A 72,089-nucleotide genomic window follows, 5' to 3' on the forward strand; every position below is an offset into this window, starting at 1 on the left:
CATAGTATGTCCTCAAACTTCTCATATAATCAGCTGCTCTGTTTGAAGTGTTTTATTTTGCTCTGTTTTCTCCTTGAGGTTTCTATGAGATAATGTTTTCTAAATCTGCCCATAGAAAAAAAATCTTTGATATTTTGATTTGGTATAGAATATTAGATAAAAGTCACTCTTCTTTAGAAATGCAAAGGCATTCTTCAGCTGTCTAAATTTGCTGATAAGAACTCCAAACTTGCTCTTACTTAAGTAACATATTCTCTGCAATTTTTAGAGGCATCTGAGATTTTTAAGACATTTAACATCATTGGCATTATACAGTTTCACAATATTTGCCAGTGTGTAGTTTTTTTAAAAGGGTTTGCCCTAAAAAATGAATAGATGGATGAATGAATGCTTTGCCCTGTGTACTTGATTTACTCTCTCTCTCTCTCTCTCTCTCTCTCTCTTTCTCTCTCTCTCTCTCACCCCCCCTTTTTTTTATGAGAGAGAAAGAGAAGACAGAGAATGTGAGAGAGCAAGCAGGGGAGGGGCAGAGAGAGAGAGAGAAAGAGAGATAATCCCAAGCAGGCTCTGTGCTGTCAGTGCAGAGCCTGGTGTGGGGCTCAAACTCACAAATGGTGAGATCATGACCTGAGCCAAAATCAAGTGTTGAACACTTAACCGACTGAGCCACCCAGGTGCCCAAGTTTACTGTTAATATTTTATACAAAGATAATAATTATGGAGCACCTGGGTGGCTCAGTTGGTTATGCATCTAACTTCATTCAGCTTAGGTCATTGTCTCACAGTCCATGAGTTCAAGCGTCACGTTGGGCTCTGTGTGGACAGCTCAGAGCCTGGAGCCTGCTTCGGATTCTGTGTCTCGCTCTCTCTCTGCCCCTTCCCTGCTCTTGCTCTGTCTTTCAAAAATAAACATTAAAAATTTTTTAAAAATTAATTATGGACATATATTTAGAGACATTTTACCAGATAGAAGGTGCTGGACTTTGATATTGGGTAAAGTAATAAACACGATAATGAATGACCATAACTTCTGGGTTCCCTTACATAAATTTCTTATGTTCTCCTTTTCTTTTTCTTCATTTCTTAAAGTTTCCACATTACTCTTTCTTCCTTGGTATTGTTTTTACTCAGCCACATTTACATTGTTTTCCTGCTATTTTGCAAATTCTGCAAATGGGATTTTGAATTCCTTTTTGAAAGAAGCAAAAGTATATCATTTTCATATTTAAATGCATTTCCATGTACAAGATGACTACTATACATTGTGTTTAATGTGACAGGACTATTTAATGTGGTAAAATAGAAGGATCATTGAATGTGGAATGAAAATCCTGAATATCAGTGTTTAATCTGCCATAATTAGGTCCTGTGAATTTAAGTGAGTTGTTAAAACTCTCTGATATTCCTATTAGTGATTTATAAAATGGAGCTTAGAACAACAAATCTTCATTGGCTATTATTATATGAAAGAGTTTTAGAAACCTTAAAAGTGTATCAAATGTACATTAATTAAAAACTGAAATAATTTTATGTGAACATCGCTTTTACTCAAAAGGTGAGCTTTTTACCTTGTGCTATAGCTCATAAAAAACAGTCATTAAATGCTTAAAAATGCATTTGACAAACCTGTGTTTTGGTTGGAATCTATTATTTAAATTCAAAATTGCTTCCTATAAGAGTGCTTGAGTAATTTAAATGATTTTTCTTTCATGCACTGTGACAGGTCTGTAAATTGTGGTATTGATCTGCAGGAGTTATGTATTCTATAAGCTATTAGATCAGACAATGAATAAATATAAATCTTGAGAGTATTTTAAAGAGAAACACACACACACACACACACACACACACACACACACCTCTATCATGTTTTCTATTTTAGCTAGCATTGTTTAGTTGATTAATTAGGTCCTCAGTATATGGACTGATTTTATTTATATGTTCTACTTTTGAAATAGTATCTGTGGTGGATTTTTTTCTCTTATGCAGATCAAATCATGTGTATAAAACAGTGGTGCAGAGAGGATGAGCAACAATATTTCAGCTCAATGGTTTTCAATTAATCAGCCCAGGAGGAGGTGATATGAATTGGAAATTCATAGGTTGAAAGAATATCTGATGAATTTTGACAGAAGGCCTATTATCTACTAAATATTTTTAGCACCTAACTCAGATACCATGAAAGCAATTACTTATCATCTAAATCAAATATCATGGGCTTTATTAACAACAAGCAGAGTAAATTTTTATAATACTTTATCATTTCACAATATTTTTGCTATATAATTTATTGTACACGTGAGAACATAGCTTTAAGATATTAGATAATATTGATATTAAAACCTAAAGTCCAGTAACATCATGGATCCAACAATAATTTTATTTGACTCAGGTTTTTTAGATGTAATGTTATCTCTTACTACCCATCATTTGCATTTTTTTTTTTTTTTTTTTTTTTTTACATTTTTTATTTTATTTTTGGGACAGAGAGAGACAGAGCATGAACGGGGGAGGGGCAGAGAGAGAGGGAGACACAGAATCGGAAACAGGCTCCAGGCTCCGAGCCATCAGCCCAGAGCCTGACGCGGGGCTCGAACTCACGGACCGCGAGATCGTGACCTGGCTGAAGTCGGACGCTTAACCGACTGCGCCACCCAGGCGCCCCACCATCATTTGCATTTTTAACTATACTTTTATCAGCTAGCCAAGGGAACTCAAATATTTCCTAGAACCTAATGCACCAAACCAAAACACAGAATAACTCTTTATAGGTCACACATGGTATAAAATGTCTCTCAAGCAACTTATAACAAAATTTTCTAAAGTATAGGGGTCCTAAAGTCAAATACAGGGCTTAATTTTTTTTTTTTAATTTTCCAAATTAGTAAGTTTCCAAATACCTGAAAGTGGCAAGAAATTTATAAAAATGCATTTCTGTTCCCTAGGAGCTATCCAAAATAGGCATATAAGTGACCTGTTTATAATTATTTTATTTTTTCATTGTAAAAAAAGAAACATATATGCATATAATTTCAAGTACTTTTTTTCTTCCAAGATTTTAATTAAATTCAAGTTAGTTAACATATAGCATATAGTGTAGCATTGGTTTTAGGAGTAGAATTTAGTGATTCATCAGTTATATATATATCACCAGTGCTCATCACAAGTGCCCTCCTTAATATCCATCACTCATTTAGCCCATCCTACCTCTTCCCTACAGCAACCCTGTTTGTTCTCTATAGTTAAGAGTCTCTTACGGTTTGCCTCCCTCTCTGGTTTTATCTTATTTTATTTTTCCTTCCCTTTTCATATGTTCATCTGTTTTGTTTCTTAAAATTCCACATATGAGTGTCTTTGACTGACTGATTTTCCTTAGCATACTACATTCTAGTCCCATCCATGTCATTGCAAATGGTAGGTAGTTTTATTGCTCCTAAAAGAATTGATATACGGTGTCAGCCCAAGATGCAGTGGGATGGGGTTAAGTGTTCCTAGTTGGAGATAGCCTCAGCCTCACTGTCCCATGGAGAGGAAAGTAGAAGTTTGGCTCAGTTTCTGTGTGTTCCAGAAAATACTGCATTACCTTCTTCCTTCTCAGGGTTTCAGATATGCAGAAAAGACAGTAGTAGTATTTTAACTTTTTATAAGTTAACTGTGCATAGCTACGATTCTTATCAATCGTCACCAGTCGTGCCCAATTATGTCACTTGTAATTCCACTAACTGATCAAAGTAACCAAATCAAAGCCAACATTTATGTCATAATAACTAAAAGCTCTGAATTTAGTTTTTAATTAATTTTATCAATAGTCTGGTCACTATCTATCTTAAGTCTCACTCTGTTGCATATGGAACAAGAGAGAAATGGTTCTAGATTATCTGGGCATTTCAATTTGCTAAGGTAAGAATTTCAATATGCAGTATAATAAAAATGATACAAAATTATAACTGGAAATGTCCATAAACTCATAATTTATACTGATTCTTTAAGAAAAGATAACATATAGAGCTTTTGGAGTCAAGGGTCCAAAGTTTGATTCCAGTTTGCTGACAATTTTAAGCTTTATTTTCCTAAAAGCGGAGATATAATAATACCATTAAAAAGATTTTTACAATAATCTGTGTAACACACTTTGTATAATATAGAATTTATCCAATAAACATTTGTTTCCATTTCATAATTTTCTTTCTAAAGCCCTAAAAAGGCCTCTACCGTATCTGATAGAAAATTTTATGCATGAAAATGATCACATAATACTGTGATATAGTCCTAAGTTCTCAATAATCAGGTAAAAGGAAAATTACAGGAAATAATTGCATATTGTAGGCAAGATTTTCATATAAAGACTAAATATTCATCAGAGTTTTGAAACAAGGAACACATTTCCCAGAATAAATTAACACTGATTAAATACTTAGTGATTTATACCCTTGGCATTGTAAGGACTTATGTTATACAAATACACACCTTCAATCTACTTGTCTTTGGCATTTAAACATTTGGGAAATTCTAAAAGAAATGTTAAGAGAGAGAATGGAAAATAACCTATTGGAGAATCAAAGAGACATACATATTTAATTTTCATTGATTTTCTAGTAGAAGCACTGGGTATTGGAAACATCCAGCCTAAACTGAACATCTTCTAAACTGGTAAAAAATATACATAATCATGTATAATTATGTAGTTATACTATGTTACTTAAAACACTAATTTAATTAATTAATATATGCTTACAAAAATATATTTTAATAGTATATATTATATTTTACCAGTTTTACCAGTCACTCAGAACTCTGAGTTCACATAGCAGCTGCTGGCACACTTGTCCATCCTCCTCTCTGAAGGAAAGTGAGGGATATTGGTTTTTTTCCTCTGGAAGGTAAACAAATCTTCCCTTGGGGAAGAAGAAGGTCTCTATCCTAGAATATAAGCAATTAGTACTGAGGGAGATAAGAAAGGTACCTCTGAACATTATTACTACTTGAATAGGAGCCAATGTCTCTTGGGAAATTCACTATCTCTAACTTCCAAGGTGTGTGGCCATTTAATCATCCTTTAAGATATATAGATATAGATATAGATATCACAGAAAAGCACTTATTACAATTTTATACATAACTTCCATGACCACAGAGTTACATTAATTTGGAATATCATGAAGTCATGATTACAGTCCTTAAAACTGGTCCCAGTTTTAGAGTGTCCTATAAAATTATGTAATTAGTACTTAATCAGTATCAAATATGTAATATGCAATGCTGTATGTAACTTCACTAAACATAATCCACTGGAAATTCATAGCATAAGGCAATTTTAACCTAGTTTGGAGTATTGAGAAATGAACCTTCCAAAGATCTCCCTTACCATAGAACTGTGAGCATGGAAACATACAGTTGTTGACAGTTGGCTGTGTCCAAAGATCTCACAAGACTGACTGGAGGCAATGTCACTTTCCTCTGTTTGCTACCTGAAACAATTTATTTTTCTGCTATACTCTGGAGTCTAAGGCTCGTTGTACTATTCTTAGTTATTTTTTATGAGCGCTCCGAAAGGACAAAGTTTAAATGTAAACTTACCTAATATAGCTGGCAGCAGGAATGTTCCACTTTATGGCAATTAGGTGTGTTCAAAGAAGATTCTCTGACTCTCCAAGGAGATATTATACATTCAGTTTATTTCTTGGATTCATCTTGACTTCACTTTAAAGACCCTGGAAATACTTGGTGATTCCTCATTATTTGCAAAGGGATGAACTAGGGTCCAGTTTAGATAACTACACTAATTTGTTCTTTAAAAAAATTCACTAGAAATATAAGACTCAACTCTAGTATGAATTAGTTTCTGATTACATGCCAAGAGAATATTTTTAAGGAGTACAAGAAGAAAATCACAGATGGCTTTGTTAGCTTGGTATATAAAAAGTAATGTAAACCTCTTAGAAGTACAGAAATGGTCTTTTAAAGAAAGTGGAAAGAGCAAAACAAAATTAAAGTTTTATTGCAGTCCCAAGTTCCTAGCTCTCTTATCTATGCCACTTTTCTAGATTTACATTGCTGTTCTCCAGATCAAAATTCCTATTATTAAGTTATATTTCAATTTTTTTCTTTTATTGTAGAATGTTAAATTACATCATGGAGTTAAAACACATTGGACTATCACATACAAGGTAACAGTACTAATTTTAGTATAAGGCATGGGAGTTAGCCTTGTACTTTATTAGATAAGACTGACATTCCATTTACCATTTATTTTATAAAAGAGAGAAAACACGATAACGTTTGTCTGAAACTTTACAGATTACTAGATACTACCCTATTTGCAACCCAACACACACAAACCTCTAAGTCTGGGAAAAGACCTAGGACTCACAGAGAAGCTTACATCAATTCCTCAGGCCCCAAACCCCAATCCCCAAAACAGGGCGTGATGAGAGCCAGGTGACCCCTGCATGTGTGGAGGGTTTGCATCAGGAGAGAGGGCCTCTGGAACTATGGAACTCTGGGTTCACATAGCAGTTGCTGGCACATTCGTCCATCCTCCTCTCTGAAGAGAAGGGAGGGCTCTTGTTTCTGTTTTTGTTTTTGTTTTGTTCTGGAAGGTAAACAAATCTTCCCTTGGGGAAGAAGAAGGTCTCTATCCTGGAATATAAGCAATTGGTACTGAGGGAGATAAGAAAGATACTAAACTTTATTCACAATCTCTAACTTCCAAGGTGTGTGACCATTTAATCATCCTTGAAGTGACAGTGCTCTTTGTTCAGAAAGCCCTGAACATGAAGAATAAAATTACACATGGAATATCATCTCCTGATGAAAGTGTTTGTCAAGAGGACCTATTAGTGCAGTGAATTCATTATTCTATTGATGTTGCATTTCAATATTTACAGTTTAATAAATTTATATCAGTATTTCAGAAATATGGAATCTATCATTGAAACAAAGTAAATTCAATACACTGGAAGTATTTGGGTCCCATATGACTGGAAATGAATAAATGTTCTAATTTATAACTTTTTTCATGCACAAAATATATATATCTATATAGATAGATAGATATAGATATAGATATAGATATAGATATAGATATAGATATATATTAGGCAAAGGGTATAAGGATGGATTTCAGAAGAAGAAATGCTAATGCCCTTTATAATGAGACATACACAAACTTACCAACAGACTGAAAATGCATATTAAAACAATAATATAACACATTTCATCCATATAATACATTTGACAAAAATGTAAACTATTGACAATATCCAAATGCTAATCAAAATATAAGGAAAAAGGCACTTTTATACAATCCTGTGGGGAATGTGATATATTTCAATCTTCCTGGAATATATCAAATTTATCTATTAAACTTTGAATAAAAAGGTTCACAAAAACTTACGTTTCTTGTTCTACCATGTAGAATTGTTCAGATTAATAGACAAAGACTACATGTTCCTGTCCCCTTGCGGGTAGAGCTGTTTATATGAGGATATGTGCTATTTCTATCCTAGATTGTAAATATCTCCCATAAGTAATCAATCATCCATGCCCTTTCACCTTCTAGTTGGTTTGCAATAGAAGATATCTTCAGGGAAATTTGGAAGACATATGTCCAAGACAGCAGAAGTTTAGTCATCCTGGGTCCCCAAATGACTGGAGGAAGCTGCCCTCTGTTTTGTTCTATTCACCCTGTATCACTAGATGAGTGAGAAGTTAATCATAATTGGTTTAAGCCAGTAATATGTTGTAGCTCACTTATTATAGCAACTAGCTTTACCCTAACTATACAGTTCTGAGCATCAGTTAAAGAAACAAAGCAAAACATAGGAGCATATATCAAAAAGGATATGATCAGTGGTGCAGGTAGTGGCATAACTCTGGACAGAAGATTGTATACTCCAAAAAATATATATTATCAGTGTCCTGTAATATATTAAACATAATTAGAAAATGGACATGCTATATTTTCAATTTAAAAGAGGGGTGCCTGGGTGGATCAGTCGGTTAAACAACTGATTTTGGCTCTTGATTTTGGCTCAGGTCAAGATCTCATGGTTCGTGAGTTCAAGCCCCACGTCGGGCTCTGTGCTGACAGTAGAGAGCCTGCTTGGGATTCTTTCTCTCCCTGTCTCTCTGCCCCTGCTCTCCCCCCCCCCCCCACTAATAAATAAATAGGGCACTCAGTTGATTAAGCATCCAGCTTCATCTCAGGTCACAGTCTCATGGCTCATGAGTTCAAGCTGTTCAGGCTCTGTGCTGATAGCTCAGAACATGGAGCCTACTTCAGATTCTCTCTCTCTCTGACCTCCCCAAAACAAATAACCATTAAATTTTTTTAAAAATAAATAGATAAACATTTTAAAAAAGATTACACGTGTATAGATGTTTCTATATGTTTGAACAAGGTTAGTTACCAATAATGACTGCTTCAGGGTATAGGAAGGAAAATAATTGACATGATACACTAAACATTTTATTAAAAATCTATAACAAAGCAACTTTCCAATGGTTCACCAATATATGTGTTCTTTCTTTTATTAATTTTTTATGAGACTTTAATTTTCTTCAGCAGATTGTCTTATATGTGTTTAGTCTTGTAAGAGACAGGTTGAACAAAATAATGTGAACACGTTTTGTTTCTATTCATGTGTATATTGGTTTTACACATTTGCTTTTCACAATTTTGTTAGGATTTCTTTTGGCAGAATTACAAATTTTCTGATCACATATTGTTCAAATCTTAACAAAATCTTAATAGGACATCACTGTAAGATCAGAGCCCAAAGTATAAACAGTAAGACCTTGGATTGTAAATAACGTTTTCTTCAAGTGTTTAGTAAGACGAGCAAACATTTCTAATAAATTTTAACTTGATAAACTTGCGATGTCTTAGAGGGACACGTACGAGGAGTACATGATGCTGAATGTTACATGATCACAACCAAACCAGTGATTCTTTTCTCTTCTCTTCTCTTCTCTTCTCTTCTCTTCTCTTCTCTTCTCTTCTCTTCTCTTCTCTTCTCTTCTCTTCTCTCCTCTCCTCTCCTCTCCTCTCCTCTCCTCTCCTCTCCTCTCCTCTTCTCTCTTCCTTTCCCTTCCCTTCCCTTCCCTTCCCTTCCCTTCCCTTCCCTTCCCTTCCCTTCCCTTCCCTTCCCTTCCCTTCCCTTCCCTTCCTTTCTCTCTCTCTCTCTCTCTCTCTCTCTCTCTCTCTCTCTGTGTGGGATTGTGGGTAATTGTCTCCGATGCTTGGAGGCTCAGTCTCAAGCTACTGTGTTTGGCAGAAATCAGTGACTTTTCAGAACATTGGAAGGTGCCCAAAACGGGCACTAGTGTATTTTTTGTCATTTCAGAGCACCTATGGACAGTCCTTTGCTTTTCCATACAAGAGTAAGCTTAGGAATGCTTTACTTCATTCTAGGTCAGGCGGCCTGCAGATATAGACCCTTTCTCCTCTGGTGCCTTATTGCCAGTTACATTAAATACGGTATTTGACAAGAGTTCATTAATACCATACAGTAGTCAACATCCATGCAAGTGTACATAGTGACCCCCATGCAGAAAAAGGTTGAAAAGAAAGGTGGTAAGAAGGAGATGATTACAGTGGAAGTTAAGAAGGAAATGATTGAGAAGTGCATATGAGGTATGCAAGTGGGTGAAATTGCAAGATTTTATAAGAAGTCTCTGTCTGCATCTCACCTGCATAGGAGGAGGAGAAAAAGATGGAGGGATCCCTCACTTCAAATGAGATTAGGGAGATGTGTAAAATGTGGAAAACAGTGCAACATTTTGTAGAAAAGCACTACCCGAATAAGGCAATAGCAGTGTGAGCCAGCGATGAATCTGTTTACCCATGTGATGTCACATTTCCGCGAAATCCTCAAAAGGAGGCAAAAGCAAGTGCCATTAGATAGGTTCCTTATTACATTTGCATGAAAAGAAAGATTCCATTGGCCCAGTAGATAGCAGTGATTTTGTTAGTGATAGTGAGAGTCATCCTATACAATAACCCTCCTCTCTCTAGTCTCCCTCACATTAGTCATGAAGGTTTTCAAAGGTAAGTGTAGGTTAATATGTTTATTTGGATTTTGTATTTTCTTTATTATTTTGTATTCTATTACAGTATTGTAATCATTTTTATATGAATATTTTTGGGTTGTGGGATGGATCATCTGAGTTTCTGTTATTTGTTATGGAGATATTCACTTTGATATACAAGTGCTTTGGATTACAAGCATGTTTCTGGAACGAGTTATGCTTGCAAACCGAAGTTATACTGTAGTTTGAGTTTCTGTAAGTGAAGAAGACAATACATTTGCACATGGTGGTTTTTAGTTGATTAAAGAAAGATAATTAAACTATAATAATACCTTCTATTCATTGATGTGCCAGTAAAATTATAATTTTGTAGTTAGCTAAACATCATATATTATATAATAAGTCATGTTATGAATAGAATTCTAAGTTAATACTTTTATTTATGGCTTATAGCACTGAGAAGTACAATTATTTCTGTGAAATAAGTCAGCCCTTAAAAAGGGAAATACTAAACTAATTTCACAATATATATTTGTACATTTTTAACAGAGCAAAGTGATACTATTACTTAAAATACACATATGGTATATTCCCTTTTCAAGCGCAAATCTTGCCTTTTCTTGTTATTTGCCTGAATGTGTCTTTTTCCAGTTAGAATATCTGCATAAAATAGCAATTTAGGATAGGGTCACTCATTTCTGTTTTGAAGGTCTTAGGTTGAGCCTGGAATTATGTAACAAAATTTTCCAAGAAAGTACTTCAAAAATAAGATTGCAATTGCCATTTGAATATTTTGTATTAATATTCTCCTTTTTTGTTTTTCTTTTGTCTGTCTTTACTAGTCCTTAGAATTACTGTTTTCTACAGATAGTAGGTTTGCCTTATATGATGGATTATATTACACCCTTTACTATTTGATATATGCAAGAGGCTAATTTGCTTGAAAATAACATTGCCTTGGTTTGCCTAAATTCCTGGTATCTCTTATGATAAAATAACCTCTTAAAGAAAAACCATCACTCACAAATACATACTAAATTACAAGGTATATGTTTTGCCTTGAAAGTTTAACTTGTGGGGCACCTGGGTGGCTCAGTCCTTAAGTGTCCAACTCTTATTTTCGGTTCAGGTCATGATCTCATGATCTTGACAGTACGGAGCCTGCTTGGGATTCTCTCCCTCTCTCTCTGTCTCTCTCCCCGACATGTGCTCTCTCTCTCTCTCTCTCAACATAAATTAAAAAATAAATATATATATTTTTGCAAACAGAAATAAATCGTACAAACATTTTGATCATAAAATGAGACACTGAGTGAGTTAATATACTTTGGAAGTTTAAGTAAGTTGTTTCCCTCCCCATGAAAGAGATCATCACAATGTGAAAAAAATAAATAACCAAGGTACTGAGATTAAGCAAATGAGAATTTGAAGAAACACTAAAACAAAGTTTTCCTTTTCATGAGTTTTTAAACCTACAGACAATTTTGGTATTTTAAAAATGTGTATTTACAAATGTTTTAATATTATTAGTTGGTACTTTTAATTTTGATCCTGTGCTAGGCACTTGAGAGATTTTTCCGTCTAAAATTTGCTAATGTAATCTCAATAAGTTCCTCTTTTTTTGTTGGAGGAAGTAAGTCATGACTAAATAACTTGCTAGAATATACATGTCTAAAAGTCATGAGTCTAAACTTCAGCCAAGGTTTGCTTAATTTCAAAGCTAGAGTCTTCCAACTTCATGTTGTTTGCTGTCAGTGGAATGGATAAACTGCTTAGTAGGAATGAATGAGCGATGTCTTTAGGCTTAAGTTCCTTTGAAAAATATCTAAAATGTAATGATTATTAATATATTATCTCAAATAATATCAATAATATTGTTTTGGTTGATGTTTCTAAATATTTTTCTTTGGGGAATCAATAAGGATAGATATAGCCCAAATAATTTGAAAAAATTGTATGATTTCAAAGTGTGTCTCCTTCACTATTGTGCTTTTAGAAAAGTGAAAGAAAAAATTGTACTTTACTTATGGAAGGGTCTTAAAGTTTACATGAATTTCATTGTATGCATTTTTAATAAATTATTTGCAAGTTAGATTGTATTTAGAATTCTATTGTTAGTTTACTGTAGCTAAAGTGGACCCTCGAACAACACGGGTTTGAATTATGCAGGTCCACTTATATATAGTTTTTTGGTTTTTTGTATAAATATATTATTGTACTGGAGATGTGTTCTCTCTTCCTAATGATTTTCTTAACCTCTGTACTCTATTGTACTTTACTCTAAGAGTACAATATATAATACATTTTTTGTGTTTATTTTTTAGAGAGAGTGAGAACACGAGTGGGGGAGGGGCAGAGAGAGAGGGGACAAAGGATCCAAAGCAGGTTCTGTGCTGTCAGGACAGAGTCCAGTGAGGGCTTGAACTCACAAAGAGTGAGATCATGAATTGAGCCAAAGTTGGATGCTCAACCTACGGAGCCAAACCAGGTGCCACTATCATACGTTTAATATACAAAATAGGTGTTAATATTATGTTTATATTATTGGTAAATTTCTGGTCAGCAGTAGGCTATTAGTAATTTAGCTCTTGAGGACTCAAAAATTATATGAAGAATGTTAACTCTCCCAGAGGGTCAGCACCTCTAACCCCCACATTGATCAAGGGTCAGCTCTATAATAAAAACTCCTATAAATTGTATTTTATTAACAAAAGCTTTTCTGTTTATCAAATATGTATATTTGGGACCAAATTTAAAGAAATCAAGACTGGCAATATGTTTAAGAATAAATTGACCCTCAGTTTGTTCTGTTTTTTAAGAGTCTCTTATGCTTTGGCTCTCTTCCACTCTAACCTCTTTTTTTTTTTCCTTCCCCTCCCCCATGGGTTTCTGTTTAAGTTTCTCAGGATCCACATAAGAGGAGGGTAGGAGGGAGGGGAGGGTGGGTGAGGGGTATTGAGGAGGGCACCTTTTGGGATGAGCACTGGGTGTTGTATGGAAACCAATTTGACAATAAACTTCATATATTGAAAAAAAAAAGAATAAATTGAATCAACAATTAAAAAAACACTTAGTATTAGTGTTTTTATTTGAAATTCATTAATGAAGTCCAAAAATCTCAAAGGAGGACAACAAAGATACTAATGCTAATCCTGGACTCTGCATCTTTACATTTTACAAATTTATTAAGGTATAATTGGCATTAAACTGCACATAATTGAAGTTTATTAGTTGATAAATTCTAACATATGTATATATTCCTAAAATCATAATGTCAGGCAAGAAAATGAGCATATTCATCCATCTCTAAAGTTTTCCTCCTTGCCCTTTTTAATTTCTTTCTCCCAACTTTTCCTGTCCCTGACAAAACTTATCAAATTTCTGTCACTAAAAATGCATTTTCAATTTTTAGAATGTATATAATGGAACTATATTAGGTGTGGGTGTCTGGGTGGTATTGAAATATGGACGTCTGGCTTCTTTCACTCAGCATGATTCTTTCTAGATCCATCCTGTCATCACATGTATCAGTAGTTCATTCCTTTTTTATTACATACCATGATAACAGTATACCACAATTTGTTTATGCTTTCACCTGTTGATGGACATTAGAGTTGTTTCTAGGATTTGGCTCCTACAAATGATGCTGGTATTAAACTTTGTGTACAAGTCTTTGTGTAGATATATATTTTTTTAATTTCATTTTTTATAAATAGTAGGAGAATGTTTGAATCCTATGATGGATGTATTTTTAACTTTTTAAGAAACTGTCAAACTCTTTTTCCAAAACGATTGTACCATTTTACATTCACTCATAGTGTATGAGAATTAGAGTTACTCCACATCCCTGCCAACACTTAGTATGATTTTAATTTTAGCTACCCTAATTGGTTTGTCATGGAATTTCACTATAGTCTTCATTTGCATTTTCTACATTATAAAGAACTAATGATGTTGAGAACGTTTTCATGTGATATTTTGCTCTCCAAATGTCTTCTTCAGTTTGTTCAAATATTTTTCCAGTTTTTTTTTTTTTACATTTTTTTTTTTTTATTTTTGAGAGACAGAGAGAGGCAGAGCACAATTTGGGGAGGGGCAGAGAGAGAATGAGACACAGAATCTGAAGCAGGCTCTAGGCTCTGAGCTGTCAGCACAGAGCCCAACGTGGGGCTTGAACCCACAAATCATGAGATCATGACCTGAGCTGAAGTCAGATGCTCAAGCAACTGAGCCACCCAGACACCCCTATATTTTTCCAGTTTTTAAAGCTGGCTTGTTTTCTTATTATTGGGTTAGAAGGCAAGATACAAGTCCTTTGTGGGAGACCGTATTTATAAAACTGATGTGAATATGTATTTTATATATAAATATTTATAACTTTGTATTTTATATATATACATATTTTATAAATTATTTTAATACATATTTGTGGATGTGTATATACACATACATAAATAAAATTATATTTATTATATATAATGTTGACCAATCAAGTGCAAACCAGGCTATCTACACAGCAACTGCATTTGCATATGCTAGACAAAGGTTCTAAAAATAATGTAACAGTATTGTCCAGAGGATCAGAAGATGAACTATCATATCTCATATCACTAGCACAACATTCAAACATAATAATTACAGTATCTATTAGGTGGAAAATGTCATTATGGTGCATGCATGTGTGTTTGGGTGTGTGTGTATTTGAATAATCATAGGGGCATCTGCAGATGAAAGGCAAGTACTTCTATCCCTTTCTTTTTTTGTTTTTTTCTTGCAGGCTAGCATGAGAGGCCAGAATAGCAATACAGAGCTAAGGCAAAGCTATGTTTCAATGTTATTTAAAACATATGTAGATCTTACTTCTTAAATATCATTGAGACCAATAATTTTATAAGTAAGAAAGAAAGAAATACAAACTTTGCACAAATGTTTTGTCTGCCAAACTTAAGATCTCACAGGTATTTAAAATTCAAGAGAGACTGAAAGGCCCTGTTGGAAAGAAAGAAATCTCGATAGAGAAAGTGGTTTGGACCTACAAGGAGGCATCACCAACTGAATTTATACCTTGGAGAAAAGAGCAGTGACTCCGGAAATAACATTAACCTGTACTTGAACCCAGCCTTCTGTATCTATATAACCTAAGAAGTTTTCTCATGAAATACAGAGAGCAACCAGGGTAGCAACTAGTTTGGGGACCGCATTGGGACCCACTGCAAATGTGTGTGTGTGTGTGTGTGTGTGTGTGTGTGTGTGTACATACATACATACATACACACATATACATACAGGAAGGAGCTAAGCCCTAATGATCTGATGGCAGGTAAGTTAGGTCCACATGATTCATGAATAGAACAGTAATCTAAGAGCATGAGGTAGAGGTATAAACCTCCTGTGAGGATTATGACCCCAGTGGTCTGTGCTCCTGTGTGGACTGCTGAGGGAGAATGTTTGCTAGGTGCAGTGAGATCATGCGTACATGCAGAGAGAGCAAGATGGCCGGAAACAGCAATGAGAATGCCAACTTTAGGAAAGTAGAGTACTGCTAAAGGCAAGAGTAGGAAAAATTTCTGAAACTGCGCTCACCAATTCTCCCTGATCCTTTAGGACTTTCAGAAAAGGAAGGTAGAGGGTTGAGAAAATGCATAGACCTAGGCTGACCATATAGAATAGACCATGTATACTAGGTTGACCATACAGAAAAGGAAGATAGAGGATTGAGAAAATGCATAGGTCTGGCACAAGGTTCGTAGTGAAAGAGGGCACTAATAATAGCAATTCACCTAGAAACTGGATCTCTCCCAAGCAAACTGTGGTGAATAGGTAATAGTGATGTTGAGAAGAGAATGTATTGGTATAGCAGACTTAGTTTCAAATTGTCAGGGTGACTGGTAAATTTATTATCTCAACATAATGAGGCTTTGAGATATTTGACTATAAATATAACTAGGGAATTGAAGTTGTTGCTTCTAGTAGTGACAAGAAACATAATAAATGAGTATAATATTTTAAAATCTGTGAATATGCAAATCAAAACTTTCTAGAAATGACTTCCATGAAGATTTGTACAGTTTTCTAATTTTTTCTTTCATTATTCTTTACGGCCATGAGGCTTGTCTGGTAAAAGTTAAGAGGGTCAGTATCATGCCTAGGTTGTGGTAAACAGGTATTAGGTAGGCATTCAATACAAAAGGACTCAAATAGATTTATTTATTTATTTTTTTAATTGGGCCATTACAGCCAAACTACTTTTTCATCCCCTCTGTGTGTTGGTTGGTATAATCCCTTAGTTGTGTTATGTGGGAAAAACTAGAAACTGCTGCTTTAAGATGAAACAAATTGAGATTCTAGAGTTTAATGCCAAGTAGTTTAATTATTAAATGTTTTTATTAATTAAAATAATATTTTATTAGGTTTCAGTAATATAAAAACAAAACAGCAAATTTAATAGTATCAATTAAATATATCAATATTAAGAATCTTATTAATTGTGATCATGACATGTAAAACAGACATGGATTTATGACAAAACAGTTTTCTCAGCCCTGAAGGTAACATATTGCCAGTGAAACCACAAAATTATGTGCAGTGAAAAATAAAAATCATCAAAACCACTAGTTCTGATTATCTAGAAAGTGCTATCAACTAATGAATGGCTGTTTTGGCTAAAGATCAATCATGGTTTCTAGTGCATCATATTAGTTTCAAAAAGTAAGCAATGTGTTTCACATTTTTAGGAGAAATATCTCTAAATGTCAAGTATTGTAAATGCATTTCCCTTTTAAACTTCTGAATGCCTTTTGTTTCAAAACAAGATTTTTTTTCTTAAGTTGAACAGTAATTTATGGCTTACCTCTACTTAATTAGCTTAGCACTTGATTGTCTCCATTGAAATGAAAGGAAACTAGCTATTAATTATAGGCTTAGACCCAAACTGATGGGAACATCAATACTTTTACTGCAATTTTCTCAATAAATCCCAGATCATAAAGCCTTACGCATGCATTCTGGAGCTGGAACAAGTTTTATGCCCATTAACATGGAGACAACACATTGATTGCCTGCTATGACATTATTAAAATGAACTGATGAGACAGATCCAGGGGGAAAAGATGCTCCCATAAAGCCAGCATTCCACTGCATCAATTCATCCTTTCTTAAATTAGGACATATAATTTTTTACCATTATTATTCATATTAATGTAATATGTTTTCATTTTTAAACCTTAATATTATAGGTTTCAATAAAGACATGGAATTCTTTCAATACAGTGAAAACTTAGCAATAAATGTGAATTTCTCTGATTCAGTTTATTAACTGAAGATTATTGTCAATAATCCTAAATTTAGCATGTATCCAGTCAATACAGTTATGTGTTTTTTCCCTATCAAATACATCTGCATGGATTCAGGCAGAAAATAGAGAGTTTCATCTAGTACAATGTGGACTTATTCCAGATAAATATGAGAAAGAGAGGAGGCAAGAAGGTTGATTGTACATGCAGTGTATAATTAGAATGATAGACCACAAGATCACATTTCGGCACAGAGGGATATGAAGATATGAAAGTGGTAAGCAAAGTGTATGAGTGATAACATCCATGGGATATTTTTTGGAAAAATGGGCAAAGAATTGTCAGAGGGGTGGATAAAAAGGGAGTGGGCTGGAAAGATAGGAATGAATTTTTACAGAGTGGAACACTTGGAACTCAGATTATAGAAGTGTTGCAAAAAAAAATCACAACATATTAGTGTGTTATAAGATCAGTTTCTTGGGTCATGGCTAGCATTTTAGGATATGGTAGAAAATTTAGTACATTGGAAGTAGTGTTTATAACTTGTTTCACATACATGTGCCCGTGTGAATGTTTGTGCATGTATATCCTGGTCATGAGTTTGTCTCACATGGGGTATAGTAGCAAAACTGAAAGCCACTCATGGGGTATAATAGTGAAGTAGCAGAGGTAGGTTGGAGGAGACAAAATCAAAGAGGAGAGAACCAGATTACTAGAAAAATGATCAACTTGTTATTTTTATTTGAGAATACTTTTTTTGTTCATGATCTGTAAGACTAAGCAATGTTATTTTATTACTCATTTTAAAGAATAAGCACTTGACCTTATGTTTTTTTTCCCCTGTGGTATATTTACTATGCTTTGACATCTATACTTTTTTCTATGTTTTTTGGAGGGAGGGAGGTATACGGTTTGTTTTCTAGTATGATAATTTAGGTGCTTATTAATTAGCATCTTCTCTTCCAGTATAAACATTTAAGAACATAATCCCTGAAATACTAGCTTTATCAAATATGAATTTATCAAAATATTTTATGGCTTGGGGCGCCTGGGTGGCTCAGTCGGTTAAGCGTCCGACTTCAGCTCAGGTCACGATCTCGCGGTCCGTGAGTTCGAGCCCCGCGTCGGGCTCTGGGCTGATGGCTCAGAGCCTGGAGCCTGCTTCCGATTCTGTGTCTCCCTCTCTCTCTGCCCCTCCCCCATTCATGCTCTGTCTCTCTCTGTCTCAAAAATAAATAAAACGTTAAAAAAATAAAAAAATAAAAAAAACCATTTTATGGCTTATTTTTTAATGCCCACAATGACTCTCTCTTTGATACATGAATTATGTAGAACTCTATGGTGGTTTGATTATTTTTATTATTTATCTTTGCATAGTGGTTTAAGAGTATATTTTTGGCATAACAAATATCTGATATTTGGAAAGAAGCTGTATGCCTTTGTACATTCTCTATGCACATGAAGATATGAATTCTCCAATTCTTGAATACAATGTCTATCAATATTTTTTCAAATGACCCATTGATAAATTATATTGAAATCTGCTATCCTATTTTTTTTTTCCTTCTGTCAATTTTTGCTTAATATATTTTGCAGCTACCTGCATTCCAGGCAACAGTTATATTTTTTCCCTGATGATTTGTATCATAGTTTAGTAATCTTATTTCTAACACTGTTCTTCTATTTTATAGTTTATACATTCTGATAATTATAGTTCCCTTAGCTTTATTTGGATATTATCACCTAATACATCTTTTTCACACCTTTATTGTTTTATTTTTTTCATACAACTTATTAACTCACTTATAAATATTACTAAAAGTAAATTTTTTAAAAAGCATTCTGATAATATTTGATATTGGCTTTTGTTTTTAAGAAAATCCTGCTTTTAGTGTTTCTTTATCTTAATTGCTGCTGGCTCCAGTTTCTCCTCAATTTGTTAGATTGTTGGAGGTGAAGGTGGTCCTTGCTGAGTTTTTAAATGGTTATTTAAATTATTCTTGGGGCACCTGGGTGGCTCAGTCGGTTAAGCATCCTACTTCTGTTCAGGTTATGATCTCATGGTTCCTGAGTTAGAGCCCCGCATCAGGCTCTGTGTTGACAACTCAGAGCCTGGAACCTGCTTCAGATTCTGACCCTCCCTGGCTCATGCTCGGTCCCTCTCTTTCTCAAAAATAAGTAAGCATCAAAAAATAAAATAAAGTAATACATTATTTTTAATTAGTTCTTATTATGATTTAAAATATGCTATTATGATATTAATATGTGTGCATAAATGCTTTAAAATACACTTTATCCAGGTGCCTGCACGGCTCAGTTGGTTGACTGTCTAAGTCTTGATTTCAGTTCAGGTCATGATCCCACGGTTGTGGGATCAAGACTTGCATCAGGCTCCATGCTAAGCACGGAGCCTGCTTAAGATTCTTTCTCTCTTCTCTCTCTCTCCCTCTTTCTCTCTGTCTCTGTCCCTCTCTCTCCCTTTTTCTCTCCCTCTCCCTCTCTCTGGCTCTCAAATAAAGAATAAAAAATAAAATATAATATACTTTATTCAGTATCTACTTACTTTTGAGTTATGTGGGCCTTCTCAGTATTTATCTCATCATATTGAAAAATGTGGAGATATCTTTTATTTCTTATTGTGTGGCCCAAGAAAAGATACTCAATTTTCTCCTCTCTAAATTGGATACAGTTATAAAAATAATACCTCCTTGTTAAGGATGTTGTAATTTTTAAATGAATTGCTATATACAAATTCCTTACTTTTATAGTGATAACTATGTCCCACCCTGTTCAAGAAAAGGGGGAAGTGATCATATCAAATATTTGAGGAAAAAATTCTCTTTTTGTAGTTATTTCTGTGTCTCCTACCACTGAACAGATTCACATAAATGTTGACATTACAGTAGTGGGATTGGTGAAAGAGGTGGAGATCAAGAGGTACAAACTTTGTTATAAAATAAATCAGTGATAAGGGTGAAAAGTACAGCACAGGTAATGTAGTCAATAATATTGTAACAATCTTGTATGGTGACAAATGGTAACTACACTTACCATGGTGAACATTGTGTAATTTGTATACTTGCCCATTTGCTGTGTTATACACTTGAAACTAAAATAACATTGTATGTCAACTATATTTGCATAATATTAAAAAAAAAGATGGTATAGCTCTTCTTCAAGCCTTGACTTGTAAAACACCAGTTGCTGCTCTTTAAGATTATAATGCTTGGGGCACCTGGGTGGCTCAGTTGGTTAGGCGTCTGACTCTTGGTTCCTCCTCAGGTCACCATCTCACAGATCGTGAGTTTGAGCCCCATGTCAGGCTCTGTGCTGGCAGCATGGAGCCTGCTTGGGATTCTCTTTCTCTCCCTCTCTCTCTGCTTTTCCCCTTGCTCATGCTGTCTCCATCTCTCTCAAAATAAATAAATAAGAAAAATAAGAAAAGAGTAAGAAAAAATAATAAGAAAAAAAAAAAAGAATGTAATTCTTTTCTTCTGCCTCCTGTCTTCTGACCCCTCTTCTCTTCCCAAGTTACTGCACTGGTTGAGGGAATTGTTTTTTTGTAGACAGTTTTGGCTTTGGCTGGCCAAGAATAATTTTCAGTTGAATGACTCAAATAGGCCACCCTGCTTTTTCTAAAGAACTTCTCTATGTTGCTAGCAGGTTTCTACTGTTAACTACTTTCCAACATCCTAAGTATCTGAGCAGTTTTCATTTAAGTCTTCATGTTTATTTATGCACTGGCTCTAGTAAGCATAAGCTCTTTGTCTTTATTCTTTTAATGATTAGCCTGATATTTAACCTAAGGGATGGAGGCTCTGTGGTTCTATGGGAATGATAGAATTAAACTGCTTCCTATAAAGCCCCCACAGGTATAAGAGATAAAAGTTACACTTGGAGAATATATCTCAGGAGGATACTTTGTCATGTCCTACGGAAAATAACAGACAGAACTAGACTAATTGGGATTAAAATGCCCATTGCCATTGTGATACATAAGCACCAAAAGCATATTCTCAGAAAAATGATACAGAGAAGATGAAAGAAGCATGCTGGAATAATAAAAAGAAAGTTGATGAAACTCTAAGCACATTGGTAAAATTAAGTAAAATTATTATGTTTTATCATGAACTCTGTCTTTATAATTAAAATTTAAAAATCCTGCTAATCCTGAAGTGTTTTTCCTAAGTTATTTCTCTTTAACTACTATTATTTCTTTCCATCTGGGATTTAAAATTCTGATCAAATATTTGTTCATGTCATATATTAAATATAAATACTTAAATAATGATACTCCTTCAACACTAGCAGTATATTGTATATTAATTGACCACTTACAACTGAGAAGAAATTTCTTGATTTTTAGGCTTATTAAATATTAAATATAATTACAGATGTAAATATAAATCATATAGCTTGTTTTAAACTATGGGTGTATAATATTCAAATAAAATTCCCAGTGAAAAGACACAAAAATCATTCTATTAAATATAAAGAATGTTAAATGTGAAAAAGGCAATCTTTTCAACAAATGGTGTTGGGAAAACTGGACAACTACATGCAAAAGAATGAATCTGGACCACTTTCTTATACCACACATAAAAATAAACTCAAATTTGATTAAGGACCTGAATGTGAGACCTGAAATCAGAAAATTCCTAGAGGAAAACATAGGTAATAATTTCTTTGAATCATATTTGTAGATCGAAACATATTGGTAGATAAGTCTTCTCTGGGAAGGGAAACAAAAGCAAAACTAAACTGTTAGGATTGCCAAAATAAAATACTTCACACAACAAAGTAAATCATCAATAAAACAAAAAGGCAACCTACTGAATGGGAGAAGATATTTGATATATCTGATAAGGAGTTAATATAGAAAATATGTAAGGAACTTACACAATTCAACACAAAAAAAACCCCATGTAATCTACAGTTAAAAAGTGGGCAGAGGACCTGAATAGACACTGTCCAATGAAGACACACAGATGGCCAATAGACACATGAAAATGTGTTCAGCATCAGTAATCATCAGGGAAATGCATATTAAAACCACAATGAGATATCACATCACACCTGTTAGAATGGCTAAACTCAAATGGACAAATAAACCTATGTGACATTTTGTGCTTCCATTGAGTTACATTGGTATAAAATGTGAATTTTAAACAGATGATCAATTGAGAATGACATCCAGAACATGGAAATTCTCTTTACAGAAGTGTCCTTTTTTTGTTTGGTTTAATATGAAACATACTAATGCACATATTGCACACACTGACACAGTTACTAATAATTACAGTGAATTTCAGTACATTTGTACTAGCCATTAAACTTTGCAGGAGTGGAAGATCTTTCTGGAATATAATAGTCTTGACTGACATAAGTTTTAAATGTCAACTCAATTCATACTTTTGGAATTAGTACGTATAGAAATGCAGAATATTATATTTTACTTTATGTGACTGTTCCTTGCAAATATCTTAGACTATTCACAATTTTGTGTTCTTATGCATCTCTTGACCTCAGTTTCCCATATGAACAATGGGGCTAAATCGAGTGATCTAATCTTTCTAGATCACAAACTGGCTGAACTTACTCTGAATTACTCAATGCTCGAGAGATCTAGCTTCATAAATATAAGCCTTTCTAATATTTCATAATATTCTTTTTAGGAGGAGACCTAATATTCCAAGAATATTTTTACATTTCTGTATAATTAGGGCTTACTGAGCAAAGTAAATTAGATGATTAAAGAGCAAACATGACTTGAAAGTAAGAAGGAGTGATCTCCCTACCCTTCCCTACATTAAAATTAACGAAAATCTAGTGACCTTTCCTTCTCCAGAGCATTTGATTTCAGAGCTAGGGTCCCTTTCTCTCTGGAAATAAGGAGGAACAGATGTGCAGCTCCCTTCAATAAGCTTCTCATATCATAATGTTGGGATTCCTGTCCTGTGAAGCCTCAGTGCATGTGCATGAAGCCTCAGTGCATGTGCAGTAACATCAGGTTTCTGTCATGCCACTCCATGGGGACTGAGGCTCAGGGAGCTGGCAATAAGATGCTAGATGAGTAATAAACAATCCGGTCTCTGATCTAGAGACGTCATGTGCTCTGTCAGGATAAATAAGTAAATGTAGTTATAAATACTTAGTGATACTAAATACAAATCATTTTATAATTTCTTCAGTGTATTTTCTTGGCTTAAAAATCATGTATTTTGTGTTCAGTTTCTACAGAAAATTTTGAGAACCTGTATGTTCCAGGCACTCTGCTGTCTTTCCCACACATTATCTTAATTAATTTGATGTCATCGTTTTACAGAACTAGCTCAAAGATCCAGATCATAACTTAAATAATGTAAAATGCACACTGATATACACTATTAAAAATAAATTTTAGATATGTAAGCATGCTTATCAAACAAAAATGTTTAAAATATTTGCATCTATCTACTTTTAAATCCTCTGTCTTCAACTAGGTAACATACCAGAGGTTTCTTTTTTCTCTTTTTAGCTATAAAACCAAAATTCCATAAGCATGCCAGAAACAGTTTAACTAAGAAATGTCACAGGCTCATAGACTGAATAACTAACATAGGGAGGAGTCAACAGGTATGTGAAAAACTAACTTGTTAATTTTAATATTGGAAAACCACTGATAATTTGATTTAGATGTTTTATCATGTTGGAGCCCTAACAATATTCACACAGTGAAATATAACTTTTTTTAAAAAAAATTAATGTTTATTTCTGAGAGAGAGAGAGAACGAGAGAGAGAGAGAGAGAGAGAGAGAGAGAGCGAGCATGAGCGGGGGAGGGGCAGAGAGAGAGGGAGACAGAATCTGAAGCAGGCTCCAGGTTCTGAGCTCTCAGCACAGAGCCGGACACAGAGCTCGAATGAGCTGAGCCGAAGTCAAATACCCAACCCACTGAGTCAGGCACCCCTGTGAAATGTAATTTTTGATGAACTCAATCTTATTCATATTATTTGAAAAATTAATTGGTGCTTGTTTAAGAATGCTTTGGTTGCTAGAAATGAATCATTTTAGGGACAAATAACTGAAAACACACTTTCCCCAGTTCTTTATATTTGAGTAATTTGGCTGAGCTAAGCTAATAACTTGATGTTTATTTATTTTTTTTTTTATTTAATTTTTTTTTTATTTTTTTTTTCAACGTTTTTTATTTATTTTTGGGACAGAGAGAGACAGAGCATGAACGGGGGAGGGGCAGAGAGAGGGAGACACAGAATCGGAAACAGGCTCCAGGCTCCGAGCCATCAGCCCAGAGCCTGAAGCGGGGCTCGAACTCACGGACCGCGAGATCGTGACCTGGCTGAAGTCGGACGCTTAACCGACTGCGCCACCCAGGCGCCCCAATAACTTGATGTTTAGAATATATACATTTGTTAGTTTGACCCACTCCATTTTAAGAGGTGGGGCGGAGGTGGGGACAAGGGGAGTCACAGGCAGTGTGAGTCACAGGCAGTGAAAACAACTTTCACTGGTCCCATGGCAATCAGTAGAATGAACACAATTTGGATATAAAATACTTAACTATTAACTTTTTTATTCACAATTTACTAAAGATGGAAACCGGTTAAGTTAAAAATATACACAAAGAAGTACACATACCATTAGCCATCAAAGCAATGATTTAATCACATGTTATGTAGCTTTTAAAAATATTCTACTGTATACTCATTAGATGAGAACAGAAAACAGCTAAAATATTTTTAGTATTATTAAAAAATAGTTCTCTTATTTTTAGTGGATTCCCTGAAAGGATCTCTAGAAACTCCAGATGTTCCCAGACCAAAATTGAGGAATGTCATTTTAGAGTATAGCTAGGACCTATTTTTTTTTTTCTCTAAAATATTGATTAGATGTATAAATCTCAAGTTATTGGCTCTACCATGGATGCACGTTTGGGTTCTTTTTATTTATTTTTTTAATGTAAATAAGTCTACTTTAATGGCCTTGCAATTCCAGATGTATATTTTAAATTTTCTCCATATATAACTAGGCATGGAAGTGTTGGGTCAGACATTTATGGTAATAAAATTAGCCTTCCGTTTTTCAAGGTAAAGAAATATTATTTTCTGAAATTGTGGTACCAATTTTAAATCCCATCAAAGTTTTTCCATTTTTTCACATCCTGTGGGATATGTTTCAGAATTTATAATTGTTTTACTACATTGGTGTGACATTGTTTCTAACTGTGGTTAAAATTTTATCTTTATTACAAGCTTAAATATTTTTTCTCAGATATTATCCATTTTATTTATTTATTTATTTATTTATTTATTTATTTATTTATTTTTAATTTTTCTAATGTTTATTTATTCTTGAGACAGAGACAGAGCACGAACAGGGGAAGGGCAGAGAGAGAGGGAGACACAGAATCTGAAACAGGCTCCAGGCTCTGAGCTGTCAGCACAGAGCTCGATGCGGGGCTTGAACCCACGAACTGTGAGTTCATGACCTGAGCCGAAGTCAGACGCTCAACCGACTGAGCCACCCAGGTGCCCCAGATATTATCCATTTTAAATGTCTTTGTGAAATAAAATAGCTTTTCTTATCTAACAGTTTTTAATATGAAAATCAATTTTTTATATTAATAGAGCTATGCCAGTTTTCGTCTTTCAGTTGGTGTTTTCATAGTATGTAATATTTCATTTTTATTCTCAATTTATAGAATTGCTTTCTGTATAGACAACTCAGCTGGATAGATTTTAATAAACTTTACTATCTTTGTTTTTTAACTGCAATTTTAGTCCACCTACATTTAATGTAGCTAAATATTTGGAGGTCATATCTACCAATTTATTTTTGGCTTTTAATTTGTCTCACATGTTCTGTTTTTTATCCCTGGTTTCTTGCCTCTTTTTGAGGTCAGAGAGTTTTTTTTATTTTTCTACTTTTCCTCATTTTTCAGTCTGGAAGTTTTATGTTGTGTCTCTCCTAGAGGTTACAACTGATATTATAATGTGATTACTTAACACATTATAGTCTAAATTAATCAATGTCTCCATGTCCTCCCTAAAATACCAGTCTTTTAGAACACTTTACTTTTATTTATATTTCTAATACTATATAATTTTATTGTTATGTAATTTTATCATTTTAAATCTAAAAATGCATTGTATTACTTTTTATATAGTTAGTAATCATAGAATTTACTCACATATTTACCACATACTTCATTTTGTCTTTTATCTCAGACTTTTAAAAACCATATTTACCTCAGTATGTACTGTCCTATACAATGTGTCTACTTTTAACAAATAATTGCAATACATGCCAAACGACAAGGGGAAAAACTTCAAAGTCTGAAAAGAAAAATAATTATAACAAAACTTGGGGATGATACAGGTATTAGAATTATAAACATGACAATTTGAAATAACTAATATGTTAAAGACTAGTTAGAAAGGCAGGCAGAATGCAAGTTCAAATAGACAATTTTAGTAAAGAGAATCTAAAGAAAGAGTAAATGAAAATGCTGAATGTAAAAACACAGTATAAGAAATGAAGAATATTTGGGGTGCTTGGGGATCTCAGTCACGTAAGCATCAGACTCTTGATCTCAGCTCCCATCATGATCTCATGATTAGTGAGACTGAGCCCCACATTGGGCTCTGCACTGACAGTGAAGAGCCTGTTTGGGATTCTTTCTCTCCCTTTCTCTCTGCCCCTCTCCCGCTCACATGCTCTCTTTCTCTGTCTCAAAATAAATAAACATTAAAAAAAAAAGAAATGAAGAGTATATTCAACAGGCTCATCGGTAGTAGATTTGACAAAGGTAAAGAAATAACAAATCCTAAAGATAGGTCAATAGAAATTATGTAAAATGAGATGCAAAGAGAGAAAAAGAATAAAACTAAGAACAAATAATCCAAGGGTTGTGGGACAATATAAAATGCTAAAACATGTCAAGTTGGAATCCCAGAAAGAAAATAAAACAGGAATGAAGCCCAAGAAATATTAAGGAAAAAAATTAGAAATTAGCCAAAATTATTTATACCAGAACAGATCCAGGAATCACAGAACACCAAGCAGAAAATAATATCACAAACAATACCAGTAGCATCGACAACAACAACAAATTACACTTAGTCATATTACATTAAAAGTGCATAAACTTGGGGCACCTGGGTTGCTCAGTCAGTTAAGCGTCTAACTCTTGGTTTCAGGTCAGGTCATGAGTTCAAGCCCCACATGAGGCTCCATGCTGCCAGCGTAGAGCCTGCTTGCAATTCTCTCTCCCCTCTCTCTCCCTCTGCCCTACTCACTCGCTCTCAAAATAAATAAATAAACATACAGAAACCAAAGACAAAATTTTCAAGCTATCTGGAATGAGTGAGGAAATCTTTATACAAATTGATACAAATAAGAATATGATAGATTTGTCATCAGAAACCATGTGAGCAAGAAAACACTGGATTGCTTAAGGAAATAAAAAAAAATTCTCAACCTAGAAATGTATTTTTTTTTATTTTTTTAAATTTACTTTGAGTATATTTAACTATGTTATTTTAGTGGCAGGTGTACAACATAGTGACTTGGCAAGTTTATATATTGTTGTGTTCACCACAAGTATAGCTACCATCTGTCACCAAACATCACTGTGGCAATATCATTGACTATTCCTTATACTGAACTTTTATTCCTGTGACTTATTGATTCCATAACTGATAGTCAGCATCTCCCACTTTCCTTCACCCATTTTGACCACCCCCCCACCCCCACCCCCACCCCTCCTCTGGAAACCATCAGTTTGTTCTCTGTATTTATAGGTCTTTAGTTTACTCTTTTTTTTTTTTTAAGATTCGTTGTGAGTGAAATCATATGGTATCTGTCTTTCTCAGTCTGACCTATTTCACTTAGTGTAATATCCCCTATGTCCTTCCATGTTGTTGCAGATGGTACAGTCTATTTCTTTTTTTATGGCCATGTAGTATTTCATTGTGTGTATACATCACATCTTCCTTATCCATTTGTCTCTTGATGGATACTTAGGATGCTTGCACGTCTTGGTTCTTATAAATAATACTGCAATAAATGCATGGGTGCATGTATCTTTTCAAATTAGTGGGTTTTTTTTCCCTTTGGTTAAATACCCAGTAGTGGAATTACTGGATCATATGGCATTTCTATTTTTATTTTTTTGAGGAACCTCCATACTGGTTTCCATAGTGGCTGCACCAATTTACATTCCTACCAGTGGTGCACAAGTGTTCCTTTTTCTCTACATCCTTACCAACACTTACTTCCTGTCTTTTTTATTTTAGCCATTCTGATAGGTGTAAGATGGTATCTCCTTGTGGTTTTGGTTTGCATTTTCATGAGAATTAGTAATGTTGAGGATTTTCACATGTGTCATTTGGAAATCTGTATGTTTTTGGAAAAATGTCTATTCATCTACCTAGAAACTTATATCTGGAGAAAATGCCCTTCAAAAATGGAGAAGTAAAGACTTTTCTCAAACAAAACTTGTGGTAATTCATTGCCAGCAGACTTACTCTACAAGATAGGTTAAAATTCTGCAGGCAAAAGAATGTCTGTAACATCAGAAACTTGCCTTTGCATGGAGAAATTAAGAACATTTGGAATGGAATAAATGAAGCTTTGAAAGGGTGTGTGTGTGTGTCTGTGTGTATTTACTTAAAGTGCTCTTAAAGATAACTGTAATTGACAGTATAAGGCAGTAACAGTAATGATGCATCGATTGTTTATATATGTAATATATAAACTTTGTAGTCAGTAATCATTCATGTTAAATAGAGAAGAGGTAATCACCCTTTCCATGTACCATTTCTTCATAACCTACAGATGATGATTAGTAGGGTTGGTGGGGAAGAAAAAAGCAGAGGAGTCCACTAACATTTAACTACTTGCCCACATAGTGTTTTATTTTATTTAATATAGATTATAAGGTCTGTCATATACTATAACCCTGGAGACTATTTCAGCACGAAAAAATTTTAATCTCTTTCTGGGACACTCTCTTATTTTTGTTTGATCACATAATTATGCACAAAAATAGCTTATCATATACAGTATTAAAGAAAATTTGATTTTCCATGTCAGACCTCCTAATGTCAGAAAGAAGAGAATTACACAAAAATTATACCAAAGATAATGTTAAATAAAGGAAAAAAAAAAAGCAATCCTTTATGTAAGACTACTTCACAAATCTACCTTTAATCAAAGTTGCGTATAAAGGCTTTTTTCTGAGATCTTGAAAAAGATTCTTAAATGTAATGTGTACTATGTATACACAAGTTTATAATCTAGATGCAAGCTTATGTGTATCTGTGAAGGCAACCATAAATCATAAAATATATTTTCATATAAAATTAGGAAGAAAATTTACAGTCAATAATAGAACAAAATTCCATTTCTCTGGGTAATTATATTCACCATCTTTATGAAATAAAACTTCAGAAAAATTATCCTTGTCAAAGTTTTTTTTTCTCTCTACTCTGGTGACTTGCTAACAACTAACATTGTTATTTTCCTTCATCTAATTGAATAAGGAACATTAATCATCCATTAGTTGGTTCTTTAGCTTAATGTTATTTGCTCTAGTCCACAAATAAGACAGCTATGGCTTGAAGTTGTTAGCATTGGAATTCTATTAGGATATAGCATTTATCTTGTCCCTTCATATTAGTTCAGTTAATTGCATTTGATTTTTTATTATTCTATTTAATGAAAAATATACACTGTTATATGTAGGGCCAGCCCTAGGAAAAATAGTTAGGCAAATAAATGTGTGCCTTTAGTTTCTCCCTATTCATTGCCCTTCTCTCATATTTAGGAAGAATCTCAATAAAAGTTATTAAATAAATTATTGATTAGAATGTTGGCTTTTCAAACATCATTGAAAGTCAATGGCCTGAGAGTTTAGGACAGCTGGACATTTTGCAACTCTTGTCTTATTTGTTTGTACATTGACCAAATATATATAATAACCTAAAAAACCTAAATATATTAATAATCTGATTTAAGACAAAACCTGATGTACATATTAATATATGAGAAGGCAAGGTAATGGAAGAAAATCAGTTGTTTACTCTCATTTATTAGATAGCCAAGCAGAGTCAATGAGTAACCTATTAGTGGCAGTATGGTAGAAAATAAACTATGAACAACCTTTCTGTAAGAACATTAAAGTTCAGTTTTATATTGTCACAAAAGAATTTCTAGAGGCTAAAAACAATGTAAATACAGAAACTATAGTAGATAGTCAAGCATCAAGACAGTTTTTGCCAGAGATTTCCTACCATCTTATCATAAGCAGTTCAGATTACTATAACAAAAACATTGTAGACTGGGTGACCTACACAATAGACCTTTATTTCTCACAGTTTTACAATCTGGGAAATCCAAGTTTATGGTGCCATCAGATCCAGTATCTGGTAAGAACCTTCTCCCTGGCTTGTAAACAGCTGACTTCTCACTCTCCCTTCACATGGAGGAAAGAGAGATCCCTAGTGTCTCTTACATGGGCACTAATCTCATTCATGAGGGCTCCAACCTCATGATCTAATTACTTAGCAAACACCCCACCTCTAAATACCAGCAGTGAAATTCTATTTTAATGACTGCATGAGTTACAGATGACAGAAAATAAAGCCTGGGCCTGTACAAGGTGGGGAGTCCATAGCAGATACATAAAAATGATTATCCCACATATATAAGATTTTCAGTGTAATTGTAAGAAGTGAATATAATTTCCAATAGAAAGGTGGCTATCTTAACTTTAATTCTAATAGAGGAAGCAAAAACAAAACCTATCTCCCTAGACAATTTGTAAGGGTAATCAGACATCCTGTGATTCTTAACATTTTCAAACTTCAGATTTCATTCAAGTTATCTTTCCAGAAGCATTAACTACAGGGAGCAAACACAAATTCTCTTTGGAGAAATGACTTTTCAATATAGTCTTCAAAGCATTCTCAGAGAAAATCCAAGAGACATGGGCTCACACAAAAATACACTTAAAAAAGAGACAATGAAACCAAAATGGATCACAGTACCATAGTGAGAACAAATAGGTAAAAAATCAGTTGGATTTTAATGAATAAGAATTTAGACAGCTTTGGGATTAGGGAAGATGGCTGCATAGGAGGATGCTGGGCTCACCTCGTCCTGCTGATCTCTTATATTCCACCCACATTTCCCTAAATAACCCAGAAAACTGCCAGAAGACTAGCAGAATGGACTCTCTGGAGTCAAGTGTAGACAAGAGGCCCAAGGAAGAGGGTAGGAAGGGTGGAGAGGTGGTGCATGCTACATGGACTGGCGAGAGGGTGGAGGGGCAGCCCGCCTGGCAAGGCAGAGCCCCTTGCAAAAGCGGAGGGGCCAGAGTCCATGAGTTCTGACAGCCAGTGGGACTTAACATCTGGAATGTTAAAAGTCAACAGCTCTGCTCTCAGAGAGTGGGGAGGGTGAGAGGACACAGGGAGGGAGAGTTGCTGAGCCCTGGAAGACAGAGTTCAGCTCAGCGGGGGAACAAAGGCACTGGTCAGCACCATCTCCCTCTCCCATCCCCCAGCCAAAATTTCAAAGGGAACTAGTTCCTGTCACCGAACTTGCTTGCACCACGCAAATGCCCAATGCTGTGCTTCTGTGGATCCATCCCTCCAAGGGGCCTCCCTCCCTCCCAGTGCTACAGCTCCCATCCCGCAGGGGACCACTGATGGCAAAGCTAGCTAAGCCTACCCCTCTTGCCCCTGTGCACCTTGCAGATCCGCCCTGGCTAATATGCCCTTGGTCAGATCCCATCGAAGCAGCACCACAAGCCTAGCAGTGTGCAAGCAGCCCAGATGGGGACCATGCCACTCCACAGTGAGTTCTGCCCCTGAGAGAGGGGAAGATAAGGTACACACCAGTCTGACCGTGGCCCCAGTGGTGGGCTGGGGGCAGACATTGGATCTGATTGTGGCCTGCCCACCAACACAAGTTACTCCAGACAACACAGGAAAAGTGCTCTGCAGTTTGGAGCTACCACAGGGACTACCCAAAATGATGGAATGGAAGAATTCTCCTCAAAAGAAACTCCAGGAGGTAGCGACAGCTAACGAATTGATCAAAAACAATTTAAGCAATATAACGGAATGAGAATTTAGAATAATAGTCATAAAATTAATCACTGGGCTTGAAAAGAGCATAGAGGACAGCAGATAATCTATTGCTACAGAGATCAAGGGAATAAAAAATAGTCATGAGGAACTAAAAAATGCTATAAATGAGGTGCAAAATAAAATGGAGGCGGCCATAGCATGGATTGAAGAGGCAGAGGAGAGAATAGGTAATTAGAAGATAAAATTATGGAAAAAGAAGAAGCTGAGAAAAAGAGAGATAAAAAAATTCCAGGCATATGAGGGGAGAATTAGAGAACTAAGTGATGCAATCAAATGGAAAAGTATCCGTATCATAGGAATTACAGAAGAAGAAGAAGAGAGAGAAAGGGGCTGAAGGTGTATTTGAACAAATCATAGCTGAGAACTTCCCTGTTCTGGGGAAGGAAACAGGCATTGAAATCCAAGAGGCACAGAGAACTCCATTCAGACATAACTTGAATCGATCTTCTGCATGACATATCATAGTGAAACTGGCAAAATACAAGGATAAAGAGAGAATTCTGAAAGCAGCTAGGGATAAACAGCCTCTGACTTACAAAGAGTAGAGGCAGACCTATCTACTGAAACTTGGCAGGCAAGAAAGGAATGGCAGGAATCTTCAAAGTGATGAACAGAAACAATATGCAGCTGAAAATCCTTTATCCAGCAAGTCTGTCATTCAGAACAGAAAGAGAGATAAAGGTCTTTCCATACAAACAAAAACTGAAGGAATTCACTTCACCACTAAACCAGCCGTACAAGTGATCCTAAGGGGGATTCTGTGAGTGAAATGTTGCAAGGACCACAAAGTACCAGAGACATCACTACAAGCAAGACACCTACAGACATCACAATGACTCTAAACCCATATCTTTCAGTAATAACACTGAGTGTAAGTGGACTAAATGCTCCAACCAAAAGACTTAGGGTATCAGAATGGGTAAAAAAAACAAGACCCATTTATTTGCTGTCTACAAGAGACTCATTTTAGACCTGAGGACACCTGCAGATTGAAAGTGAGGGAAGGGAGAACCATCTATCATGCTAATGATTGTCAAAAGAAAGCTGGAGTAACTATACTTATATCAGACAAACTACACTTTAAATTAAAGGTTATAACAAGAGATGAAGAAGGGAATTATATAATAATTACAGGGTCTATCCATCAGGAAGAGCTAACAATTATAAATGTTTATGCCAAGAATATGAAAGCCCCCAAATATGTAAAACAATTAATCATAATCATAAGCAACCTTATTGATAAGAATGTGTAATTGCAGGGGACTTTAATACTCCACTTACAACAATGGATAGATCATCTAGACACAGGATCAATAAAGAAACAAGGGCCCTGAATGATACATTGGATCAAATGGACTTGACAGATATATTTAGAACTCTATCTCAAAGCAACAGAATATACTTTCTTCTCGAGTGCACATGGAACATTCTCCAAGATAGATCACATACTGGGTCACAAAACAGCCCTTCATAAGTATACAAGAATTGAGATCATACCATGCACACTTGCAGACCACAATGCTATGAAACTTGAAATCAACCACAGGAAAAAGTCTGGAAAACCTCCAAAAGCATGGAGGTTAAAGAACACCCTACCAAAGAATGAATGGGTCAACCAGGCAATTAGAGAAGAAATTAAAAAATATATGGAAACAAATTAAAATGAGAATATAACAATCCAAGCTCTTTGGGATACAGCGAAGGCAGTCCTGAGAAGAAAATACATTGCAATCCAGGCCTATCTCAAGAAACAAGAAAAATCCCAAACACAACATCTAACAGCACAGCTAAAGGACATAGAAGCAGAACAGCAAAGGCAGCCTAAACCCAGCAGAAGAAGAGAAATTATAAGGAACAGAGCAGAAATAAACAATATAGAATCTAAAAAATCTGTAGAGCAGATCAATGAAACCAAGAGTTGGTTTTTTGAAAAAATAAACAAAGTTGATAAACCTCTAGCCAGCCTTCTCAAAAAGAAAAGGGACATGACCCACATAGATAAAATCATGGATGAAAATGGAATTATTACAACCAAACCCTCAGAAATACAAGCAATTATCAGGGAATACTCTGAAAAATTATATGCCAAAAAACTGGACAAGCTGGAAGAAATGGACAAATTCCTAAGCATCCACACACTTCCAAAACTCAAACAGGAAGAAATAGAAAACTTGAACAGACCCATAACGAGCGAAGAAATTGAATCAGTCATCAAAAATCTCCCACCAAATAAGAGTCCAGGACCAGACGGTTTGCCTGGGGAATTCTACCAGACATTTACAGCAGAGATAATACCTATCCTTCTCAAGCTGTTCCAAAAAATAGAAAGGGAAGGAAAACTTCCAGACTCATTCTGTGAAGCCAACATTACTTTGATTCCTAAACCAGACAGAGACCCATTAAAAAAAGAGAACTACAGGCCAATATAATATCCCTGATGAATATGGATGCAAAAATTCTCAATAAGATACTAGCAAATCGAATTCAACAGCATATAAAACGAATTATTCACCATGATCAAGTGGGATTCATTCCTGGGCTGCAGGGCTGATTCAAATTCGCAAATCAATAAATGTGATACACCACCTTAATAAAAGAAAAGATAAGAACCATATGATTAGGTCAATTGATGAGAAAAAGCATTTGACAAAATTCAGCACTGTTTCTTAATAAAAACCCTCAAGAAAGTCGGGATAGAAAGAACATACTTAAACATCATAAAAGCCATTTATGAAAAGCCCACAGCTAATATCATCCTCAATGGAGAAAAACTGAGAGCTTTCCCCCTGAGATCAGGAACACGACAGGGATGTCCACTCTCATTCCTGTTGTTTAACATACTGTTGGAAGTTCTAGAATCAGCAATCAGACAACAAAAGGAAATCAAAGGCATCAAAATTGGCAAAAATGAAGTCAAGCTTTCACTTTTGCAGATGACATGATATTAAATGGAAAACCCAATAGATGCCACCAAAAGTCTGCTAGAACTGATACATGAATTCAGCAAAGTCGCAGGATACAAAATCAATGTACAGAAATCAGTTGCATTCTTATACACTAATAATGAAGCAACAGAAAGACAAATAAAGAAACTGATCCCATTCACAATTGCACCAAGAATCATAAAATACCTAGGAATGAACCTAACCAAAGATGTAAAAGATCTGTATACTGAAAACCTTAGAAAGCTTATGAAGGAAATTGAAGAAGATATAAAGAAGTGGAAAAACATTCCGTGCCCATGGATTGTAAGAATAAATATTGTCAAAATGTCAATGCTACCCAAAGCTATCTACATAGTCAATGCAATCCCAGTCAAAATTGCACCAATATTCTTCTCGAAGCTAGAACAAGCGATCCTAAAATTTGTATGGAACCGCAAAAGACCCCGAATAGCCAAAGTAATATTGAAGAAGAAGACCAAAGCAGGAGGCATCACAATCCCAGACTTTAGTCTCTACTACAAATCTGTAATTATCAAGACAGCATGGTATTGGCACAAAAACAGACACATAGACCAATGGAATAGAATAGAGACTCCAGAATTGGGCCCACAGAAGTATTGCCAACTAATCTTTGACAAAGCAGGAAAGAATATCCAATGGAAAAAAAAGACAGTCTCTTTAACAAATGGTGCTGGGAGAACTGGACTGCAACATGCAGAAGAATGAAACTGGACGACTTTCTTACACCATTCACAAAAATAAACTCAATATGGATAAAGGACCTGAATGTGAGACAGGAAGCCATCAAAACCCTAAAGGAGAAAGCAGGAAAAAACCTTTCTGACCTCAGCCGCAGCAATTTCTTACTTGACACATCTCCAAAAGCAAGGAAAATAAAAGAAAAAATTAACTATTGGGACCTCATGAAGATAAAACGCTTCTGCACTGCAAAGGAAACAATCAACCAAACTAAAAGGCAACCAACAGAATGGGAAAAGATATTTGCAAATGACATATTGGACAAAGGACTAGTATCCAAAGTCTATAAAGAACTCACCAAACTCCACACCCAAACAGCAAATAATCCAGTGAAGAAATGGGCAGAAGACATGAATAGACACTTCTCTAAAGAAGGCATCCAGATGGCCAAGAGGCATATGAAAAGATGCTCAACGTCATTCATCATTCGGGAAATACAAATCAAAACCACACTAAGGTATCACCTCACTCCAGTCAGAGTGGCCCAAATGAACAATTCAGGAGACTATAGATGCTGGAGAGGATGTGGAGAAACTGAAACCCTCTTGCACTGTTGGTGGGAATGCAAACTGGTGTAGCCGCTCTGGAAAACAGTGTGGAGGTTCCTCAAAAAATTAAAAATAGATCTACCCTATGACCCAGCAATAGCACTGCTAGGAATTTACCCAAGGGATACAGGAGTGCTGAAGCATAGGGGCACTTGTACCCCAATGTTTATAGCAGCACTCTCAACAATAACCAAATTATGGAAAGAGCCTAAATGTCCATCAACTGACGAATGGATAAAGAAATTGTGGTTTATATGCACAATGGAATACTACTTGGCAATGAGAGAGAATGAAATATGGCTTTTTGTAGCAATGTGGATGGAACTGGAGAGTGTTATGCTAAGTGAAAAAAGTCATACAGGGAAAGACAGATACCATATGTTTTCACTCTTAGGTAGGTCCTGAGAAACTTAACAGAAGACCATGGGGGAGGGGAAGGGGGAAAAAAAAAGAGAGGGAGCGAGCCAAATCACAAGAGACTCTTAAAAACTGAGAATAAACTGAGGGTTGATGGAGGGTGGGAGGGTGGGTGATGGGCATTGAGGAAGTCACCTGTTGGGATGAGCACTAGGTGTTGTATGGAAACCAATGTGACAATAAACTTCATATTAAAAAATAAAGTTAACAGCTTTATCACAGTAAAAAAAAGAATTTAGATAGGGAACTGTACACTTCTCAGGGACAGAATATAAAATGTCTACAACATTTTTTTTATAATAAAGAAATGAAGGAAAAGCATGTTATATGACAAAACGAGGAAGATACTGATTCCCAGTCTTTGACGCCAAACTACTCTAAAATTTTCTCACTTAAGTGAACAATCATTTATTTAACATGTGGATCAGGAATTTTGTTTGGGCACAGTTGGGTGGTTCTGCCAGTCTGGATGGACTTACTCATGTAGTTGCTGACAGATTCAAGTTCATTGGAGAACAGGTTTAATCTTCAGGGGTCACAGCTTGCAGGGTGTTCTCCAACCTGTGTTCTCTCACTTCCAAAAGGATAGTTTGGAGTTATCCACCTGATGACAGAATTTTAACATGACCTGGAAGAGGGACTTTTGAAGTCTTTTCTCATATAGTATTTGCTACTGTCCCACTTCCCAAAGCAAATCAGAAGTCTAGCTCAGTTTAAAACTGGAAATATATAGCATTTAATAAGAGGTTATTCAAAGTCTTGTCACAAAGGGTATGGATAACTAAATGGGGAGAATTAACTTTCTAAGTGACATTTTCAATTAGAATCCCAATTAAAACACAGGAAAATTTTATTTTAATGATTTGTAAATTATTTTACTAAAGTTATCTTTATTTTTCATAATCCCTATTCAGAAATACATATTTTTATTCTCATAGACTCATTTACTTTATGTTTTTGCCTTGTGTTTTGAGCAGTCTCTTTCATCTGCTAGAACACTATTTTTTCTTTTTTTTTTTAAATTGAAGTATAGTGGACATATAATATTATGTTAGTTTCTGTAGTGTAATATAATGATTTGACAGTTATATACATTATGAAATTCTTACCACATTAAGTATAGTTACCACCTGTCACCATACATAGTTATTACATTACCGACTATATCCTCCATGCTATAATTTTCATTTCTATGTCTTATTTATTTTACAACTGGAAGTTTGTACTTCTTAATCCTCTTCACTTATTTCACCCATCCCCCACTCCCTCCCCTCTGGCAACCGGAAGCTTTTTTCCTATATTTATGTGTCTCTTTCTGTTGTTTGTTTTATTTTTCAGATTCCAGATTTAAGTGAAATCATATGGTATTTGTCTTTCTTTGAGCATAATGCTCTCTAGATCCATCCATGTTGTCACAAATGGCAAGATTTCCTTCATTTTTTTTATGCTGTGTGTATATACCATATTTTCTTTATCCCTTAATCTCTCAACAGGCACTTATCTTGTTTTCATATCTTGGCTTTTGTAAATAATGCTACAATAAACATATGGGTGAATATATATACGAATATATATATATGGATTTTTTTTTTAAGTTAGTGTGTTTGTTTTCTTTGGGTAAATACCAGAAGTATTACTGGTTCATATGGTATTTTAATATTTGGGTTTTTTTAAAGTTTATTTTTCTGAGAGAGGGAGAGGGAGAGAGAGAGGACAGGGGAGGGTCAGAGAGAGAGAGAGGGAGATACAGAGAATCCCAAGCAGGCTTTACACCGGCAGCACAGAACCCAAGACAGATCCTGAACTCACAAACTGTGAGATCATGACCTGAGCATAAACCGAGAGTTGGACACAACTAACTGAGCCACACAGGCACCCCTATTTTTAATTTTTGAGCAAATTCCATACTGTTTTCAATAGTGGCTCCACCAATTCACATTCACTTGAGGGTTCCCTTTTCTCCACATCCTTACCAACACTCATTGTCATTTTGATACTAGCCATTTTAACAGGTGTAAGGTCCTGTCTCATTGTGGTTTTGATTTGCGTTTCCATGATGATTAGTGATGTGGAACATCTTTTAATGTCTCTGTTGGCCACCTCTATGTTATTCAGCTCCTCTGACCATTTTTAATCATATTATTATTATTACTATTTTTTTGGTGTTGAGTTGTATGAATTCTTTATGGATTTTGGACTCCTTACTGGATATATTATTTGCAAATATCCTTTTCTGTTCAGTAGGTTGTCATTGTGTTTTGTTGAAGGTTTCCTTCACTGTGCAAAAACTTCTTAGTTTGACGTAATCGTAATTATTTGTTTTTGTTTTTCTTTTCTTTGCCTGGGGAGACAGGTCCAGAAAAATATTGCTAAGGTTGATGTATAGAGTTTCCTACCTGTATTTACTTTTTTGGAGCCTATGGTTCCAGGTCTTATCAGTTAGGTCTTTAGTCTATTTTGTGTTTATTATCTATGATGTAAGAAAGTGGTCCAGGTACATTGTTTTGGGGGTAGTTGTCCAGTTTCTCCAAAACCATTTATCAGGATACTAATTTTATTCTTAGCAGAGAATATGTGTTTATGCTTCTTCATTGAGCTTATTATTTATTTTTATTTAGGAAAAATCTTATTTATGGTTTATTTTTGCTGTGAGTCCGTGTTATTTTTAATTTCTTTTGTCTTTTATATTTGTCTTTTCTCTTTTTTTTTTTTTTTAATTTTTTTTTCAACGTTTTTTATTTATTTTTGGGACAGAGAGAGACAGAGCATGAACGGGAGAGGGGCAGAGAGAGAGGGAGACACAGAATCGGAAACAGGCTCCAGGCTCCGAGCCATCAGCTCAGAGCCTGACGCGGGGCTCGAACCCACGGACCGCGAGATCGTGACCTGGCTGAAGTCGGACGCTTAACCGACTGCGCCACCCAGGCGCCCCATATTTGTCTTTTTTCAATATGAACAACCTGTCCTGCTAATTCCACTGTATATCCTACTTACATTATTCTATTGATTTAATCTTTTTAATTTTTTTAGGACACTCATATAATACACTCCCTGGTTTGTTGCTTTCCGTTGTCCTCATGTAGATCACCCTATTAGAAATTCTCTGGAATTTTTAACTGCCAAGAGGGAGAAAATATAGAAAAATACTGTGTTTCCATGGCTATATAGTGAACAGAGTACAGATTCAGACTTTTATGAGGAGATATGTTTTCCCAACCATTTTTTGTTGTCCTTAGTTTCTAATAAGTGGTGGACAAGGATGGAGCAAATCCTTGCCTACCAGTCAGATGGCTTCTACCCATTCTGTACCATTTTGTAGGGTTATTTGTTGTGATTACCATTTTATCAGAAGGTATTTGTGGCCACAAAGGGATGCTGCACTATTAATGAGCAGGGGAACCTTTCTCTTTAGGCTGAGAGATATACTAAAGAGTCACCTAGGCATTTCAGACAGCAGTAGAGTGAGTGTTTTTTTCGTATCTTCTTCCAGTGAGAAAATCTTTTTTTTTTTTTCCTTCTGGATTATCCTTCATACCCTTAAAACAATTTCTCTATGAGATCTCGCTAATAAAAAATTTGTGCTTTCAAATGTCCTTAGACTCTTCCACATTTCCACTAGTAGCCCCTCTTGTTTTAATTGGTGAGAGAACCGAGGAGAGCAGTTAAGATGGTGGAGGAGTAGGGAGACACTAAACTTGTCTCATCTCTGAAACACAGCTAGATAAATATGGATTCATTCTGAACACCCAAGAAAGTAATCTAATGATTGAGAGAAGATCTGCACATCTACAAGTAGAAAAATGACCACCTTGTGGAAGGTAGGACTTGCAGAGAGTTGGTTTGGAGGAGAAAAAAGCCCCAGGTACTGTGGATGGGAGGGAGCGCTGATCAGAGAGCAGTGAGAGAGAAAGAGAGGAAGAGTGTAAAAAAGAGTGAAAATATGTGCAAGGGATTGCACAAGAAAACTCTTCCTCAAAACCCTTGACCGGGAATAGGAAAGGGGTTAAATACCACAAGTTTTTATAAGCAGAGGAGAGCAAAGTCTAAAGTTTTAGGGGCCTACACCACTGACAGGGTTTGGCCTGGCAGTCTTAGTGTTGCTCTTGTGGGGAAGGAGGGCAGAGACCGGGTGCAGGCAGCTGGGACTGAGGATCCCCTGGGTCACATGAGGAGAAACAATTCCCATTCTTGGGGTGCATTTGGGAGAGGGGACACTGCCTGGCTGGAGACAAAAGACTCTTGGGTGCTATTAAGCTGCCATGTTCGGCAGCATACGAACAAGGATGCCAGCTGAAGGCAGTGAGTCTTGGTGTTGTTTTCCTGCCATGCTTTACCATAAACTATAAGTGGTTACACAGATTAAAATGTCAATTTTCTGGAACAAACGGGCACCCTGCCACAGCACAGTGAGACCCTCCCACAGAGGATCACCATGGGTCTGTGCTGCACAAGTCTCCGAAGTTTGGAGCTTTGAAATCCAGCTGCACCTGAGATAAAACTCTTGTGCCACCTAGCAGGCAGATGCTTGGACACAGACAAGGTTGAAGACAGATACCCAATGGAAGCTGGGGACACAGAATGGGGTAATTGTTGCTCTTCTGTGAGGGCATCTTGAGGACTGGCAGGTGCAAGCTTCCTGCTCCAGAGACTAAAGAGTGGGGAGAAACCATTCCCCACCCATCCACACTGACTTCAGTGAGCAAAACAGCACCACCAAATGGAGGCCAGAGTTGCTTGTGCCAAGTCCTGCCCTCCCTGTGCCTTCCAGGTGAATCTCCATTAGAACAAGTCTATCTGAGAAATAGCACAGTGTGCTACACACCCAGGAGAACAGCACAAACCCATTGCAAGCACCAAGTCTACTGATCATAGAGTGCTACAAAGCTTCAGGATCTAGATTCCTTTTTTTTTAATTGTTTTATTTTGGATACAGAAAAAGCAATAGCTTTTATTTTATGATGTTTTTCATTGGATTTATTTATTTATTTATATATATATATATATTTTTGGATCAAACTTCTCTTAACAAGCAGACCAAAACACACTGAGGATCTGTCTTCCTTTTTTGACCTCCAAAATGACAAGAGGGAGGATATCACCCAAAAGAAAGAACAGAAAGAAGTCATGGCCAGGGATTTAATTAATACAAGTGTAAATAAGATGTCGTAACTAGAATTTCACGCAACAATTATAATGGGGTGCTTGTGTGGCTCAGTTGGTTAGGCATCCAACTTCAGGTTAGGTCATGGTGTCACAATTGGTGGGTTCAAGCTCCACATCAGGCTCTCGACTGTCAGCACGAAGTGCTCTTCAGATCCTCTTTCCTCTCCCTCTCTCTTACCCCCCCCAACTATTGTGCACTCTCTCTCAAATATAGATAAACATTAAAAAAATCAAAACAGTAATTATAAGTATTCTAGCTGGGCTTGAAAAAAGCATAGAAGACACTAGATAATCCTTTCCTGCAGAGATAAAGGACCTAAAAACAAGTTAGGCCAAACTTAAAATGCTATATCCTTGATGCAAATCTGAATGTATGCCATGACAACAAGAAGTGACAAGGCAGAGGAGTGAATCAGTGATACAGAAAATATAATTATGTAAAATAATGAAGCTGCAAAGAAGAGGGAAGAATAAGGATTGGATCATGAATGTAGACTCAGGGAAATCAGCAACTCCTTAAGGCATAATAACATTCATATCATAAGAATCCCAGAAAGATGAAGAGAGAGAAAGAGGCAGAATGTTTATTTGAACAAATTATAGCTGCAATCTTCCCTAATCTGGAGAAGGAAACACACATAAAAATCCAAGAAGTACAAAGAACCCTCATTAAATTCACAAAAGTCAGCCATCACCAAGACATATCATAATCAAATTCACAAAATATACAGACAAGGAAGGAATCCTGAAAGCAGCAAGGTAAAAAAACAAAACAAAACAAAACAAAATGTCCATAGCTTACAAGGGAAGAAACATCAGGTTCACAACATATCTATCCACAGAAACTTGGCAGACCAGAAGGGAGTGGCATGATATATTCAGTGTGCTGAATGGGAAAAAATATGCAGCCAAGAATACTTTATCCAGCAAGGATGTCATTCAAAATAAGAGAGATAAAGAGTTTTCCAGACAAACAAAATCTAAAGGAATTAATGACCACTAAACCAGCCCTACCAGAAATACTAAAGGGGATTCGTTGGAGGAAAATGACGAAAAGCAACAAAGACTAGATTGAAACAGAGAACATCATCAGAAAAACAAACTTTAGAGGTGACACCATGGCACTAAATTCATATATATCAATAATCACCCTAAATGTAAAAGGAATAAATGCTCCAATCAAAAGATATCAGGTATTAGAATGCATTTAAAAAAAAAGACCCATCCACATGTTGCCTACAAGAAACTCATTTTACACCTAAAGACACCTGCAGCTGAAAATGAGGAGTTGGAGAAAAATCTATCATGCTAATGGACATCAAAATAAAGCCAGAATAAGCATACGTATATCAGATGAACTAGATTTTAAGCCAAAGACTGTGACAAGAGATGAAGAAGGGCATTATATCATAATTAAGGGGTATATCCAACAAAAAGATCTAACAGTTGTAAATATCAAAAGGAAAGCTGTTTTCACTTGCTTGTGGTAGACGTCACCTTTGTTGCAAAAACATGCCCGAGACAAAGGAGCCTAAAAGGTGTTCAAGATTTCTCTACAGGTGCATTTTCAGGATTTTCACAGATTACTTTTATGCTCCAGACCTTTCCACTAATGTTCTTCCTCACAAATATCTGTTCTAACAATTCTCAAAAAGTTTTCCATTACAGTTGGTCAAGCATTTACAGTAAAAATGAATTACCCTATTTCACTGAATTCCAAAAACATCAAAAATTTAAGAATAGTGAGTGAAGATACAATATAATTTAATGTTGCAGTTAGCACATATGCTTAATATAGACACCTGAGAAAAAGTACAGACAGAAACAGGCACAGGCATATGTTGCTTTTTGGTTTTAGAAAAAATTTGATTATATTGTTTATATAATTTATATAATTTTCATCTTATTCATGTATGTCCTTTACCAACCCTTCTGTTAATGGCAAGTTTTTCACATGTTAATTTATAATAGTAATTCATAAAGGATACTAAACATACTCTGTAATATATGTTCCTAGTCATATTTCCCAAATTCATTTATAAAATTTGACAGTGTGGAGAAGTGTGGGCTTCCTTTCACTTAAATATAATTAAGGTAATCAATCTATTTCGGTGGAACTACTTGTTATTCATTATCATATATTTTGCTCACCCTGTTCTAAATCAGGTAATTATTTATCTATATTATATTCTGCATGGTCTAATTTTTCACCTTTGAATACATAATCTAGCTGGAAATTATTTTGGTTTATGATGTAATTGTGGGAGTGTCTAATTTTGTGGTGTGTGGTTTTTCAAGATGCTATGGAAGGACAAGCAGGGCAAAATTCTTGTGATGTCCTGCAAAATTTCACTGTTTTCAAAATTGTGTAGGGCCAGTTCATTTGACACAAATCTTTTGGTCAAGAATCATTCTACTATATATGTGTTTGTGTTAATTAATTCAGAAAGCTATAAATTTTTCATTTATTCATCAAATATTTATCAATGACCTATAGTGGGTATCAAGTGTGGCATGCCATAGGAACAGACTGAATTAAATGTAGCACTGACTGTTACACTGTACATAGCTTAGTTAGGGGTTTGATGTATGTACAGATAATAATACAATCAACCTAGTGTCAGTCTCTTAATTATTTTACATAGTACATAGGACAAGTACTTTTGAAATACAAAATTTATAGCATTTCACACAAAATTTTTTGTCATGTCTTTTTATGATAATAAAACATTACTCAAATATTTATGATGGTGATGTTTTCCATATATTCAAAAATCTCAAGCTACGTATTGCAGTGTCAAAATCAGCATCAATAGGTATGTTCAACGTTATTTTTTTTTCTTGCCTGTAAAAATGCCCTTCAAGTATAATCTGATCACAGTATTATATGCACGTATTTTTATATATGCTTTTATAAAGACTGACATGAATTCAATTAATTTTTCAGAACAATCTATTTTAGTCATGTGTCTTCTAATAGATACTTTTTATTTTGATAATAATTCATAGTATTAAATAATTTTAGTTGTAAGAATTATTTAATCTTGAAAGGCAAAAATAAATTGTTATTTTGGCATATAAGTTTTTGAACAGAAAAGAAAAATGTGAGGACACCCTGGTAGCAATAGGTTCATAATGTTGTTTTATCAAATCAAGGGGAATGTCAAGAATAATTTTGGTGAGATTTAAAGATTCATCTTCTAATAGCTTTTATATAACAGGTAGTTTTTATCTTATTCCAAAAACAGTAAATAGATTGATCCACTTTTTAATTTTTTTCTATAGTTAGTAAAGATTAACTTCTCAAATATAATTTATTTGGTATTAGATTGAAATCAAAGTGGTACTGAGGGTTACTAATGCCTGCCATGAGTGGACAGACTTTGTTGATTCAGCAGATTTTACAAATTCAAGACCAGTATTTAGGACCACCAAGACTATTTTGTTGTTGTTGTTGTTGTTATTCATGCTATGAATTCATGTTTTGGGGATGTCATCTCATTGAATCTCGGTTGCATTATTATTAAATAGCACTTTCTATTGACTCCCTGTTGTGAGAATTAATGAGATTAAATCACCTCCTAAAATGTAATAAAGAAGAGACATTTCATAACACATGCTACACTACTTAGAAAAATAAACGTATTGACAGACATACCATGAAAGAAAACAGAATATTAGCTTTAGATAAGGTCATAGTCTGAGACAATAAGGCTCAATTAGGAAACCAGCATCCAAATTAGAAAACCAGGCACTGTTAGAACAATTAGGAAACCAGTGTCCAAATCACGAAACTAGAAACTGGCAGCATATGCTCACAACTGTTTGTACTCTCTTTCAGCATTCACCACCTTTAAGATTTTACTGTCCTGCCATTTAACAACATAGACGAATATAACTTGCTTTAATACTTATATAAATGGAATCTCTCAATATTTTCTCCTTTGGTTATGCAAATATTGATCATTTTCATCTCTGTATTCTATTTCATGGTGTGGATAATGCAGTTTATTGACTTGTTATACTATTAATGGGCATGTGTTTATTTTCCTTTAAAAGCCCAGTACATACAGTGCTGCTATGAACATTTTACCATATAACTTTTGGTAAATATATAAATACATTTCTGTTGGAATACATCAAGGAATGGAATTCCTGGGTCATAGGATGGGTGCCTGCTCAGCTTTAATAGAGAATGCTGAACAGTTTTCAAATGGTTTTACCAATTTACACTCCCATTAATGGTGAATGAAGGTTCTGGTGGCTTCTCACTCTTAGCAACACTTGGTATTTTTCCACCATCAATTTTTATCATCTTGCTACTTTCCTTTCCTTTTTAGAGCTTAGGTTCACCTGAAATATTATGTTTATTTGTTTAGTTCTTCCACATAAAATGTGAGTTTCATGTGAACATGTACTTTTTCTGTTGAGGTAAATCCTTTATATGAAAAGTAACTCATATATATACTCAAGAATAGCTGTTGAGGGGCGCCTGGGTGGCTCAGTTGGTTAAGCGGCCGACTTCGGCTCAGGTCATGATCTCGCGGTCCGTGAGTTTGAGCCCCGCGTCGGGCTCTGTGCTCACAGCTCAGAGCCTGGAGCCTGTTTCAGATTCTGTGTCTGCCTCTCTCTGACCCTCCCCCATTCATGCTCTGTCTCTCTGTCTCAAAAATAAATAAACGTTAAAAAAAAGAAAAAAAATAGTTGTTGCAATGAATGAATACATGTACATTTATATATACAGAAAGCTTGGGCGGATCAAAAAGGATGTCCATCTTAATCTTTGCCATTGGCTTTCTTTGCATAGTCTCTGAAATATAAAATATTTAACATATGTGCCATTGTGTGAACCTTTAGCACCTTTTTTAATAATTAGTATATCACAGTTTTTAGATTGTCTTATAGTAAATCCTTGAGAAAACTGGAAAGAAGGCTAATATTTGGATAGTCAGATTGACATAACAACGTTTGTATTTAAAATTTTTACTATACTTTAAATCTAGGAATATTTTCAAAATATGAAAAACTATCTTATTTAAAAAGTACATTTTCATTCTTAGGAATTTATATGTAAAATTTATTATTATACTTAAGTTTTTAAAAAAAGGATGTCTTTTCCTGACCTCTTCTGTCTCTACTAGAGTTACAGCATAAAGTTTTAGAGTTATACCTGTCAGGTCCATGAGTTTAACTGTGATTACCCTGTTATTTACATCTAGAAGACATGATTCTAAAGTCTGACAACTAGAGTGTCTCAGAATCTTGCTCAAATTTTTTTTTTTTTTTTTAGTCTTTTGTCAATTCTTAGAATTACACATGCTGGGAGATAAAGCAGCTCATCCTATGTAAGCCTCGTGCTGACATTAGGAAGCACTAAGCCACTATACCTTTCATAATTTATCTTTGACATGATTTATCAACTGAAGTTCAGGATTCAGAGAACTAAGAGTTTTTCTTCGAATGTATTTCCTTGCACACATGTGAAATCAACTTGTTGAATCTGAGGTAAAAGACGAAAATTCCAATGTTGTAAAATAGGTCACAGGTAGATTTGCCACTTACAAAAAGTTACATTTTGGTAATTATACTGTAAATAATAGAAAACAAAATTCAACCCTAGGTTCATTCAAACATAAATACAACACATTTACTTTCATTTTTCAGTGCTACTTTTTTCTGCCCTATTTGGTAGTGCTGAAGTATAATATTTAGACCAAAACTTGAACCATATATAACACGTGGAGCCTGGGAAAGATTTTATTAAATGGTGGAAAGTCCTTCAGGTTTACTAAAGCATTATGTATTAGAAAATAGAAATTATCTTTATTTTTCTTATTACTTTAATTCTCATTTCTGGGAAGGAAAGAAATATGCTCAGATAATGAACTGCAGGGCTAGCAGGGAGGGGCCTCATGGTACCTAAAGAGAAATAGCATTTGTCTGGCTTTTTGCTATGAAGTAGTCATTCTAATCTCTTGATTCATCACCTCTCTGTACTTTTATACTTCTGATAATGAAAGTCCCCCGTGAATTTATGCAGAGGGTTGGGTGGTAGGAGGGAGAAAAAGAAATACTATCCTTTATTCCATGAGAATAAATTATCTTTCAATTTTACTGGGGTTCTTTATGTCATCTCCATTGTTGCACATTCTCAGACAATCTGTGGAACGGTACAGAAAAAGTCGTTAATAGGCAGAAGCAGGTGGATTGAAAGCTTAGAGGAGAGAGGGAGTCTTACACTTTGTTCTATTTAACAAAAGGAGTTGAAATGTATATGAGGTATATGGGAGGAAAGCAGGATAGGAGAGAGCAAAGAAGGCAGAGAAGAAAAGGAAAACAGGAATAGAAGAAAAGAGGGAAGGAAAGGTAAAAGAAGGGCAAAGATAGAGAGAGAGGCAAGAGAATTAAATGGGAATTTAACATGCATCTGGAAAGACTTCCAAGACTGGAAGTATAACAATTATCTCACAGCCATAGCTTCTATCAACTTGCCTCTGATAAAAGCAATGACATATGTTAAGCAAACAATCAAATGAAGGCTTTTAGGACCAGATCTTGGTTATATTTCTCTACATATTTTAACAATATTAATAACTTTTATGAGATACAGTAAAAGACAATACAGTTAGAACTGCACAATTAAATGCTTAGCAGTTTTGAAGGCCAGTCTCATTATTTCTAATCATTAACTGAACAGCAACAAAAGAAGAACATATCCACCAAGCTGAAGGATTTAATTAGTATCATTAAAATAATAAAATATCAAGAACATCAACGATTTTAATTTTGTCAAATCACATGGTTAATTTTGTATTTTATCTTATTTGGCCTTTCAGCAGCATTCAGTGAAATTGACCGCCATCTTTACCTTGAAAGGCTCTTCCTTTGGCTTTTATGACCGCTCATTTTGCTTTTCCTCCCACTCCACTGATGTTACATCTATTTTCCTCTTCACACCCCTGTATACTAGAGTTCTCAGAACACTTTCTCCATCCTACTCTCTCTCAACAGGGCTATTAAGTGATTTCATCTTACCATTTGCATTTAAATATAGTGTAGTATAAGGGTGCCTGCTTGGCTCAGTTGGTTAAGTGTTGGACTCTAGATTTCAGCTCAGGTCATGACCTCACATTTCATGGGTTTGAGTCCCACATGGGCTCTGTGCTAACGATGAAGAGCCTGCTTGGGATTCTCTCTCTCTCTCTCTCTCTCTCTCTCTCTCTCTCTCTCCCTCTTTCTTTGCCCTTCTCCTGCTCTCTCTCTCTCCCTCTCAAAAATAAATGAATAAACATTGAAAAAAGATTGAATATAGTATAAATATCTTTTGGCAGCACGCAAACTTTTATCTCCAAAAGGAAGAGAGACCAAGCTTTGGCCAAAACTTGAGAATTGTGTATCTATCAACTAGTTCTCCTTTGTTACATCCTATAACTTGAATGAGGTGTTGGTCAGTTGACTAGTTTAGATAACTCAGAGTAATTCCCATAGGATATATCAAGCTTTAGAAATGGAGGGCAATTTTCATGTATTATCCTCATTGTTTGGGCTTTAAACCTAAAAATGCTAAGAAAACAGAGACTAACTCTAAACATGTGACTCCCCCCCTCCAATAGAATGACATGAGGAAATGGATGTGAGAGCTTAGCACAAAAGAGATGCATGCAGTCTTTTTCTAGAATAACTGGGCCCCGTGTTATTTCTGATATGGTGGTATATTATCTCCTTATGGGATTTACTGTATAACCTTCTTACATTAGGCCACTTTCCATATTCCTTGAACATAAAAGGAAACAGTAGATGGCAGAATTAGTTTTGTTAGGTAGTACAAGGATATTCACAACAAACTAGAAAAAAAATAGAAGAAAGCTTAAAGAAAAGGAAGGGCAAAATAAATTAATACAAAAACTATCCAAGCAGCCATTAATAGTCATATATTTAAATAATATTTAATGTCATTGAAATTTTCCTTCTATAACATTACATTATAAAAGCATACAAAAACTGTCTGGATGGTTTTCTTCAGCAGTGCATATCCTAAAGTTGGAAGAGTAGAGAAAAATATTGTCATTGCCTTTATATAAGTATGGTGAAATATTTTTGAATTATTCCACATAATTTATGTAATATTTAACTACAGACTATGTGCCAACAGAATAAATGCATGTATGTGTGTGTATATGTGTGTGTATGTATATATGTGTGTATATGTATCTTTACATGTATACATATATGCATGTATGTATCTTTTCATCCTCTATAGGTAAATTTATCTCATCTTTACTGTTCTCTCGTTCTTTGACTATCCACCAGCTATCATAAATACAGTATCTAATGATGAAGGACATTCTTATTCATGTCATATGTCATGTCAAAGAAAAACATTCCTTGTAAGGTACACATTGAGCAGACTGTTCAAAAGAAAAAAGCATATCATCAAAAACAGCATGTGTGGTCACTATTTATTATCATTTATAAGTAACTTTAAAATTTTAATCCTCTCTTTAACTTTATTACAAACTGAACAAAAAATTGAGGCAACCAGAATATTCTTTTACATGCCTTATACTCCATAAATAATCTGCTTTTGCTTAAATGCTAATATTAATTTTTTAAATTTCGATTCATCACCTCAATGTGCTCTCTTACAAGCACCAAAAACTCTTAGCTTTCTCATAGCCTTTAAATCCTCTGAAATGTAAAAGAGTCAGTTTTGATAGTTTTATATCCTAATAACTTGGGTAGGAAAAGCCAGGTGAACTGAAGACAGTTCAGTAAGATTCAAAACTGGTATTAGAATGTCAACAATGGGAATGCAGAGTGCATAACTACATCTTTTCTGTTTAAATTATACTCAGATGCCAAAATCTGAGTATTTGTTTATGGCTATGATTTACTGAGTATATATGGTGAAGGGCACTCTTGCAAGTGTTTTTCATATTCATCTTATTTGCTACAACAAACCATGAGACATTCCTTGTTATTGTATTTATTTTGTAAATAAATACAAAAGCACAAAGAAGTTGAATTACTCATAGTCATATAGTTAGTAAATTGTGAAACTGGGATTCAGTTTCACTCCGAATCCAGCAGACTTGAAAACAATGTGAATAATGATCATAAAAAACAAAAATACAATTAAAATACACAGTACTCTAGTGCTTCTGCATGCACATATGCTCTCTCTGTTTCTATATAATGTGTGTATATCTGCACTACGTATCACTGACATGTATTGTAAGAAATATGTTATTATAAGAACAAAACATAAACTTATAGAACTTATTATAAAAACAAAACTTATCAGCCTAGATATGCATCCATATGTGTGTGTGTATGATTTATAAATTATTATATAGGCTTTTCATTTTAAAGTATTCTTGTATCCAATTAATACACAAATATGGCACTTTTAGTTCTCTTCACAGATAGCAAAGCAATGTACCTATTAAACACACTACTGCTCCCCCCCAAAAAATTGAAAACAAAACAAGCCATTAATTGGAGTTAAAAATAATTAACATATTTCTTAGGTGATTTCTCTTTCACACTTCCCGCCGTTATTACAGATTTTCTTCTCAAGCACTATGTTAAATTGTTCCCAACCTGGTATTTCTTCCATGAAGACTAACTTCAAAGTTACACCAAAGGAGCTCTGAAGTTGTTTCCTGTTATTAACATTTTTAAAATGATACTCTTGTGTTAGCCTTTTATAAAGTATTATAGCAGAATATCATATGACTCAGAATTACTGCTACAGATTTCACTGTCAGTACCATTTTTGGAAAATAAATGAAACATTGAAAATATCAATTTTAAATATTAAAATTTGTTATTTTAAAGTGTGTTATAAAAAAGTACAAAAATAACCATCTAATCATTTAAAATATGCTTCTTACTCATTTCGATCCTAGACTTCTTAGACAAAAGTTTGTAGTGAAATTATAAAAATAAAATATTATCAATGTTTTAACGTCATGTGTTTTTGCTTTACACATTTTATTTTATTTTAATTTTTTTAAAAATTTTTTTTCAACGTTTATTTATTTATTTTTGGGACAGAGAGAGACAGAGCATGAACGGGGGAGGGACAGAGAGAGAGGGAGACACAGAATCGGAAACAGGCTCCAGGCTCCGAGCCATCAGCCCAGAGCCTGACGCGGGGCTCGAACTCACGGACCGCGAGATGGTGACCTGGCTGAAGTCAGACGCTTAACCGACTGCGCCACCCAGGCGCCCCTACACATTTTAAATTATGCAGAACTTAAACCACTTTGTTAATGTTTTCAAAATACTTTGTAATCTAATACTAGCGCCTTTTCCAGTCACATAGGCCCAAACACATACATTTACACAATTCTTTCCAGTGGTAAAATCTTCCCCCAGGGGTTAATTAGCCAACTTGTTTGATATTAAGGCAAATAGTGGTTTGTAGTGGGATGGTAAGGAAGGTGACCTTCTATGTATAAAAGTGATTTATGTCCACTTCATGTTTACAGTTTTTCTCTTATAATAATACGTGCTTCACCTTCCAATCAGATTATTTTAGAATTAAAAAACAATCTGATTAAAAATAATTTAGTGGCTCATCTTTGAAATATTAATTTCAGCATATCAGCAAACACTCACGATGGTAGAAGAAAGCAAGTAAATACATGTTGAATTACATAACAGCCCCAGGAAACTGAAAATCTCACAGAAGGAGAGTCACTAAGAAAAATCAAGACTGCTGAAATATACTGGAAAGGCTTAATAATTTAGGTACAGTGGTATCTGTGAATTCAGATGCATGGTAGGAAGATCTTGAAAACAAAGCATTTCATTGAGTAAGAAATCATTATACCCCAGCAGATATATGCCTTCATACTGCACTTTCACCATAAATGATTAGAAGTTCATTCATTGGAAAAGAAGACAATACCACCAGACTCGAGGCTACTGAGCACAACTGAGGGCAAAATGAGAGATTTCGTGAAAATAGGAGTATTAAGCAATAAACATCATGATAAGTCATGAAAGCTAACTTATACTTATGTTGCTGGTTCAGTTGCCAGAATCTTAGCAAATAGCTTTAAACCTATAGGTAGGGCGAAAAAGGATTCTCTGGGGGATATTAATCAGACAAAGAGAAAGGACATAAAGCCAGCTTATCACCTCCTTCATTTTATTATAATACAGTATCATCACAAGTTTTAGAAATAGACACAAAAATCCATAAAATGTAAATATGAATTTACAGTCAAGGTAAGGGTTTCCAACTTATGAGGTCTTAAGGTAAAGTCTAATTTCTAACATGAAATTCCAAAATAAATAAAATTTAAAAAATTAACAGATGGAAGAGAGACAATATAACATCCATTATAAAAGCAGACCACCATTAAAAGAACAGAGAGGATTTAGAATTTAATAAAACAGAAAATAAGTTGGGCGCCTGGGTGGCTCAGTCAGTTAAGCAGCCGGCTTCGGCTCAGGTCATGATCTTGCGGTCCGTGAGTTCGAGCCCCGCATCAGGCTCTGTGTTGACAGCTCAGAGCCTGGAGCCTATTTCCAATTCTGTGTCTCCTTCTCTCTGACCCTCCCCCATTCATGCTCTGTCTCTCTCTGTCTTAAAAAAGTAAATAAATGTTAAAAAATTTTAAAACAAAAAAATACAAAATTTGTTCATAAATTGAGGAATTCTTTACAGAAAAGATAAAGGTATGGAAAATTAAAGAAAAATATAAAAAAAAAATTAGTTAATCTAGAAGCTGCTATATCTAAATGCCATAATAAATTCAATATAAGACCCCATTGGTTAGAAGATGCCTTTTTAAGAATCCATTAAAGTGTGCCTGAGTTGCTCAGTTGGTTAAGCATCCGACTTTGGCTCAGGTCATGATCTTGCAGTCTGTGAATTTGAGCCCCACATCAGACCCTGTGATGACAGCTCAGAGCCTGGAGCTTGCTTCAGATTCTGTGTCTCCCTCTCTCTCTATCCTTTCCCCATTCACACTCTGTGTGTGTGTCTCTCTCTGTGTCAAAAATAAGTAAACATTAAAAATTAAAAATCTATTAAAAAAGAGTGTTGCTAAATGAATTATCACAGAACATTGATTATGAATATCTCCAATAAAATAGTTTAAAATCAATTTCATAAAGGAAGGGGAAAATAAAATTCAGGAAATAATTTAACAAAGAAGTATATAAGGAAGTAACTATAATTAAAGGAAAACACACTTCAAATGCAAATGGGCCAGCAAGGTCCCAGCACTACAAATTATAATAGATATACTGTAATTTAAATACATGATATTCTAAAATATTTGACCCAATGGCATCCCAAGACTTATATAGCATATTACCACAAACTGGGATGTTTAAACAGAAGAATTGTCCCACAATCCTAGACACCAGAAGTCCAAAATCAAGGTGTTGTAGGGCCATATTCTCTCCAAAGTCTCTAGGAAAGAATCCCTCTATGCCTCTTCCAGTGGTTGGTGGGTGTTGGTATTCCTTGGCTTGTGTCAGCATAGTTCCAGTCTCTGCCTCCATGGTCACATGGCCTTCTTCCCTGTGTGTGTCTGTGTCTCTGCCCTCTTCTGCCTTTTATAAGGACAAAGGACATTGGGATCACCTGATTTAATCTTGCAGTCTTTATTTTAATTACATCTGCAAAGATCCTTGTTCCAAATAAGGTCACATTCTGACATTCCAGAGGTCTGGATTTGAAGATATCTTTTGCATGACATGATTCAATCCATCAATAATATTAATGGCAATTATTAAAGATTGACAATAAAATGAGTTATTTTTCCCTTATACTTATATTTTGAAATTTCCTGCAATGAAAACATATTGCTTATCTAAAAGAAAAAAAAAAGATTTGGGGGCTTTTAAATATGATTCATAGTGATAATGAGATTAAATATCTAAATAGCTTCATAATCATCTAATATATATCATAAACCTAATAAGAATAGTTAAAAGTTACTACCAAGTACTATTATGACATAATTATAAAAATATTATGACCTCTGTATATTTATAAACCTTTCCTGGTTATTAGAGCATTTCTGGTGGAAAACTCTAAAAATGATTTAAAAATGTTTATATAATAAAATATAAAAATATTTCTGAAAAAAGCTTTAAATGATATTGGTTAACATAAATGTAACACAATGCTGTACAAAAATCACTTATTAGTTTGAAAACATCCTGGGAAAATAGTAACTGTTATGAACATAAAAAATTTTTACTTTTACATTAATTATTACTATAAACACCTATAACAATATATTTGACATATATACCACACTTTTAGTAGTTCATTTAACAATTGCTCTCACTTGCTAAATTCTTCATGAGAATCAGGTAAAGATACATAAAATGTATAAACAGTAATATTTAACATCATTAGGACTCAATGTAAAAAATTGTTTTCATTATATCATGTTCCTTGAGTTCCCAGATTAAAAAGTACAGATGTTTATAATGTTAAATTGTATGTGTTATGATAATAAATATGAAAATGATTGAATAACTTTCAACTTAAATATACAAATATATTAAATCCTCATCTCTATTGTTTTAGCCTCAGAATCTCATAAATATATACTTCTATTTTGGTAATAGTAATGACAATACAAAATGAGAAAAATCAGAAGCATTTAAGAAAAATTGAAAAGTATATTATTTTTAAAGTAGTGTTAGAGCTTGTAAATAATGGAGTACCTTATTTCTCTAGCCATTTGAAATAAAGAAGCCTTTGTTTGCTGTCACCAGAGAAGTTATTCACTAAAGAATCAAAGGAAATATGAATGAAGCCATTTTATTTATATGCCCCAAATCAAAAATATAATAAGATAAGACAAATAATATATATATATATATATATATATATATATATATATATATATATATAGTGATATTTCCGTTTTGTAGTGTTAGGTGCATTTCCCTTTTTGTATTTTAAGGTTAGTATTTTAAACTTAAAGTCACCTGCAGATTGAAAGTGAGGGGCTGGAGAACAATCTACCATGCTAATGGTTATCAAAAGTAAGCTGGAGTACCCATATTTATATCAGACAAACTATATTTTAAAACAAAGACTCTAACAAGAGATGAAGAAGGGCATAATATCATAACTATGGGGTCTGTCCATCAAGAAGAATCTAACAATTATAAACATTTATGCCCCCAAATTGGACACACCCAAATATATAAATCAATTTATAACAAACATAAAGAGACTCATTGAGATAATACAATAATAGTAGGGGGACTTTACTACCCCACTTACAACAATGGAAAAATCATCTAGGCAGAAAATTAACAAGGAAACAATGGCTTTGAATGACACACTGGACCAGATGGACTTAACAGATATATTCAGAACATTTCATCCTAAAGCATCAGAAAAAAACATTCTTCTTGAGTGCACATAGAACATTATCCAGAATAGATCACATACTGGGTCAAAAATCAGTCAACAGTTACAAAAAGATTGAGATCCTAGCATGCATATTTTTAGATCACAATGTTATGAAACTTAAAGTCAACCACAAGAAAAATTTTGGAGACACCTCAAATACATGGAGGTTAAAGAACATCCTACTAAAGAATGAATGGGTTAATCAGGAAATTAAAGAAGAAATTAAAAAAATAGAAACAAAATAAATGAAAACACAACAATCTAAACCCTTTGGGATGCAACAAAGGCAGTTCTAAGAGGAAAGTGTATTTTAATTCAGGAGTATTTCAAGAAACAAGAAAGGTCCCAAATACACAATCTAACCTTACACCTAAAGGAGCTAGAAACAAAACAACAAATTAAGCATAAAGCCAGCAGAAGGGAAATAATAAAGATTAGAGCAGAAATAAATGATATAGAAACAACAACGACAAAACAAAACAAAACAAAACAACAACAACAAAATAGTAGACCAGATAAATGAAACCAGGAACTGGTTCTTTGAAAGAATAAACAAAATTGATAAACAGCCAGATTTGTGAAAAAGAAGAGAGAAAGGACCCAAATAAATAAAATCAAGACTGAAAAAGGAGAGATCACAATCAACACGATAGAATTACAAACAAATGTAAGAGAATACTATGAGGGCACCTGAGCGGCTCAGTTCGTTGAGTGCTGAACTTCGGCTCAGTCATGATATCGCAGTTTGTGAGTTCAAGCCCTGTGTCGGGCTCTGTGCTGACAACTTGGACCCTGGAGCCTGCTTTGGATTCTTTGTCTCCCTCTCTCTCTCTCTCTGCACCCCCCTACTCACACTCTGTGCCTCTCTGTCAAAAATAAACATTAAAGAAATTTGAAAAAAAAGAGAGAATACTATGAAAAATTATATGCCAACAAACTGGGCAATCTGGAAGAAATGGACAAATTCCTAGAAACTCAGAAACTACCAAAACTGAAACAGAAAGAAATAGAAAATTTGAACAGACTCATAACCAGAAAAGAAATTGAATCAGTTACCAAAAATCTCCCAACAAACAAGAGTCCTAGACCAGATGGCTTCCCAAGGGAATTCTACCAGATATTTAAAAAAGAGTTAATACCTATTCTTCTGACATGTTCCACAAAAATAAAAAATGGAAGGAAAGTTTCCAAAAGCATTCTATGAAGCCAGCATTACCTTGATTCCCAAACCAGACAAAGACCCCACTAAAAAGGAGAATTATAGGCAATATCCCTGATGAACCTGGTTACAAAAATTCTGAACAAGATACTAGTAAATCAAATTCAACAGTACATTAGAAGAATTATTCACTATGATCAAGTGGAATTTATTCCTGGGGTTCAGGGTTGTTATTCACAAATCAATCAAGGTGGTATACTCCACCAAAAAATTGCTGGAACTAATACATGAATTCAGCAAATTCACAGAATAAAAGATCAACATACAGAAATCTGTTGCATTTCTATACACCAATAATGAAGCAGCAGAAAAAGAAATCAAGGAATCGATCCCGTTTACCATTGCACCAAAAACAATAAGATACCTAGGAATAAAGTGAAAGAGGTAAAATAAAGTGAAAGAGGTAAAAGATCTGTACTCTAAAAACTATAGAAGATTTGCAAAAGATACTGAAGAAGACACAACAAAATGAAAAACATTCCAAGATCATAGATTGCAAGAAAAAAAATTGTTAAAATGTCTATACTACCCAAAGCAATCTACACATTTAATGCAATCCCTATTAAAATACCACCAGCATTCTTCACAGAGCTGGATCAAACAATCCGAAAATTGTATGGAAACACTGAAGACCCTGAATAGCCAAAGCAATCCTGAAAAAGAAAAACAAAACTGGAGGCATCACAATTCCAGATTTCAAGCTATATTATAAAACTGTATACATCAAGACAATATGGTACTGGCAGGCATACACACACACACACACACACACACACACACACACACACACACAAAGACACATAGATCAGTGGAACAGAATAGAAAACCAAGAAATGGACCCACAACTATATGGTCAACTAAGCTTCAACAAAACAGGAAAGAATATCCAATGGAAAAAAGTCTCTTCAACAAATGGTGTTGGGAAACTGGACAAGTTTCTTACACCATACACAAAAATAAATTCAAAATGGATGAAAGACCTAAATGTGAGAAAGGAAACCGTCAAAATCCTAGAGGACAACACAGGCAGCCCCCTCTTCATTGTCAGTGGTGGCAACTTCTTACTTGACATGTCTCTGAAGACGAGGGCAATGAAAGAAAACATGAAATATTGGGACTTCATCAAAATAAAAAGGTTCTGCACAGCAAAGAGAAAAAGAATCAACAAAACTAAAAGGCAGCCTAGGGAATGGGAGAAGATATTTGCAAATGACATATCTGCTAAAGTGTTACTATCCAAAAATAAAAAGAACTTATCAAACTCAACACCCAAAAAACAATCCAATTAAGAAATGGGCAGAAAACACAAATAGACATTTTCCAAAGAAGACATCCAGGTGGCTAACAGACACACGAAAAGATGCTGAACATCACTCATTATTAGGGAAATATAAATCAAAACCACCATGAGATACCACCTCACACCTGTCAGAATGGCTAATATTAACCTAACCCAGGAAACAGCAGGTATTGGTGAGGATGCGAAGAAAGGGGAACCCTCTTGCACTTGGTGGGAATGCAAACTGGTGCAGCCACTCTGGAGAACAGTGTGGACTTTACTCAAAATCTAAAAATAGAACTACTCTATGATCCAGCAATTGCTCTATTAAGTATTTACCAAAAGGATACAAAAATATAGATTCATAAGGGTATGTGAACCCCAATGTTTATAGCAGCATTATCCACAATAGCCAAACTATGGAGAGAGCCCACATGTCTATCTACTGATGAATGGATAAAAAAGATATTGTATAAATATTCAATGGAATATTACTCAGCCATCAAAACAAATGAAATCTTGCCATTTGCAATGCTATGGATTGAGCTAGAATGTATTATGCTAAGCAGAATAAGTCAATCAGAGAAAGGGAAATATCATATGATATTATGGATATTGTGGATATGTGGAATTTAAGAAATAAAACAGATGAACATATGGGAAGGGGGGAAGAGAAGAAAGGGAAACCAACCACAAGAGACTCTTAATGATAGAGAACAGAGGGCTGATGGATGCAGGTGAGTGGGAGATGGGCTAGGTGGGTAGTAAGGAAAGTACATGTGATGTGTACTAGGTGTCATATGTAAGTAATAAATCACTGAAGTTACTTCTGAAACCAATATTGTACTAAATATATAACCAATATAACTAAATATATAAGCAATACAAACTAAAATATATAAAAAACAAATTTAAAAAATAAAGTTATTAAGTCAGTAGACATATACTCTGACTTCCACATACTATGTTCCACGTACTAAATTGATTAAGTTTTGTTTCTTGCCCTCATTGGTTCATAACTTCAGGGAAAACAATCATGACACAGAGGATAATGCAGGTTTTATATGAATTATGTAGGTCAAAAACAATTAAGGGTTCTACTCCTTGATGTGAAGAAAGGGTCACATAGCAAGTTACCTTTAATGAAGGCTTGAGGGAGAAGAGGACTCTTCAGGTACAAGGGCCACATAGGTCATTTCAAGAAGTGCTGGAAGGAAGTTGTTACAGTGTAACCCACACACAGTGGGTAAGAAGTAAAAGTAAAAGAAAGCACAAACATCTCTTCTAATTTTTATCTAAACCCTCCCCTAGGAACATGTTTGGAGTGATATTTAAGTCGACTAGGGACAACATTATTTTTAATTTAGAAAGTCAGAAATTATAGTTGACTAAAGGATTTGTTATTATCTTTGATACCACATGCCATTTGCTGAGAAAATTGCCTTTCTCCTCAAAGCCATGGAATCTAAGGTATGCTTTCCAGGCATTAGGGGAAGGATTCCAGTCTCAACCAAAACATCAGGGTGCTCCTTTCAGTGAAGATCCTAAGAATAGCGTGAAGGGAAGTGCAGCTCTAGAAAGTGTGGGCACAGCAGGATTGCAATGCAGGAGCAGAAGTAGTACTGGGGGTTAGCAGCACAGGAAGAAAGCAGGGTATAAAGGGGATTCAACAAGAGGCCTTAGAGGAAATAACAAGGCAGCAGGAAAAAGCAAACAGCAGGGCAGCAAAGAGAATATGCTCCCACACATAAAAGAGAACAGTATACATAAGAAAGAATGCAGGAAAACAACTGAAAGAGTTGGAGAGACTTTTTAGAGGGGGTATGCAAGGTCAAAAGATATTGTGATTGCTGAAGCCCGAGAAACTGAAAAATAATAATAGAAGATAGGACACAGAACAAAGTAGACATGAGATCATGAGTACTTGTCGGAGTTGAATTTTGTGCTATCTCTGACTATGGGATTTGTTCTAGGAATACAATACACCAAAATTTCATGGAAATCAAATGTATATAATGTCTTCCCACACTAAATTTTCCTCATCTACTTTATATATTCAGAAAATAATGAAGTAATACTTAAGTATACCTTTTTTTTTTTAAATAAACTTTAGTTAAAAACAAAATCCTGACAACCATATAGATCAATATTACTTAGCCATTTTGGCATCTTGAGCACTTTTGAGAATATACTGAAAGGCGCAAACCCTTTCTGCAGAGAAAAAAGAAAAAAATTCACATGCACAAATATTTTGTTTTACTTCAATGTCTTGGGATTTATGTATTTCAGAGAGAAAGACTATAAAAACGATTGTATGTCTTTAATTCTATTTTTATGTAAAAACCAATGACTACACTTCTGAAAAGAAGGCAATATGAATCCAAATGTTGCAATTGGTGTTTGTTTTTAATATGAAATTTATTGTCAAATTGGTTTCCATACAACACCCAGTGCTCATCCCAACAGGTGACCTTGGGAATGCCCATCATCCACCCTCCCACCCTCCATCAACCCTCAGTTTATTCTCAGTTTTTAAGAGTCTGTTATGGTTTGGCTGTCTCCCTCTCTAACTTTTTTTTTCTTCCCTCCCCCATGGTCTTCTGTTAAGTTTCTTAGGATTCACATAAGAGTAAAAACATATGGTATCTGTCTTTCCCTGCATGACTTTTTTCACTTAGCATAACACTTTCCAGTTCCATCCACGTTGCTACAAAAGGCCATATTTCATTCTCTCTCATTGCCAAGTAGTATTCCATCGTGCATATAAACCACAGTTTCTTTATCCATTCATCAGTTGATGGACATTTAGGCTCTTTCCATAATTTGGCTATTGTTGAGAGTGCTGCTATAAACATTGAGGTACAAGTGCCCCTATGCATCAGTACTCCTGTATCCCTTGGGTAAATTCCTAGCAGTGCTATTGCTGGGTCATAGGGTAGATCTATTTTTAATTTTTTGAGGAACCTCCACACTGTTTTCCAGAGCGGCCGCACCAGTTTGCATTTCTACCAACAGTGCAAGAGGGTTCCCGTTTCTCCACATCCTCGCCAGCATCTATAGTCTCCTGACTTGTTCATTTTAGCCACTCTGACTGGCATGAGGTGGTATCTCAGTGTGGTTTTGATTTGTATTTCCCTGATGAGGAGTGATGTTGAGCACCTTTTCATGTGCCTGTTGGTGGTGTTTTTGTTTTTTAAGATGTTGTAAGTTTACTCAAAATTTCAACATCAAAACTGTGATTGGTTTTGATAATAACTTGAAATTTGAAGTGATTTTTGGCTTAGCACCTTACTTGTAATCTGGGCCATTAATCAATTTTTATAATTTATTTTGATGATAGAAAACGTCCACATCTTGGAATGGATGTATAGTGCTGTACAAAATTGGATATTGCATGATCAATACATTGTATCAAGCAAAAGGAGACTTGTGTCAACCAAGGCTGGACTTCACCAAGATCCTTTACATTTTCCTCAGCACATTTAAACCACCTGCCAAGTTGAGCACCATCAGTTTGCCAGCGTGAAAATGACTGTGCATGAACATTCAAATTTTAAGATTACCCAAGCATGTTATTTGCTACATTTCATCTGTATTCTGTTATTTATTATTAGCCTTTTTTTTTACTCTTTTCAAAATACTTTAAAAGCACTCTGAATTATTTCTAGAGGTCTGCAGATGTTTGCTTAGTACAAATATGGCCAAGCTTTCTAATACTCTTTTTGAAATCTATGTAAAATCCATCTCTGACAATAAAAAGTTTTCTTAGTATTCTTCAGTTCTATTCTATCCTTAGAAATTGCCTACCACATTGTAATTTCTCTTCTTCCTGGATAGAATTAGTATTTCCCAGGCTTTGTTGTTGTTAAATAAAGCCATGAAGCTCAGTGCCAGTCAGTGAGTTATGAGGATTGAAATAATGTGAATTCTTTTCAGTTTTGGCTCATAACAACTCCCACACACCCTCCATCATGTTATTCTTCCATCAGATGCAGATTATTTTAGGGATAACATGGAAGCCATGTGTTGAACCCAGTGGCACAGCCTTAGTCAGCCTCTAATCCTGAATGATTAAGCAGAGAAAGGCTGTTCCCCCCACCCCCCACCACACACACACCCTCTTTACCTGCCCAGTGTTGTTGCAGGAGAAAGAATCCATTTTTATTATATACAGAGACTGTAATTATCTCAATGCTTTCTTATTTAGAATTAGACAATTTATATGATGTAAAAATATGTACCTTGAAATGGCCTTAAGAGAATTTAAAATATGTGTCAGTGACCTTGTAGACTGTGAGAAGAATGTGATGAGAAGATGGACAATGGATGTTGGAAAGCTAGTTACCCACTGACAAACATTTGGCAATATTAACACATGTGGCAAGTGAAAAGTGGAGTAGGTTTCTACAGAACCCCTTAGCTTCAGGTATTGTTTGTGATGATCCAAATTAGTAATGTGTAATTTAAGAGATAAGCTTGTGGGAAGTAGGAGCAGGGGAGGGAGTCTTGTTTATAATCAGGAATGAAAGGCAGTAAAAGAAGCCCAGTAATGGGACTTTGCAGATAGCACTGGTTTTAGATGCCATATCATAAGAAACAAGACTATAAGGTGTGTTATGCAACAATGACCTTAAGACTTCTGAGTTTCAGTTGGCTTCTGTGTGGCTGCCACTAATTTGAGAGAATATTGCATGGGTGCAGGAAACAAAGTAAAGGACTTATGAGACTTCTGTCTAGTAAATTAGTGTATTTACTCTAGTAAAATTGAGTATAATTAGTGGCACATGAAACTAAATGGAAGAAAATTGGTCAAATACCTTCTAATATTTTGAAAGACATGTAGTTACAAAGAAAATCAGAGCCTGGATGAAGAAAGATTGGATTCTAGGGTTGCGTGGGTGGCTCAGTCGGTTAAGCGTCTGACTTTGGCTCAGGTCATGATCTCACGGTTCCTCGGTTCGAGCCCCGCATGGGGCTCTGTGCTGACAGCTCAGAGCCTGGAGCCTGCTTCTGATTCTGTCTCTGTGTCTCTCTCTCTGCCTCTCCCTTGCTCATGTTCTGTCTCTCAAAAATAAATAAATGTAAAAAAAAAAAAAAAAAGAAAAGAAATATTGGATTCTAATACAACCCTGAGTGGTCTGAATTTGTAGCAGCTAAAAGTATGCTGTGAAATGTATATAATACACTGTGGAGCTGTTCTTAAATTTTGTGACCACAAAGAATCATATCTACATTGATGGAGAAAATGATTTATCCTTTGAATTTTATGGCTTCACAGTCCTATGGGCACAAAGATTATGATCCATAACAAAAAACTAAAATTAAAATTAAACAGATAAGTTTTCAAAACGGAAAAGGAAAATAAATAATTTTATTTACTGTTAAATATCTAATGTAAAGTAAGTTCATAATGAGGATTAATAGGTAAATTTTATTTAATCACTATCAATATTAATAATCCTAGATGTTAAAGAATTTTCACAGATGTACATTTATCATCACGCAGGATAATATACCTAATAATTTTCAGACATAATTATTCAAAAAATTTGAAGACAATTATTAAAGCATAATTAAGGAAACAGATAAAGATATTAACATAAAACTTGTAAAATTTATAATAAGTGTCAAAATTGGGAGGAAATAAAAATGTATTTATGCAGATACACATTCATATTAAAAATATATATTTGTATATCTAACATTTATCAGGATATGTAATATTAAATATATCACATATTCTCTAATATATAATATACTTTATACACACATGCATATCTATATAACAATATCTGTTTGCCCTTACATTTGTATCCTCTTCTTCCAAAAATTTATTTGAAACTTCTTCTAAATTATGCTAATACATTGCTTTATTTTGCATTAATTTTTGTTCTGATTTATAAATTTTTTAATAGTATCCATGGACTTTTAGTGCAGTTGTATGCAATTGAAATTTTAATTAGTAATAACTTAGAAAGCATAATTATTCATTATAAAGTGAAGAACAAGACAAAAATTTTCACTTTTCACTTCCCACTACACTGTATTAGAATTCCATTTGCTCTGTGTAATTCATAATTCAAAGTGTTTTGTATTGCCAGTTGTAGTTGTTTTCATTTTAATAGTAATATAGGTATAATTATGTCTTATTGTGGTTTTAACTTGCTTTCCCTGATGACTAATAACCGAGAATCTTTGGTAATTTTGTTTGCTATCCACATATATGTTTATAGTATAGTACGTAAACATGTGTGATATATGTGTGTAATATTTTTAACTATCTGTTTAGATCTTTGAGAAATAGAAAAACTGAGAGTTATGATCATTGTTTTAAAACACAAAAAGGAAACAGAAAGCTATTTCAGTGTTTGAAAGGTGATACAGACATCCTCATAAAGTTAGTCAAGTGTTTTTTGTGAAGAAATTCCTTCATATACTTCTGATACTTATGTAACTGAAAATTACATTTTTTAAAATTACTACTCATAAAATGGAGAAAAACATGAAATAGTTTATTGTCTATTAAATATACATTTTTTGAAAGTGATTAAAAAACAAAACTCAGTGAAAACAAAATGTCAGGTTATATTATTAAAAGTGACCTTATTTCACTTAGCATAATACTAACTCCATCCATGTCATTGCAAATGGCAAAGATTTCATTCTTTTTATGGCTGAGTAATATTCCAATATGACATATATGTATGTGTGTGTGTATATATATATACACACACACACATACATATACACATATATACACATATATACGCACATATATACACATACATACACATATATATGCATATATATATATATATATATATATATATATATATATATATATATGACATCTTCTTTATCCATTCATCAGAGGACATTTGGGCTGTTTCCACCATTTGGCTGTTGGAGATAATGTTGCTGTAAGCATTGGGGTGCATGTATCCCTTTGAATTAGTAGTTTTGTATCCTTTGGATTCTTTGGGTAAACACCTAGTAGTGCAATTGCTGGGGCATAGGGTAGTTCTATGTTAACAAGTCTGTTGAAAAAAAGTATATTTAAGGGGAGGGTGGGTGATGGGTATTGAGGAGGGCACCTTTTGGGATGAGCACTGGGTGTTGTATGGAAACCAATTTGACAATAAATTTCATATATTGAAAAAAAAAGAAAAAAAAAGTATATTTAGTTCAAAATAGACTAATTCATAGTCAAATTATGAATTACAAACTAAGCTTGTAAATGTATTGTTTAATTTTATTTAATACATCTTAAACTACATATTTACATTTAACAAGGGAGTACTACTAAGGCGTTTATAAATATCATTATTTTATGCAATTTAGCACATAATTTATTGCTGTGCAACAATTTATTGCAAATTTAATAATAGTTTAAAACAACACAAACTTATTATCGCCTAGTTTCCATAGGTCACCAGTCTGGGTACCGTTACCTGGATCCTGCTCAGTGTCTCACCAGGCTGAAATCAAAGGCATACCTGGGGCTGCCATATTATCTAAAGTTCAGAGTCTTCGGGCGCCTGGGTGGCGCAGTCGGTTAAGCGTCCGACTTCAGCCAGGTCACGATCTCGCGGTCCGTGAGTTCGAGCCCCGCGTCAGGCTCTGGGCCGATGGCTCGGAGCCTGGAGCCTGTTTCCGATTCTGTGTCTCCCTCTCTCTCTGCCCCTCCCCCGTTCATGCTCTGTCTCTCTCTGTCCCAAAAATAAATAAAAAACGTTGGAAAAAAAAAATTTAAAATCTAAAGTTCAGAGTCTTCATACAAGTTCAGTGATCACTGAAAGGATTCAGTTCCTTGCAGTTCTCAGACTGAGGTGCCCACTTGCTTGCTTGCTATCATCCGGCGGCCATTTTTAATTACTAGAAGCCACCTACAATTACCTGCCATATGGCATTCTCTAAAACATGGCAGTTTGCTTCTTCATGGCCAGAGGGAGATAGTTGCTTCAGGTTCCCATTTCTATGAGGCCACTTCTTTCTCTGGCCTCTGGGCATACTTACTTATTTAGGCTAGAGCCACCTAGGAAATCTTTAACTTAAAGTCAACTAATTTGAGACTTTTTCATCTTCAAAATTCATTCACAGCAACACCGTGATTAGTGTTTAATTGAATAACTGGGAGAAGATGTGGATACCAGGGTTGAAGAATCTTAAGGGAGTATCTAAGAGTTTTGTCTACTATACATACATTGAGAAACAAAATGATTGTTTTATTGAGCATCCCCTGAACTAATTAGATACAGGGCTATATCCTGGCTCTCAAAAAGTACCTCAATATTTTATGAATAACTATACTCTGAATTAAAAAAAAAACTTACCTATCTTGAAAATAAGTTGGGGTGTTTTGTAGGTTACAAAAATGTATCTTACACTCTAAAATTATGTTCACAAATTTTAATTCTGTATTTTAAGAAGGGAAGTTTGATTTTAGCCTCTTTATTACTTATTTTTTTTTTTTGCCTCTTTATCACTTATAATACTAAAAGATATTTAACGATATTTTTAACTATTTGAAATCATGTTACTAATTAGGCTGCTCATTTCAGGAATTCCCATCATATATTGTAACAAAACAAATGTTCAAGATGTGCATTTTTAAAAATAACCAATGAATTTCAAGTGTATTTTGGGCTTACTATTTATTCCTGAATTATATTTTCAGGATTAATAAATAGCTTATGCTATTGTCACATACATGTGACATGATATATGGATGATCCCACTGCAGAGTATAGAGTTTTGTTTTAGACATCTGCAAGTCTGAACATGAACTTTACAGATTGGGCCCTGGTATGTAGTGATCAACCTATAGATATTAGAAGCTCAGTTTCTATACTTTATAAATTATATACTTTATACTAATTCTATACTTGATAAATTTGTATGTAGTTCTGGCATTTTTAGAAATTTATATTAAAGCTTCCTCACTGCTAGTCTAATTTCAAGTCAAATTAATTCAAATTTCAGAGTTTATAAGAGTATAACATTAAAACTTTTTATTTACATGTAATTGTACTTTTACCACAAACTGCATAAAAATATTTATTCTTACCCATTTTTACTAATGCAGAGAAAATAATTATATTTTTGGAAATAAGGTCAAAGACAGATTCTAGATGGTCATGTTACAGCACTTAGAAGTTTATGAACATCCTAGTGCATATGCCACTTCCAAACAAAATGTCCAATCATTAGCTGTGTGACATTGGGCAAAAAAAATGAATGTATTGGTTTTTTTTTTTTTTTTAGTAGTTTCATCATCTATAAAATAAGTTCTCTCTTTGCAGTCTTCAAATTCCTTGCAATCTATGACATGCAGGAATGACCAGAGATTTTCTCCAGAATCACTTCTCTGTCCTGTTACTCTTAGCATTAGCTATGGAGGATATAAGACCATCTTTCTCTCTCCCTCTCCCTCTCTCTGCCCCTCGCTCACTTGAGCCCTCTCTGTCTCAAGAAACAAAAAAAGTTCATGCCTGAAACATCTTATATAGGGTTTTGGCCAGGGTCCAGACTCTTCAATGTAATGTATCATTTTCATTGCATCATATCAAATGTGCATTCTATCAACATGACTTACGACATTGATATTGATGGTGATCACCTGCCAGAGGTAGTGTTTGTCAAGTTTCTGCATTGTAAAGTTACCCTTCCTTGCCCCACTGCTTCTATGCTGTCCTCTTTGGAAGGAAGTCACTATGGGTTCCCCATACGTAAGGAGTGAGAAGTAATCTTTTACTTCCTTGAGGGAAGACCATCTACTTAATTTATTTGGGATTTTTTATTTTTAGTTTATTTATTTATTTTGAGAGAGAGAGAGGGAGAGAGAGATCAAGTGCACATGGGAAAAGGGCAGAGTCAGAGGGAGAGAGAGAGAATCCCAGACAGGCTTGTGCACCATCAGCGTGGGGCCAGATGTGGGTCTTGAATTCGTGAACCATGAGATCATGACCTGAGCTGAAGTCAGTCGCTTAACCGACTGAGCCACCCAGGCACCCCTTTCTTTCAGATTCTTTTGCACAGAAGATTTGTCCCTTCATTCTCATTTATTTATTCAATCATGCATTCATATAAATGAGTATTTACTTTATATTCTGTGTTATATTCTAATACTACTTTATTTAGTTTGTTGCTCAAATTCTTCCAGCTATGGCCATTGATCAAGGAATTTAAGTACAATTTTAGAAATGAGAAGGGTATATATTTGGACCACTGAGCCAATGCTGGGAACTGCCATATAGCCAGTCACCACATATTTGAGTAGTGGTATAGTGCACAACTTTGAGAACACTATTAACCTTGTCATGTATCTAAATGGGACCCCACAGAGTTCACAGTACAAAGCTTTTGAAGTCAAACTCAGCATCCTAGTATATAGTCATGCATCTTAGGAACTGGACAACAATTCAGATACTTCACAATTCAATGCAGCTTTTAAGTTGGATATCTTATCATCCCTGGCAATGTATGTGTTCTTTCAAACTGATTGCTGTGTTCCATATTAGGTTTATTCTGCTTCTTTTTATATCTTCTTTCACTGACTCTGCCCTTTTGAACTAACTGCTTCCTGCTTCACTGTTCTCTGCAAGTAAGAGGTAAATCTGGGGCTAAAAGTAACATGTATTGTATAAATGAACTTCTTAGGATGTAAAAACAAAATTGATTTTTATATTTTGGAATTTTATTACATTTGTATTTTTATACAAGTTTGAGTCTCAGATTTCAAACATTTTCATTATGATCAGGTTAATCATTTTTAGCTTTCTCTGTGGTTCAATGACTCCTATGGTTCCTAAACATCACAGTCAAAACACTAAGTAGATACATACTTTCTACTGATGTAACTAAAGGAGAAAGATATTTTTAGCTAGCTTTTCCAATACAGAATCATACTCAGGAAAATGCTGATAGTAAGTGACTAACTTTTCTTTATGATAACAGCCCAAGACTCATCTCAGCTACTCGTGGATCTGAAGTTTGATTGTCAGAGGTGATACAGTTTATACCAGCTCTCAAATAGAAGGTATGTGCCCAGTTTTGTGAAGTAAACTTAATATTTTTATTCTCATCATGCTGCTGTTTCTTCCTTAAAAATATTTTACTTGTTTGTTAAATGAGTTGGCAAATATTGCTTCTTAAAACTTAGATCTAGAAATCTGGCAATTGGTGATGTAATTGGCTTTAAAGTGAGGAAAATCTTTTGCTCAATTTCCACTTGCTTTATACTTTTTTCTGCGTGTAATTCTAGCATCTTCCCTAGAGTAGAATGACTGTAAACCTTTGCGATTGACATCATGTAAGAAATCCTTGTGTTGTCAAGGTACCTCGGTTTGGTTAACTTATGTAGCAGATTCCAGGAAAAGAACTATTTTCCCTGTAAGCGACCATCAGTAAGTGCTCCCATGTTAGCATTGTCTGAAAAATACGAGTATTCTCTGCAGAATAAAAGAGTAAAAGAGTATTCTTCTACAGACTTTAAAATATGTCATTGTGGGCTATCCTATCATGTAACTGCAGTTACATGTTAAATGCTTACCAGCATTTGAAAGTGAATATATTTATGTTTAAAATAAATCCAAATAAAATATCTTGTTTGTACCATTCTCATATGATAATTATATGTGATCATAAATGACTTGATTACAGAAATATTTTAGGCTACTGAAAATGATATCAAAGTAGAAATTTTGTTAATTATTTATTCTTCTAAAAAATAAGGCTGAAATTGAAGAAGAGGCTGAAGACTAAATTTTGGCTAAATACCGAGGCCAAAGCTTCCTTATTTAATACAATTCCTTTTTACTTTTAATCTCACCTTTTTCTTTCCTTAATACTTTCTTTATTATTTTTTCCTTACCTTTTTCCTTATTATTTTTTAATAAATCTCTTTTGGTTTTTCATATTTTACCATGTAACTGATGAGTTATAAAAAAATTTTTTTTGGCTAGGCCACTCCATATGTACCTCTAGTCAGCATGAAATAATGTGGCATATATACATGGACAGATTTTTACTGTTAAACTGGTGGGCATGGCAAGTAGTTTTTTTTGTTTTTGTTTTTTTTGTACTTTTCAATGAAAGAACATAATGAATGAAACCATAAATATAAGTCAATTCACCATATAGACATTTATTAGAAAGTTTAAAGTTTCTTGTAAGTTTTGTGGGTTTGTTTGTTTGTTTTCCAATTTGCTTGTGCTTTTTATTATCTTCTTGAAAATTGCATGGTATAGTTAAGGTAGTGCATTTGTTGAATGAGGAAACCTTTTCCTTTCTGTGATGTGTGCAATGCGACGTATTTCTAGTTGGTCATACCTGGAATGTTTATAAAAACCCACCTCAGTGAAAAGGAATATGAATAATATTACTAAATAGAGAATATATAATCATAAAGGAAATTAAAAATAGCATTATGAAATTAGAAACTGCAACAGAGTACTCATCATTTGGGATCTAAACAGGAAAAGAAGTTGTGTCAAAAGTGGGATTGGGATAGAGGAAGGGCAAAATTACCTTTATTGTGAACTTCCTGTGTGTCTGGCATTAGGTTTTTCACATATGTTACTTTTACCAGCTGCTCATTTTTTAACTAATCCTCAGAGTTCTTTGCATACATTTGCCCATTAATAGCCAAGTAAAGAGCTGTTCAGAGTGAAAGAGATGTTAAAGGAATAAGAAGTTTCTTCGTAGGACTTTTCCACAAATTAATATAAATCAAGTAAAAAATATGGAAATACTATATTATCAAACAATATACTTTCATTTGCTTGAGTAAAAAGGTAAATGCTTTTGTCTTGCACATCAACATTATGACTTAACTTCCCTTCCCTGTGTTCCCTTCCTAAATTTCCCAGTT

This window comes from Neofelis nebulosa, chromosome 15 (genome assembly GCF_028018385.1).
Source record: "Neofelis nebulosa isolate mNeoNeb1 chromosome 15, mNeoNeb1.pri, whole genome shotgun sequence".
NCBI classification, from domain to species: Eukaryota; Metazoa; Chordata; class Mammalia; order Carnivora; family Felidae; genus Neofelis; species Neofelis nebulosa.